The sequence below is a fragment of the Hemiscyllium ocellatum genome, chromosome 46 (assembly GCF_020745735.1).
Source record: "Hemiscyllium ocellatum isolate sHemOce1 chromosome 46, sHemOce1.pat.X.cur, whole genome shotgun sequence".
In the NCBI taxonomy this organism is placed as follows: domain Eukaryota; kingdom Metazoa; phylum Chordata; class Chondrichthyes; order Orectolobiformes; family Hemiscylliidae; genus Hemiscyllium; species Hemiscyllium ocellatum.
Genome location: NC_083446.1, coordinates 12,491,064 through 12,563,152, shown reverse-complemented (window position 1 = coordinate 12,563,152; position 72,089 = coordinate 12,491,064). Strand labels below are relative to the sequence as shown.

General features: G+C 42.8%; 1 protein-coding gene across 2 annotated transcripts; it reads left to right on the top strand.

Annotated features, from left to right (window-relative positions):
• Nucleotides 1-12,871: 12,871 nt before the first annotated feature.
• On the top strand, nucleotides 12,872-46,362 carry LOC132836252 (zinc finger protein 436-like). Of its 2 annotated transcripts, XR_009647344.1 has the most exons (3): nucleotides 12,872-13,004; nucleotides 13,871-15,323; nucleotides 46,312-46,362. XR_009647344.1 is itself a non-coding variant. In XM_060855609.1 (2 exons), the coding sequence occupies exon 2, from the start codon at nucleotides 14,088-14,090 to the stop codon at nucleotides 14,952-14,954; it is 867 nt and encodes a 288-aa protein (XP_060711592.1). In that variant the 5' UTR covers nucleotides 12,872-13,004; nucleotides 13,871-14,087; the 3' UTR covers nucleotides 14,955-15,836. The 2 variants fall into 2 exon arrangements, 1 of the variants encoding a protein (XP_060711592.1); XM_060855609.1 differs by lacking the exon at nucleotides 46,312-46,362 and having other exon boundaries at nucleotides 13,871-15,836.
• Nucleotides 46,363-72,089: the final 25,727 nt, after the last annotated feature.

Sequence of the window (72,089 nt, the reverse complement as noted above, 5' to 3'; positions counted from 1 at the left end):
ATAAACATAAAAAAATTCTGATGAGACCTGATAGATTAACTGCTGAGAAGATGTATCCTCTTATGGGGGAATCTAGGCAAGGAAAATCTATTTTAGAATAGAGTTTTTGTTTTAAGACAGAGACAAAGAGGAATTTCATCTCAGAAAATTGTGTGTGTTTGGTAAGAGAGCAGTGCAGGCTTGGGTTACTGCAAATATTTAGGGCTGAGGAACAGATTTTTCATCAAAAAGGGTTAGCTAGTGAGATCAGTCATACATTTATTGCATGGTAGAGCACAGTCGATGGGCCAAAAGGTCTAATCCTGCTCCTATTTCTCATGTCCTGACTAGTCTATTGTTAACCTCCTATGATCTACAGCTTTTATTCTTAATATCAAGCACTTGCCTATTTTGTACCATCTGAAAATTCATGTCACTACATCTCATCGGCATCAAGGATATCGCTCTGGGATGAAGGATCCAGGATCGAACCCAGTGCAACTTCACTGAAAACCACCATCCCATCACATAAACCCAGTGATTATCATTCTTGGTTGTCTGCCAATTTTGGATGTAAGTGGTGACTTGTGGTTGGATCTTCTGAGCTTTACTTTTATGCCCAGTCTACCGTGTAGGACCTGGAGGTAATGACTGTACTCATAAATCCAACAGGGAAATAAGGAGAAATGTCTTTCCTCAGTGCCGTTGGGATGTGGAGCTCACCGCTACAGGAAGTGTTTCAACAATAAACTGAGTTACTTTCAAAAGGAACTTAGACAATTACATGTGGGAAAAGGGAATGGAAAGAGAAGCTGATGTGAGGTCAATGAAAAGTGGCAGATACACTGAAGATGGGGTTGGGGGGAGGGAGGAAGAAGAAAAGTGTGAGTGGATAGGCAGACAGGACAAATGTTGGGCAGAAATAGGGACGGATGGGAGTATGGCATGGAGAAAGAAATGCAGATAATGAGGATGAGAAGCAGGTGAAAATGGGGCTGCTTTCAGCACAGCCAACCATGTAATGACAGGACCTGGGCTAAGGCAGTGCCTAAAGGACATAAGATATAGGAACAGAAGTAGGCCATTTAGCCCATCAATCTTCCAACATCAAAGAAGATCAAGGCCGATCAGATAATCTTCAACTCCACTTTCCTGCCTTATCCTGACTTCCATATTGATTACAAATATTGTGGACATACTACCAAGTGCTTACTGACAGAAGAACTTTTAAATATCTGATTGCAGGATGTGGTATGTAAGTTCCATGGAGCTAGACACAGAACAGAAACTCCTTTATAATTATGTTTTGAGTCAGGAAAAACATCAGTGAATGCTTAAAACGCGCTCAAATGAGAGACTGTTCCCAACTCAAGTAAAACAGTAGATTTATATTTCCAGACTGAAACTGACTTGTAGCCACTACAACGTAACCATTACTTTAAGGCTGACACTAACTCTTAAAATAGACCTGTTTGAAATAATTTGTTTAAAGTCTTCATTAAAATAGTAGATGGAGGAGTTCACAGGCACCTATTCACCTCAGGTACAATTACACCATAGACATTTAATCTGCAGATAAAGGAGGACCTGCAGTATCTTTCCAGAAATACCCTGTTTTATTGTATTAGATACCACAATAAAGCAAACTATATTAAAAAAATTAAAAGTCATTGCAACACAGGAGACCATCCTGCCCAACAGATGCTTTTGTATCTGGCTAATAGTAAACAATGGTGCTAGTTTTTAACGGTACCAGACTGTCCCAAGTTCTCAGAAGCTGCTCGTGATATTCATACATGGAAGCAGACAGTGACCACACCAAGAGAAATGGTGCTTCGCAAAAAGAAAACGCCTGGGGACAAGATCAGCAGTAGGAGAGAGCAGCAGCTGAAGGGCTCTGAAGTGTAGCCTAGCAATCAGACTGGAGGCAAAATTACAGTGAGGACAGTAGAGAGGTATGACAGTGCAGTAGAACGTCCAGTCTAGCACAGATAACACCACAAGAGACACAAACCTCAGGTGAACAATATTCTCAGAAGGTGGTTTCCAAATAGACCAAGGAAAGGCAGAGCAATTTCAGGCCATTTGGCTCAGATGCTGCAGAACAGAAATTGCACTGTGGTAGCTACAGGGAAGGGCTGAACAAGCACTGACCTCCAATTTGCAATGTCCTTAATGTGGCAGCAAAAAGGTTGAGAGGGGAAACAGATATTGGTGCTTAAAAATGTGTTGCTGGAAAAGCGCAGCAGGTCAGGCAGCATTAAAGGAACAGGAGAATCGACGTTTCGGGCATAAGCCCTTCTTCAGGAATGAGGAGGGTGTGCCAAGCAGGCTAAGATAAAAGGTAGGGAGGAGGGACTTGGGGGAGGGGTGTTTGGAATGCGATAGGTGGAAGGAGGTTAAGGTGAGGGTGATAGGCCGGCGGGGCAGAGAGATCGGGAAGAAGATTGCAGGTCAAGAAGGTGGTGCTGAGTCCGAGGGTTGGGACTGAGAAAAGGTGGGGGGAGGGGAAATGACAAAGCTGGAGAAATCTGCATTCATCCTTTGTGGTTGAAGGGTTCCTAGGCGGAAGATGAGGCGCTCTTCCTCCAGGCGTGGTGTTGCCATGGTCTGGTGATGGAGGAGGCCAAGGACCTGCATGTCCTTGGTGGAGTGGGAGGGGGAATTAAAGTGTTCAACCACGGGGTGGTTGGGTTGGTTGGTGCGGGTGTCCCAGAGATGTTCTCTGAAACGTTTTGCAAGTAGGCGGCCTGTCTCCCCAATGTCTAAGTGGCCACATCGGGTGTAGTAGATGCAGTAAATGATGTGTGTGGAGGTGCAGGTGAATTTCTGATGGATATGGGAGGATCCCTTGGGGCGTTGGAGGGAAGTGAGGGGGGTGGTGTAGGCGCAAGTTTTGCATTTCTTGCGGTTGCAGGGGAAGGTACCGGGAGTGGAGGTTGGGTTGGTGGGGTGTGTGGACCTGACGAGGGAATCGCGGAGGGAGTGGCGGAAATGACGAAGGATGATACGATGTATCTGGAGGTTGGTGGGGTGATAGGTGAGGACCAGTGGGGTTCTGTCCTGGTGGCGATTGGAGGGGCGGGGTTCAAGGGCGGAGGAGCGAGAAGTGGAGGTGATGCGGTGGAGAGCATCGTCAACCACGTCTGAGGGGGAATTGCAGTCTTTGAAGAAAGAGGCCATCTGGGTTGTTCGGTTTTGGAATTGGTCCTCCTAGGAGCAGATGCGGCGAAGGCAAAGGAATTGGGAATATGGGATGGCATTTTTACAGGGAGCAGGGTGGGAGGAGGTGTAGTCTAGATAGCTGTGCTACCTCCAAACGGACCCAACCACCAGGGATATATTTCCCTCCCCTCCCCTATCAGCGTTCTGGAAAGACCACTCCCTCTGTGACTCCCTCGTCAGATCCACACCCCCCACCAACCCAACCTTCACTCCCGACACCTTCCTCTGCAACCGCAAGAAATGCAAAACGTGCGCCCACACCTCCCCCCTCACTTCCCTCCAAGGCCCCAAGGAATCCTTCCATATCCGCCACAAATTCACCTGCACCTCCACACACATCATTTACTGCATCCGCTGCACCCGATGTGGCCTCCTATACATTGGGGAGAGAGGCCGCCTACTTGCGGAACATTTCAGAGAACACCTCTGGGACGCCCAGACCAACCAACCCAACCACCCCGTGGCTCAACACTTTAACTCCCCCTCCCACTCCACCAAGGACATGAAGGTCATTGGACTCCTCCATCGCCAGACCATAGCAACACGACGGCTGGAGGTAGAGTGCCTCATCTTCTGCCTAGGAACCCTCCAACCACAAGGGATGATTGCAGATTTCTCCAGCTTTGTCATTTCCCCTCCCCTCACCTTTTCTCAGTCCCAACCCTCGGACTCAGCACCGCCTTCTTGACCTGCAATCTTCTTCCAGATCCCTCCGCCCCCACCCCCTCACTGGCCTATCACCCTCACCTTAACTTCCTTCCACCTATCGTATTCCCAATGCCCCTCCCCCAAGTCCCTCCTCCCTACCTTTTATCTTAGCCTGCTTGGCACACCCTCCTCATTTCTGAAGAAGGGCTTATGCCTGAAACGTCGATTCTCCTGTTCCTTTGATGCTGCCTGACCTGCTGCGCTTTTCCAGCAACACATTTTTAAGCTCTGGTCTCCAGCATCTGCAGTCCTCACTTTCTCCAAAGATATTGGTACCAGTTAACTGTCTGCACTGGGGTGGGGGTGCTGGGGAGTCCTTGGACCATGTATATATAGGGTGTGAGTGTTTGCATTCCCATTTTAGTTATCTAAAAGACCTATCTTTGGTTGCACTTCAGCCTCATGATCTTGATCTTTGGGCATCGGTTGGAGGATCTCCACATGGATCTGCTCCTGGGCCTGGTCAGGCTGGCTATTAATAGGTCCAGGCAGTGGGTCGTGGAGGGGATTGTTTCTGCTGACTGCCTGTCCCTCTTCCGTGGTTATGTTCGAGCCTGGGTGTCCTTGGGGAAGGAGCATGCGGTCTCCACCAAACCTCTCAATGCCTTTAGGGTGAGGTGGGCACCGCAGTGAGTGGAGTGCTTTTTTTTTTACCCCTTCCAACTCCATTTTGATTTGATCCCTACCTTGCCCTACACATTTTCTTTCCCATTTGCATTGCTCCTACTGAGCTTCACTTGTTACTGGTTCCCAGGCCACATGGGTATTTTTCTTAGTGGTGGAATGTTGAATAAAATTAGTTTGAACGTGATGATTTTACTGACTTACACACGCATAACATAGTTGCAAAAAAATAAACACTGCTGCTGTACGGCAATAGTGTAGGGGTGCATTTTAAAAAAGAGAGAATGTAAACAGAGAGAAAAAATACAGTCAGGAGATTAGAATCTCCTCAGTTCAGGGGACTGACTCTGAGCTGGCTGGCCACAGCCAGTGTACTGTGCCCAAGTAAATAAAGAGTGACTTGATGACAGGACACCGGCCTCTGTTATTTCACAACGTGAATGCAGAGAAGATGTTTTGTCTTTTGGGTGAGGCCAGAACTAGAGGCACTGTCTTACAATTAGTAATGTCCTTTCAGGGCAGAGATGGGGATAGGTTTTCTGGTCGAGGATTGGGTCACTTTGGAACACCACCTCCGAAAAGATGCAGGAGGCAGAGTAGTTGAATATTCTTAAGGTAGAGGTAGACAGATTTTGAATTCGGTAGGGAATCAAAGATTTGCAGAAGGTGGATAGAAATGTGAAATTCAAATCTCACACATACCAGCTACGATCTCTGGTAAGGAAGGAAACTTTGGAAGGGCAAAAGCTGGTGGAACCCGTAATCCCCGAATAAAAACCTGCAGGTTCCACATTTGTAGCTCGACAGCAATTTTCTGGAAGCAGACTTAGATTCATGGTTGCTCTTGCAAATGTTGATTTCTGGGATGCCTTCGGTGGATTCACTGCTATGAATCGTTCTTGCTGATATCAGTCTGAGCTATTGATACAATCAGGGAAGGATGCCCTCAGAAACTCTTTGGCAAAACACTGGCACGATTTTGATGAACTGAAACAGGTCTGCTACATATTACTGAGTAGCTAGTTGATTGCATCTGAGCTATTGGAATGCACCTTGTCGGGTTCAAGTTAAAGATTAGGAACACTTTATTAGTTTAGCTGCTTATAATACTAAGAACAATCAATGAAGCACCATACGTCCTCTGGAAAACACATGCAGAACTCAAAGGGGACATATTGATTAGCTCACCCTGGGAGTAATTTTTTATGTCCTCATGGAGAGTGCTTACATTCTGATGTCAGTTACTTTCAGGTACTCACTGCTTATACTGCAGCTAATTTTTGGATTATAATAGGGCTAATGGATGGCCATACTGTATGTTCGAGAGACTGACATTTCTCAAACTTCATCCTACAGTTTTATCTCAGGGTTGAATTTGATGAAAGAAAATCTCATCTGTTGAGCTCATAAAGATCCTTGTTTGCTGAACAAAGACCTCAGCAAGGATGGAATTCCAGTTGAACCATTCAATGAAAGAAATATATATTTATTTATAAAGAATTTATACCATACATATACAGTAATGTGGAGTGTTTCCCAAACACACTTTTACTACAACTATCAGGAAAACAGTCTTTTTGAGACAACCCTATCCTGGGTCACACTAAATAACAACCCCTTGGAAGTGGCCCCCTGAGTTCCGTCACCTTAGTTTCACAGTGACAATCTCTTTTTTTCCACTTGGAACTCGACACACAGATAAATGAGAGGTGGTACATTTTGGTAAGAACAGTAGGGAGTTAATCGTTGTTGGAAAGTTTCAGTCTCCAGAGGGCAGAGGAGCCGAGGGAACTTGAAGTAGAAAGACTACAATCTCAAAAAGGAAGTTTAAATATAGATTAATAAGATAATTAAAGAAAATTAAGAACTATACTTCATTTTTAGAGGGAGAGAAATGAAAAATAGAGAGATTGTGCCAAACTTGTGTCATACCTCAGTTAGACCAGTTTAGAATACTGCACGTTATTCTAGTCACCACACTATAGAAAGGGTAGAGAGGCACTGGTGTGGATATGAAGTGATTAAAATCATTTATTTTGGTGTTATTTGTTCAAACACAAATTAAATAAAGGGGATTCATGTTATTTGAATATCTCAAATGGCTTTATTAACTGGTTAGACAACAGTTTACTGTTACAGGTAACATACGTACAACCTCCTGCTTTCGTTTCTTGCACACAGCAGCCAGACATTTTTTTTTAAGATTAGATTTGATTCCCTACAGTGTGGAAACAGGCCCTTCGGTCCAACTAGTCCACACTGACCCTCTGAAGAGTAGCCCACCCAGACCCATTCCCCCTATCTAATGCACCTAATTCTACAGGCAATTTAGCATGACCAATTCACCTAACCGGCACATCTTTGGACAGTGGGAGGAAACTGGAGCAGACATGGGGAGAACGTGCAAACTCCACACAGACAGTCACCCGAGGAGAGAACTGAACCCAGTTCCCTGGCGCTGTGAGGCAGCAATGCTAACCACTGCGCCACCCCAACTTGGTTCTTGGCTCATTAGCAACCATAGCTCTTAAAGCATTAACACAACAATTCATTTAATCCCTGCAGACACTTGTGACTGATTGTGCAGTAAATTAAATCATCATGATTCCCTACAGTGTGGAAGGAGGCCATTAGGCCTATTGAGTCCACAATGACCCTCTGAACAGCATCCAACTCTGACTCATCCTTCTACTCTATCCCTGTAGACCTGCATTTTCTATGGCTAATCCACCTAGCCTACACATCCCTGGATACTAGAGGCAATTTACCATGGCCCAATCCACCTAACCTGCACATGTTTGGCCTGCAGACAGAAACTGGAGCATCTGGAGGAAATGCACAGGTAGAATGTACAAACTCCACATAGACTGTCTCCTGAGGGTGGAATCAAACCAGGGTTCCTGGTGCTGTGAGGCAGCAGTGCTAGCCACTGAGCCACCTCAGTGAGTGAGTGCATCTCTTCCCATACACAGAACAAGTGAAAAGTCTACCATCAGTGACAATGTTTTTGTGATTTCAGGAGATGCAATTTCTTTTTTCGGTCACAGAACTTTGAAGACATCTCTTACTGGTGTGAATATATTCTATACACTGAGGTGGACTGTGTGGGTGATCTGCCTCTCTGCAATGAGACTGCGCTGATGGGCACTGATCCCACAGTGGGAGCACACACTCCTCAGTGGGAACATACTGATTGTACAGCAGCTTCCTGAAATCTTTCTAGCACTTCCTGCCTTCGGTGGAATCACTGAATTGCTTCTGACAGTGAGGGCAGATGAATGGAGTGGAACTGATTTGAATGCACTGGCGCGCCCAATGAATGTGGGTTTGACAAAGTTTTTGTCACTTTCAGAGGAACATCGGAGCAGGAGTAAGCCATTGATCCTGGCCCAATATTCAATATGATCATGGCTGATGGAACACTGGAAAGCCATTTACTTCACCCCCATCACCTTGTACATCATCAGTAGTGTAAGATAATAAGACCATAAGATGTAGGAGCAGGATTAGGCCATTCAGGCTTCTCTGCAATTCGATTATGGGTGATGACTGCAGATGCTGGTGAAGTCAGAGTTGATGAAGTGTGATGCAGGAAGAAGCACAGCAGGTCAGGCAGCATCTGGCAGATGAAAAAAAAATACTTGAATTCACACATAATAATCTGCCTGTCGCAGATGCATCCATCCATGACAGCATCAGTTACAGCGACCACTGCACAGTGCTTGTGGAGACTGAGTCCCATCTTAACATTAATTATAACCTCCATGTTGTGTGGCACTCTCACCATGCTAACTGGGACAGACTTTGAATGCATCTAGCAACTCAAGACTGGGCATCTATAAGGCACTGTGGGCCATCAGCAGCAGCAGAATTATACTCCAGTGCAACCTGTAACCTCATGGCCCTGCAACCATTACCATCATGCCTGGGGACCAACACCGGTTTAATGGAGAATGCAGAAGGGCATGCCAGAGTGGCACCAGAGACATTTAAAAATGAGGTGTCAATCAGATGAAGCTACCAAACAGGACTACCTGTAAGCCAAATAGAATAAGCAGTAAGTGACAGGCAGAGATCAGCGATCCCACAACCAACAGATCAGATTTCAGTTCTGCAGTCCTGCCACATCCAGTCATGAATTAAACAACTCACTGCAGGAGCAGGCTCTACAAGTATCCCCAATGATGTAAGAGGACAACACATTAGTGCAAAAGGTAGAAACATTTGCAGCAATCTTCAGCCAGTAGTGCTAAGAGGATGATCTAGCTCAGCGTCCTTGAATGGACCCCAGTGTTACAGACAGCCGTATTCAGCAAATTCAGTTCACTGCATTTGATATCAAGAAATGGTTGGAGGCACTCGATATGGCAAAAACTACTGTTCCAAACAATATTCCAGCATTCCACAACTTGCCACTCCCCTAGCCAAGCTCTTCTACTCTTGTTACGACATTGGCATCTATCTGTCAATGTGGAAAACAGCCCAGGTGTATCCCATATACAAAAAACAGGACAAATCCAACCTGGGCAATTACTGCCCTATTAATATTCTGTCAATCATCAGTAAAATGATGGAAGGTGTCAGCAGTGCTGTCAAGCAGCACTTGCTCAGCAATAACCTGCTCAGTGACACCCACTTCGTGTTCTACCAGGACTACTCATTCCAGCCGAGTTCAAACATGGACAAAAAAGCTGAATTGCAGAGGTGAGGTGAGAGTGACAGGCCTTGATATCAAGGTCACATTTGACAGAGTGTGGCATCAAGAAGCCTTAGTGAAAGTGGAATCAATGAGCATAAGGGAGCAAACTGGTGTCTGCTGGTTGGAGTCATACATGGCATATAAGATGATAGTAGTGCTTTTGGATGTCAGCAATCTCAGCTGCATGATATCTCTACAAGAATTCCTCATAACTGAGTGAATCCCTTCCCACACACAGAACAAATGAATGGCTTCTTCTCAGTGTGAGTGCATTGATGGTTTTCCTACAGGAATAGTGAATTGAATCTTTACCGCAATCCTCACATTTCCAAGATTTCTCCATAGTATGAGGGTCCTTGCGTCACTTGAGCTTTGATGAACAATTGAAGCCATGTGCACATACAGAACATGTGTACAGTTTCTCCTTACCGTGGGCGGTGTAATGTTTTGCTCAGGTTGTGTATCTGGTTAAAGTTCTTTCCCTAGTCAGTTCACTGGAATACATACAACCAGGAATGTAACTTGTTAAAGCTCTGTCCACAGTCAGTTCACTGGAATGCTCTCACTCAGGTATATTTCTTGATTCTTTTCCAGTCACGTTGACGTAAGATATATACTCTCTTCGATAAAACAGACAAATGTTACTGACAGAAAAGACAAATATTTCTCCTTCCACATTCAAAGGCCAATGACGTGGAGGTTCTCTTAATGAAAGAAAGTTTGTTTTGTGTTTCCATTCTGTAAATCCTCTCATTAAAAAGCTCTGGAAAATAAGTTTACAAAACTCTTGGCTGAAAGGACAGGACAGACATTCAGAAGAAAATTCTAGCTTCTATGGAACATTATTTTCCTCTCTTGTTTGCATGACTGTGCAACTCACATACACTCTCATCCCTGAAATCCATACGCATTGCACCACTTTTTTCCTCCACTGTCAGCTTTCACTCCCCATTAACTCTGGCTAGGTCCATTTCTCCACAGATGTGTGCAGATTGAGAAAGATATCAATGGTACTGGAAATCAAGCAATTCTTGTTTTCTCTGACAACGGGGATATCAAATTCCCCCCTGCTTTATTGCATCAGCAAGACAGACGCATTTCCTCCTGAATCCAAGTTAGTTGTCATTACCCCGAGCCTGTCTCTAGGACAAGGCACCAGAGCTGCAAATACAGGATGTTCAGATTCGTATTTGGACTTTTCCGTCTACACAAGGTATTTCTGAAGCCTCCAGGCATCCCAGGATTTGTTTCTGAACTAGAGAACTCACTGTGTTATAAGCAGGAATTCTGTTCTATTGACATGTTAAATACTAGAATTTTGTCACAGTCTTTCCCATTATTAACCATACTCTCAATCTGTTAATCACTTTCTGCCCAGAATGAAAAAAAAGCAAAACAAATCTCGAATGAACAAGTTAGACAAAGGAGAGCCAGTGGATGTGATCTATTTGGATGTCCACAAGGCTTTTGGCAAGGTGTCATACAGGAAGTTGATAAATAAGATCCCACAGTGTTAGAGGCAAGGTAGTGGTGTTGGTAGTGGATTGGCTAACTGATAAAAGCCTGCACTAGTTGAAAATGAACATACCAGGTGTACTGGAGTTCCACTTTGAAATATACAACATGAGATAGACCAGTATGTGTTACTCACAGCTTTCACTATTTTTTCCTGCTGGACAATATCATTTAGAGTCAGAGTTATAGAGATGTACAGCATGGAAACAGACCCTTTGGTCCAACCTGTCCCTGCCAACCAGATATCCCAACCCAATCTAGTCCCACCTGCTAGCACCCGGCCCATATCCCTCTAAACCCTTCCTATTCATATACCCATCCAAATGCCTTTTAAAATGTTGCAATTGTACCTCCACCACTTCCTCTGGCAGCTCATTCCACACACGAACCACCCTCTGCATGAAAAAGTTGCCCCGTAGGTCTCTTTTATATCTTTCCCCTCTCACCCTAAACCTATGCCCTCTAGTTCTGGACTCCCCGACCAAAAGGAAAAGACTTTGCCTATTTATCCTATCCATGCCCCTCATAATTTTGTAAACTTCTATAAGGTCACCTTTCAGCCTCCGACACTCCAGGGAAAACAGCCCCAGCCTGTTCAGCCTCTCCCTGTAGCTCAAATCCTCCAATCCCGCCAACATCCTTGTAAATCCTTTCTGAACCCTTTCTAGTTTCACAACATCTTTCCAATTGGAAGGAGACCAGAATTGCATGCAGTATTCCAACAATGGCCTAACCAATATCCTGTACAGCTGCAACATGACCTCCCAACTCCTGTACTCAATACTCTGACCAATAAAGGAAAGCATACCAAATGCCTTCTTCACTATCCTATCTACCTGCAACTCCACTTTCAAGGAGCTATGAACCTGCACTCCAAGGTCTCTTTGTTCAGCAACACTCCCTAGGACCTTATCATAAGTCCTGCTAAGATTTGCTTTCCCAAAATGTGGCACCTCACATTTATCTCAATTAAACTCCATTTGCCACTTCTCAACCCATCTGGTCCAGATCCTTTTGTAATCTGAGGTAACCCTCTTCGCTGTCCACTACACCCAATATAATGAACAACTCCACAACAGACTTGGGAATTTTTATCTGTGATTAATAATAATTCTTGACCCACATTTTAAAATTGGAGTTCAGAATTCAGCCAAATCCATTTGGATGATTGGTAAATGTCAGTGTTCCCAGCCATCTCTCTCTGGGAAGCAGCAGCTGCAGCAGTTCTCCACCTCTCACCAGTCTGAGTAGCTTCTCTGTGTGTCGTCTCTAGTTTAACACCCAGTCCATTTTGTCTGATCTACATGACCTCACTCTGCAACGCTCTCCCTTTCCCAGAGGGCTGGATAGTCAGAGGGACCTGGTAGCAAGACAGTAACAAAAGCAGAAAGGACTTTGATTTGTTTAGAATTTGCCATATGTCAGTTAGTTTTAGTGAGGAATGTCTGCCAGGTGGTCTCTTCTGAGATTCACTGGAGACACATTGGTTCAGTGGGTTTTGGAAACTGAAAGTTGCACATGAGCAGCTTGCGGGACTATTTCAACTCACTGTCCAATTCATGTCCCAGCTCACCAACTTAGCAACAAGGTCCTCAGTTCCTTTGTCCAGATCTTTAATGTGTAACACAAGCAGTTATGGTTTCAACAGTGACCCCTGCAGATATCCACTGATCACCAGTTGCTGTGCCATAAAACAGAAACTGCTCTCTTCACCATGCTCCAGACACCATGACAACAAACACTCTTATGAAGTGTTCTGTGTGACTCTTCTGTTGTTACTCAGATTACGTGGAACTGGAACGAAGCCAGGAAATAATGGAGGAAATGTTGGCCTTTGCTTTACTCATGAGGAACTACTTGCTATTTCTTTTCTATAAACGAAACAATGAATTGCATACGCACTTCAATAGCTGCATAACTTCGATTCTAATTTTATTCATTGCATCATTCCCCACCTACTCAAACTCGACATCATAGCAAAATCAACTCACTCACTCATGGCAGCTTCTTTACCCAGCAGCCCCAGCGCTGGCGAAGGTCCCCGACCAACATCACAATGGAGTAGTGCGCAGGCGCCGAGTCGGCGAGCCTTTGGAGCATGCGCAGTGAGGACAATGGCAATGGGAAAGATACTCCTTTGTCACATTCGCCATCGGTAAACATTGAAAGCGCGGAGGGAGCGACGGAAACTGCGGGGACACAGAAGTTTCTAGGCACCTGTGGAAGGCAATGAAAGCTGAATACAAACCTACAGGTGCTGTATCTCCAGATTCAGGCCTTTTCTCTGGAAGCGGCTCCGGTTTAACGGTCGCCATCTTGTTCCTGTCTGGGGTCTGTGCACGCGCAATCATCAACATCACACAGTGGGTGGGTCTCTAAGGGTCTCCGCTGGGTCCTAGCACCTGGACTGACGTTGCAATCAACAAGGGTTTTCAATTGTTTCACCCATTCCCAGGCTGTAGCTGAGTATGCAGCCTTGAATGCATTCAGTGAGAGTGATTCTGGTGTAGTTCCAGGAAGCTTGCAACTTCTATTGAGGTACCTCCAGTTTTGGTATCAATTCAGCCACAACGTCTAATCTTTGGCTGTCAAGGTGGAGAAGAGTCAGCCAGTCAGAAAAATTTGGCTAAAACAGCAACTTGTGGGACTCGATGAAGCTGGGCCAGGGGTATGGTAGTCAGACCAGCAAGCTTTCTCTGTCATTCGGTTGGATCATAGCTGAACAGATTGCGACTTTAATTCCAGTTTCCTGCCTGACCTCTGTTCCATGGTTTCTCCTTGCCCATGCCACACAGCATCCACCATTAAGCTTGATACCTTCCACAATGTTAATGCCTCAGCATACAGTATATCTCATAGACACTGGACGGAAGACTTTGTTTCAGTTAGGGGGTTCCCTTTCCTTCCTTTATTTTTAAAGTTCTTTATTTTTGCTTCTGTTAATTTGAATGGAAAGAATGTTGCATCACAGAATCATAGAAATGTTATGGTGCAGAAGAAGACCTTTTAGTGAGCACTGGCTCTCCAAAAGAGCAACCTGACCGTTTAGCTAGAATTATTTGTTCTGAATTTCCATCAATGGAGTGATCATGATACTGACATTGTGCATTCCTTTTACAGGGGATTAAGAGAAGCTGATTTGCAAATGGAAATCTCAAACTAAATGTCATCTCACAAAATCTGACTATGATCCACCTTTCACTGTGGAAGTAGAAATGCTTGTTTGTTTGGGAAGCATTGGTGTGACTGGAAAATTATTGTGAGACACACAAACACCCAAGTGAGAGTGTTGCAGTGCACTGACGTAGAAAGAGCTTTAACCGATTATGATGCCTGAATGAGCCGTCCAACATTCTCAGCCAAGAGAAATTACATGTGTTTGTTTTTATACGAATCAGGCTTCAGAAAATCATCCAACCTGGAGAGGCATAAAGACACCAGCATCATGGAGAAACGATGGAAATGTGAGGACTGTGGGAAGAAATTCAGTTGGCCATCCCAGCTGGAAATACATCGACGTACTCACACTGGGGAGAGGCCATTCACCTGCTCCAAGTGTGGAAGGGGATTCAGAGAGTCATCTAACCTGCTTGCTCACCAGCGGGTTCACACTAACGTGAGACCTTTTAAATGTTCAGACTGTGGAAAGTGCTACAAATGTTCTGGGGACCTGATGTCCCATAAGCGTGTTCACACTGATGAGAAGCCTTTCAGGTGCTCTCACTGCAAGACTGGGTTCAGAAAATCATCTGAACTCTCTGTACATCAGCGCACCCACACTGGCGAGAGGCCATATACCTGCTCTGCATGTGGGAAGGCATTCATTAATTCATCCAACCTGTTGAGACACCAGCGAGTTCACACTGACATGAGAACTTTTAAATGTTCGGACTGTGAGGAGAGTTTTAAAAGCAGCAATAACCTGCTGAGACATCAGCGCACTCACACTGGGGAGAAGCCATTCACCTGTTCTGTGTGTAGGAAGGGATTCACGCGGTCATCCACCCTGGTGACACACCAGCGAATTCACACTGGGGAGAGACCATACGCCTGCTCCATGTGTGTCAAGAAATTCACTTGCGCATCCCACCTTCTGAAACACCAACGCACTCACACTGAGGAGAGGCCATTCACCTGCTTTGTTTGTGGGAAAGGATTCACTCAGTCATCCAATCTGCTGCAACATCAGCAAGTTCACAACTGACTGTAGTGGTTAGATTCTGATGGTATTGCTGCTGTTCGTGACAGCCAGGACTGACCTAGTAAGTTGATCTTGAGGAAAGCAAGAGATGTATTCCAGCCACTTTCTTCCATGGTTCACAGCTCCTAGCCACAGAACAGAAGATCCTTTACAACTGTCTTTAGAGTCAGAACTAACAAGGATGACAGCTGAAAATGTGCTCTCATTTTGGAGGTTAGTGTAGAACTGTGACCTTTCCTGACTGGAAGTGAACTCACAGGTTTAAGTTTTCCCTAATACTGGTAAAGACAAAACAGGAACAAAGCCTTCCATTGCTAGTATGTCATCTCTCAGCCTTCCCTTATTTAAGGACAAGCACATCAGGCTTTCTTAGTGAGTATAACTTATCCCTTCATGTGATATTTTTGGCTGAATTTCCTTTGTCCTTTGGAATTATGACAGCAGCAGATACGTTTCATATCTGAGGGATTTCAGTTTGGGTGCTTTATATTTACAACAACGTTCTCTCTGCATTTGTTAGCTAACCATAGGAATTTGGTATTCAGTCTGTTTAAATGTTGTGGTTCTGTTCGCCGAGCTGGGAATTTGTGTTGCAGACATTTCGTCCCCTGTCTAGGTGACATCCTCAGTGCTTGGGAGCCTCCTGTGAAGCGCTTCTGTGATGTTTCCTCCGGCATTTATAGTGGTTTGTTTCTGCTGCATCCAGTTGTCCAGCTGTCCGCTGCAGTGGTCGGTATATTGGGTCCAAGTCGACGTGTTTGTTCACAGGAGGCTCCCAAGCAACAATGAGCACCCGAGCTACAAATCTTCTCTCAAACTTTGAAGTCTGTTTAAATGTTGCTGAGTGCAAATGTCAATCAACCAACAAGCATTTATTTGCTCCCCAGCCTCCACTGAAAAATAAAACAAGTTTCCTCTTGCATCTTTTAGACCTTTCTGCTATTTTATCCCTGTACAATTTTAACACGAACTGGTGCAATAAAAGCTGTATTTTTTAAAAAGTGAGGAACTGATGCACACAGAGGAAAACACAAACGTAATCACTGAGAATGATAGCAACCTCAGCGAGACAAACACTTGGAAAATAAGGATGTTCCCAACTTGTCTGTGAGCACGCTCTCATTGTTCCATCAGATTGAATATTTAGAATATAGACAGAGAGAGAGTGGAACCAGTGGCAGTAAGGTTGATCACAGCAAGAGTCAGTCCTTCAGAACTGGTCAGAAAGGGAAGGAGTGAAAAGTTTTAAAAGCTCAGTTAATTATCTCTAAATAGCAGACTATTAAAAGAAATTGAAGAATTTGAGAAGTAGGGAAACCGATGAGAATCCATTCGTTTTTTCAATTAACTTATCGAGATTGAGTAAGAGTTTTTTTTTTCAACTTCCCAGACCGAGTATTCATGATGCTCTTGTTGGTTCGAGAACCGAGCGTGAATGGTCCAATGACTCGGAGAGACTGAGGAGTGGAGCTAGACTTGGGCTCCTCCCATTGGCTGAAACTGCCTAATTTCTTTGATTTCTTTTGAACTCCAGGCGAAAAGTGGTCCTTTCTATTTCTGATTTTAAACAGAAAATGGAGCAGACATTTCACAGCTTTGTTTAAATTTTAAACCAGGTAGCCTGTGATTGGCGTGGCCCTGAGAAATTAGCCACCGAATGGCTGACCCCTGTTTTGTTGAGTTGAAACAGGCCCAGTGTGTGGACATGTTCTTACTCTCTGCAAATAACAGGGTCTTGTAGACTAACACTGCTTCCAGTGCACGCAAATGCACCACACTCAGCTGGGCTGATGTCTTTAAATTGAAAGTCAGTGTAATTCTTAGCAATTGTAATTAATAACTATGGAATACTTTGAAATTGTTGTCTCATTGCAGATTTGCATTTGCGGTTTGCATTTTGCAAGCGTACACTGGTTGTGTCTGGTTAGTACCTTGCTTTTGTGAGCAATCAAAGGGAAATGCTGTTTGATGTGGTCAGCCGGTCTTTGCGATTAAGGCCTACATGCCTGACATCACCCTGATACTGCAAACCAGAACCCACATTTCACATTTGTGTGATTGGCCAAACATCTTTTGTTTTGGTTGGACAGCAGCATTCTGTCAGTGCTGAACACCAATTCTGTTACTCTGGATTGGGCTAGCAGTTTGAATCAGCATTAACTGGGAAAAGCTGTTGTCAGGCAAGTTCACATTTTACGTGGGAACTGTTTAAAGACTTGCTGAAGAGCCTTCAAGACTGGCATGTTCTGGTAAGGAGGAAGGACAAGGATGGCAAGGCAAGGGACCCTTGGATAATGAGGGAAGGAAAGAAGTGTAAGGTTGAGGAAGCTAAAATCAGTCAAGGTCCGTGAGGAATATGAGGAAAGCAGGAAACTACTCCAGCGGGGAAATAGAACAAGAAGGGGCCATAAAATGACCTGGGTAAGTCGGGTTAAAGAGGATCCCGAGGCATTCTATAGATGCATTAAAAACAAGAGGGCGACTAGGGAGAAGGTAGGACCACTCAAGGATAAAGGAGGGAACTTGTGCTTGGAGGCAGAGGATGTGGGTGAGATCCTAAATGAGTACTTTGCATCTGTATTCATACAGGAGAAGGATATGGAGCTTAGTGAGATTTGTGTAGAGCATGCTAATATGTGAGGGCATTTTGGCATCAAGAAAGTAGTGGTGTTGGATCTCTTGAACAGCATTAAAGTGGATAAGTCCCCAGGGCCCAATGGTATCCACCCCCAGGTTATTAAGAGAGGAGATTGCAAGGGTCTTGACCAGGATCTTTGTATCCTTACTAGCTGCTAGAGAGGTCCCAGAGGAGTTAATGTTGTTCCTCTGTTCAAGAAGGGAAATAGGAATCATCCAGGAAACTATAGACTCGTGAGTCTCACATCGGTAATTGGGAAACTATTGGAGAGAATTCTTAGGGATGGAATTTATGTACATTTGGAAAAGTATGGCCTAATTAGAGACAGTCAGCATGGCTTTGTGCAGGGTAGGTCATGTCTAGATAGATCACCTTCGTCATCTCCTTGAAAACTTTAGTGAGGGTAGAGGAGTGGATCTACATGGATTTTATAAGGCTTTTGACAAGGTCCCTCCTGTTCAGCTCATCCAGAAGATTAAGATGCACGGGATCTGCGGTGACTTGGCCATGTGAATTCAAAATTGTCTTGTTCATAGTAAACAAAGGGTAGCGGTGGAAGGGTGTATTTCTGGCTGGAGTTCTGTGACTATTGGTGTTCCACAGGGATCCATAATGGATCCTCTGCTGTTTGTGATATATATAACTGACTTAGATGAAAATATAGATGGATGGCTTAGTGAGTTTGCTGACGATATAAAGATTTATAGAATTGTGGATAGTATAGAAAGTTGTTAAAGGATATAGTGGGGATATAGATCAGTTGCAGATATGGGAGGAGAAATAGCAGGTGGAGTTTAATCCGGTAAGTATGAGATGTTGCACTTTGGGAAATCAAACGTTCAGGAAATGCATACAGTTAATGGCAGGATTCTGAACAGCAATGATGTACAGAAGGATCTTGGGGTTCAAGTCCATAGCTCCCTGAAAGTGGCCACCCAAGTAGGGTGGTAAAGAAGGCGTATGGCACGCTAGCCTTTATTGGTCGGGGAGTTGAGTACAAGAGTCAGGATGTCATGTTGCAGCTGAGTAAAACTTTGGTTCAGCCACACTTAGAGTATTGCTTTCAATTCTGGTCACCACATTACAGGAAGGATGTGGAAGCTTTGGAGAAGGTGCAGAACAGTTTAACTAGGATGCTGCTTGGGTTAGAGGGTATGAACGATAGAGAGGCTTGAAAGTCACTGGTTGTTTTCTCCTGAGCAGCACATGCTGAGGGGAGATTGGATAGAAGTTTATAAAATTATCAGCTGCATAGATAGGGTTGACAGTCAGAATCTGTTTTCCAGAGCTGAAATGTCTAATACTAGGGGGCATGCATTTAACTTGAGAGGGAGAAAGTTCAAAGTTGTGAGGGGCAAGGTTTTTTTTTAACACAGACTGGTAGGAGTCTAGAATGCACTGTCGGAGACGATAAGGGCATTTAAGGGACTTTTAGACAAGCACGTGAATATACAAGGAATGGAGGGATATGGACCAAGGACAGGCAGATTAGTGCCATTTGGCATTTATGTTTGGTACACTTCAAGCTCAAACTTTTAAGAACCCTTGTGGTTCCAGTGCAATTGGAGGTGCACACAGCATTTTGGTTTGTCATTTACTCTTAAGTGTGGAGAAAGATGAACTCAATCATGTAAATTGCTGAGACTCAGAGAGTTCACAAGTTACTACAGTGACAGGACTTTGCCGCTCAGCACATTTGGGGGTGCACTCATTTGAGGTCTGTTTCTGATAATGTTTCAGCCTAGTTTTTAGGGAGTAAAATTCTGAATAAATCAAATCTGTTAAACATAAAGTTTATTTAAACTGCTACTACAGTTGTAGTACAATTGATGTGCTGTCAAAACAAGGCCTATGTGCTATAGCAATGCAAAAGGTGAATGGGAAAACTTTTCCAGTTCATTACTTGTCAGACCTACTCAAGTGTGTAGATTGACCAATACCTCCATGTACTCAACATATGTTAAGGTGGTTTGTTAAGCTCAGAGTTTAATGCAGTAAATCTCTACATCCCAAATCCTGCCATGACATTATTAATATGGGCCCAAGTTAACATAGAAATAATGCAACGGCAGAAGTGATATAACATTTGCGCATCTCCAAACACTGACTCCAGACACATGGTTGACAGAGAGCTGATGATCTGGTCAAGACCACTGTCTTGCATGCTACCTTCATCACCAAGCTCTCCACTCCTGTTCGCTCTCCAGTCACAGCTCAAGACAGTTTGGCCAAGTCAGATCGTTCCCCATCCTGGGACCCCACTCTCCAATGCTACTCATTAGGCCAGTTTCTCCCAAGCTCCAACAAAGCTCAGCATGCTCCTTGTTACAAGCAGTGGGAAAGATGGTGTTGCCCATTTTAATACACTAGGAACAGCCCCCACTGTTACTACATTAACTGATTCAATGCTGGTGAAGTAACATCAAAACCATTGTTAAAAGGAGGTAAATCATGAGATCAAATAGGAACGTCCACCTGATAAAATTCAAGGTCAAATCACAGGAGATCCATGGGTAACTTGGTGAGTTGGATACAAAATTGGCTGGAGGAGGCAGAGGATGATGGGAGAAAGCCATTTGTGTGACTGGAGGCCAGTGTCCAGTGGCGTACCACTGGGATCAGTACTGCATCCCTTATGTAACCTTAGCCCCCCTCATTTCCAAGAACCAAGTCCAGTAGTGCCTCCTTATTTCCTGGACTGAAAACCTATTTTGGATTAAAATCCTCACACTCCCTCATTTGCAGCAGTGTGGGTGTCTTAAACAGTTCAAGATAACCACTCACTGCCACCTGGTTGAGGTCATTTGGGGACGGGCAACAAAAGCTAGTCCAGTCAATAAAGATCAAATCAACTCAACGAATAATCAATGCTGTTAACTATTTTCCGGAAAATATTTCAGGAATTCTAGTCTTTTACACTCGCATTATTTCCTCCTATTTTGTTCCAACTTCTATCAATTTCCATCCCTACTCCACTCTATCATCGTTGCTAACAATCTCACCAATTAGAATGTCTTTACTCACCGCCCTGCAGTGTTGAATACCTTATCCTCACTTTAGTACATTTCTTCTTCCTTGGAATGAATTTCTGCTGTGTCTCCTAAATTACCCCCAGAAACCCCTGCCATTGCTACTCTACTGGTTCCCCTTATATCAAGAACATGTCACTTGTCAAAGAACTACAATGAATTGTCTCAAGTTGATTTTCTTTGTACCAAACCATGTTGACTTTGATAATCTTGAAATTTTCTTCATGCCCTCTTATATCATCTTTGATCAAAACATTGAAGGAATATATTAATTGGTGTGCAGTTTTCTGCCCATCCGCATTTGAATAAAGGAGATAAATTTCTTTATTTTTCAATCTATGACATCTTCCCCAAATGTACAGAATTTTCAAAACTGAAACCAATACATCAACTATCTTTCTGGTCATTTCTTCTTCTTGTCCATCAGGATCTAGGGATGCAGCTCCTACAGTTCACTCAGTACATTTCTCTGGTGGTTGTAATTTTCTTCAGCTCCTCCGTGTTTTCCATTTCCTGATTTATTGCTGCTTCTGGAATCTTACTCGCCTCGTCTACAGTTTAAACCAACGAAAAGCACCTGTTTAATTCTCCTGCTATTCGATTTTCCATGATTAATTTCCCACTCTTTCTCTATAGTACAGATGCACCTTTTATGAACTCTTCCTTAAATATCGAGAGAAACTGCTAAATTCTGTTTTAATATTTTGGCTAGCTTTGTCTCCTACTCTAATTTTTCTCTCCTTATTAATATTTTTTGTCACTCTTTACTATCTTGTATATTCGATCCTGCCTTGTAACAATGGTGTGTCGAACTGGAGGACCAACGTCTCATATTCAAACTAGGCAGTTTACAATCTTCTGGACTCAAATATTGAGGTCAACACCTTCAGGTTGCGAACACATTCCTTCCCTTTCTTGAAGCTTTACTTGTTACATTCTCTGTCACCCTCTCTTCCCTCCTCACATCCCAATGGAACTGTCTGTTCTTTCCAGTGTGGCAATTGGACACACCGTTGTTCTGCCATTCTCACCTTCTGATCACTTCATCTGAGCTATCAACATCCTTTCTCCCCCAACATTGCAACACTACCAGCCGACTCCCCTCCAAATATTGTATAAATGCTGCTCCCTCTACTCTTCATCAGACCTGAAGAGAAGTGTGATCTAGACTCAAAATGTTAGCTTGCTTTCTCCTCAATGCTGCCTGACCCACTCTGATCTGCAGCATTTTTTTGTGTTAATTGCTATCTCCTCGGCAGCAGCACTGTGGGACAGGGCTCATACGCGTCTTCCATCTTCATTCTGGCATGTGTACTTGTGTGTATGTGCGGTGACTCTGTCCAGGAGTGAATGTTGAGATTGCCTCTTCTGAATTTGAATTGAAAGGTGATCTAGCCACCAGGATACATGAATATCAACTAGCCACAAAACGAATTGACCCACTCTCACTAGTATCCTTACATATGGAAGAGGAAGGACAGCACTTGGACTTGGACAACACAGCCATCCTAGGACAAGCCAAACAGAGACACGCATGAGAATTCCTAGAAGCATAGCAATCCAACTGGAACTCTATCAACAAACACATTGACTTGGATCCCATTTACCACCCCCTGAGAAAAAGAACAGAAAATGACGTCACCACAGGAAATGATGTCACCACAGGAACTGACGTCACCAATCCCTAGGAAACTCAAACATGTAAATAGAAAGCGGGCTATACCACCAGTGCTTCATTCGGAGGCTCACTGAAGATGTTTTGTCACCATACTAGGTAACATGTGAAAATGAACCTTCCAGCTCAGTGAGCAAACCTACATCCATAGAGAGGTGATCTTATTAAGATGCAGGATCCTGAGGATGTGTTTCCTTGTGTGAGTGAACACTTTAGGAGATCCAGTCGAAAAATGAAAGATCTCCGATTTAAGATGAGGATCACAGAAATGCTATGGTGCGGAAGGGTCCATTAATGGTTCTGTAATTTAAAGCCAAACTTCTGCCTTTTCCCCCCATTTCCCTATGGGCCATTTCTATCCAATTAATCATCCACGCAGTGTCCACATGAGTGCCTCAGTTGAATCTGCATCCACTACATTCCCAGGCTGTGTATTTCATACCCTAATTAAGTCCTTCTCATGTCACCTTTGCTTCATTTCGGATCACTTTGAAATGATTCCATCTCATTCTTTGTACTACTATGAGTGGGAACAACACCATATCTACTCTGGTCTGCCCCTGATTTTGAAAATCTCCCCCATCTTCATCCCCCATGACAACGCTCCTACCTTTTTTCAATCTATCCTCATAGCTGAAGTTTCTCATCCCTTGAACTCCTTCTTTAAAATCACTCTGCAGACTCTCCAACATCTTTTATATAATGTGCCACCCACAACTGTATGCAGTACTCCAACTGAGGTCTAACAAGTACATTGTACAAGTTCAAATCCCCTCCTTGCTCTATGCCTCTGTTACGAAAGGTAAGAACATTATGCGCTTTGGAGTAGAATATCCTTTATTGTCATGTGTACTCAGGTGCAGGAGTACAAATGAAAAGTTTACAATGTCACCTCTTATGGCACCATCTTGGGCGAAAAGTACCAAAGTACAAATCTTGGATTCAATAAGTGGAATAACAAAGAAAAGTCATTGCATTACTTTAGTGATTCATAGTATAAGTTAGAAATAAGACATAGTCAGTCAGATAAACAAATTACATATAAACGTTACATTGCAGTAGCTCACTATGGGGCTTCCACAAGTGCTGTGACTGCCTGGGCCAGACCCAGGACAGCAAGTGGCCCCATTTTACCCCAACGCTCGAGTACACTCTGCACTAGCTCTCAGCTGCTCCAAGATAAGTTTTCTCTGGGACTGTTTCCCCGTTCCAGCCTCCACTCTGGGACTGCTTCCCTGCTCCAGCCTCCACTCTGGGACTGCGTCCCTGCTCCGGCCTCCGCTCTGGGGCTGCTTCCCTGCTCCAGCCTCCGCTCTGGGGCTGCTTCCCTGCTCCGGCCTCCGCTCTGGGACTGCCTCCCCACACCGGTCTCCGCTCTGGGGCTCCCTGCCCCGTACCGGCCTCCGCTCTGGGGCTCCCTGCTCTGCACCAGCTTCCACTCTGTTGCCTCACCTCCCGGACCTGCTAGTGGCAGCCTCCAGTCTGTAGTTGCCTCCTCCGTTACCCTGCAGATAAGTCAAAAGCTGAAGGAAAATGCAGATGAGGAGAAAAAAAAGGGGTAAAAAGAGCGACTAAAAGAATGGGTGGCGCAGAGGAAATCTGGCTGAAGTATCTTACCCTGCTTCCATCTTGAATTGAGTGATGACAATTCCCTACAGACTAATAGTGGCAATGATTAAAACTGTACCATGCAGAGGTAGTTATCTCTTGATCAACAAGGGAGTCCAAATATAACAGGAGTAGACCGGGCGCTGAGACCACAATCAGATCAGCCATGACATTATTGAAGGTGGAACAAGTTCAAGGGGTCAAATGGCCAGTCCTGCTGCTGAACTGTATTATCTGGTCTGTCGAGTTGGTGAGTTGCTTTGTGAGAATGGGGCCAGTGAAGTAAGTGATGAGCCTCACAAGTGAGATGACAAGCAAAGATTGTTGCAGGAGATTGTGGAGAAACTGAAAAAAAATTATCCAATTGCTCTATCCTTTTATTTTCATTTCAGTTTCATTTTGGCCTGTAATATTTCACACCCAGTAATGACCAGCTTCAGGCCAGACTCTGTGATGGCACTGAATCACATCATGGAAACTGATGAGCTTCAACTTCAGTCCATTTGTGTATTTGACTCTCAGTCAGTAATGTGAGATCAGGTAAGGTGAAAGATCTCCATATTAGTTGCCAGATTTGTAGCTTCTCTGCTTTGAATACTTGACGCGCATCGAAATACATTTCTAAATTTGAAAGACTGCCTTTTGAATTCTGTGATCATAATTTCCCTTAAATTCTCAAAATGTTTCTCTAGCTTGACAGAGCTACTGATCACCGTGTTTCTTTCTCCCCTGAAAACTCTACAAAGGTCAGATTGGGTTTCTTTCTTGAGCACGTACATTTCAATTAAGGCTGAGTCTCCTGATAACCCCCAATGTGGAAAGCTCTACTCACAAAGAGTTTGGAAAAACTCCTGTCAGGAGAGAAAAATGTGGTGATGCCCATATAAGCATGGTAAATCTGAGTGACTGGGATGGAAGGACTTTGTTGGCAGCGCTGGCTGGTATACTGTACACGAGTGTTTTGCACATGTATACTGAGAGGTGTTAGCAAATGTCCTCTTCAGTCCATAAGCGTTAGAAACAAGCTCATAAGTATTGCTGCTTTGACAGTTCCATATGATGCAGATTGTACTTCTGATAAGCTGGTGTACACAGTCATAGCTGTGCCCATCAGAATACTTTGCAACTTTTAAGGATCAAATCACCTTTTGGCCATTTTGTCAGCCCAACTACCTTCTCAAATGAGGGAAAATATGTTTTGACTCTATCGTTGTTAAATTTAGACACAAAATACAGTTTCTTGGGTAAATCAAATCATAAACATCTCGCAGGCTACAATCTGTTTCTTCCTTCTCTATTCTAAGTGTTTGCCTGGTAAACTTATGTTCTCCAATTTCTGTATCTCTTTGGAGTTTGCTTTTCATTTCTCTCTGTTTCTCTCTCTCATGTTTCTGCATTATTCCCTGTTTTCTTTGTCTTGTCATTCCATTACATTCCATCGTTCATTTTACTCAATTTCAAGTTTTATTTTTACTTCTTTCTCTGAGCGCTGTCTTTTTTTCATTTATAACTATATATCAGCTAACTCCAACTGTGACATCCCGCTTCTAAGTTTCCTGTCTTCCAATTCCAAATGTTGTACAATGACCTTAAGTATCTTGTTCTCACAAGACCCTGTTTTTACTTGCACCTTCAGTTTATCTGATCGCGCTCTCAGTTTATCTTTCATCAAAGATTCTAGATAGAACAGTGAATTATCTTCACTTCCAGAAATTTTTTTAGCAATCTCCAAAGCCATTGTTAGGTTTTTAGATGAGATTCCCAACAGTGTGGAAACAGGCTATTTGGACCAACAACCCTCTAGGGAGTAACCCATTTCCTTCTGATTAATGCACCTAACACTATGGGCAATTTAGCACGGCCAATCTACCCTAACCTGCACATCCCTAGACACTATGGGCAATTTAGCACGGCCAACCCACCCTAACCTGCACATCCCTGGGCACTATGGGACAATTTAGCATGGCCAACACACCCTAACCTGCATGTCTTTTGGATTGTGGGAGGAAATCCATGCAGACAAAGGGGAAAAGATGCAAACTCCACACAGACAGTCACCCAAAGGCTGGAATCGAACTGGGTCCCTGCTGTTGTGAGGCAGCAGTGCTGACCACTGTGCCACCCCAGAGTTTTGTGCAAGAAATGTCTCCATGCAGAGCTGCTTCATGCCCTGGAACCAATCTGTAGTTGATATTTTCACGAGAGAGACACAGATCCTTTTTAAATCCAATGCACTCAAACATCTCATCAGGAGCCCCCATCTGTTATGATCCCAGCTGGGCAAATAAGACAGCATCCTGAAATTGTGATTTGTTTTAGTTTTGACAATGTAGTTTCTCACTGAAACATAAGCATACAATGCTGCACATTTTGCTTTAACAATAAAAGAGAAGTTTATTAGCAAAACAGATTAATATAAAAGAACAGTCCAAACTATTTACTTATAATACAAATTCAAAAGGATTTTAAAAAACCACATTAAAAATATAATCCCAAAATGTATCTTTTAAAGTGAAAAGAGCAAAACAGCTTTTGTATAATTCCCAATGTGCCATTCATTGAACATAGAAACTTGTGGAAGGAGTTGGCCAATCATCCCTTTGAGATTGCTTGGCCGTTCAGAATCGAACCAGGGACTCTGGTGCTGTGAATCAACAGTGCTAACCACTGAGCCACTGTGCTGCCCCTGTACTGTACTGTACTGAATGAAACACAAACAAAAAAAAACTTAATCTATCTGAAAACCCATTCAACTCTATTGCAACTTATTGATGTTTCAAGTTGTTGCAACATCCCATAACACCCCCTTGGCAAAAAGATAAATTCAAACGCGAGTTCTTACAGGAGAAAGATTGCAGAGAGGGAGTCAGGATCAGCTGTTTCTTTGGGTCCAGCAGCTTCTGTCTCAGCCCCCAGCTGAAACTAAACTAAACCAAAACAAAAAGAACTCTGAACTGGGAGAACTGGCCACTCCCCTTTCGTTGTGCAAGTGCTTTAAAAAATAGACTTAAGCCTTTCCAAGTAGGTAGTTCCAGACGTATCAGAACCTCTGTCTGGGTTAGAGTGGTGCTGGAAAAGCACAGCACTTCAGGCAGTATCCGAGGAGCAGGAAAATCGATGTTTTGGGCAAAAGCACTTGTATCAGAACCTTTGCCTTTAACGACCCCTTCTGAAAAAAAAATGAGGACAACATAACCTTGTCAAAGGAGCAGCATTTTCACACATTGAAGATGCTTTTTCCTTTGGCAATGCAAGGGCTATGGATCAAATGCTGGAAATGGGATTAGAATACTTCGGTGATTGTGCTTGACTGGAAAAGGCTCAGTGGGCCCAATGGCTTTTATCTGTCCTGTAGACGTCTCTGACTGTATGATTCTAATCTGGTCCAACAGACCCATTCCTGCCATTGCAGGGGATTAGACTGGTAATCCCTCATTGCAGCCACTCCATAGTCAGAACATTCTTCCTCAGATAAGCAGACTAAATTGCATTACCATACTCTATGCGTGGTCTCAGCAAGGCCCTGTGTAGCAGGCCCTGAGGCGGTTAATAGTATAAATGTGCCATGAAATTGTAAAAAGGCTTTGACAGAAAGACAAGTGTAACACAGTGGCATGCAAAACAAAACTCACAAGTGGGAGAACAGAAAGTAAGTTCCTCAGTTTGTGAAGTTGAGGTTGACTGTAGAAAACGATGAAGTGCCTCCTCAGAAAAGGAGATGGGGTTCCTCAAACTTCACTTTAAGTCCCATTGGAGCATTACAATTGGTCAAGGACAGAAATGTCCCACTTGACAATAAGTTGGGGAATTGAAATGGCAGTGCACAGACATAGGCAGAGATGGGTAGAAATCAGAAACTTCAGTATCATGTTGAAATCTCGGGATAAGGTTTGACACTGTGGTGAAAAACAGATGGCTCTCAGTATTAGCAAATCGCTAAAGAGAAGGATGGTATGAATGGAGCAGGAATAACGTTTGGAACAGGGATGAAATCCCACGGGCTCAGTTTTCCATAGTTTCTGCTCATCCATGACAGCAAAGCTAATGGCAACAAAATGGACCACAATGGGGGAGTTCCCAGAGCTGGTGCTGAGGTCAAAGCTGGCTGTCATCAGCCTAGATGTTGAAATTAATCTGTCCCTTTTTAAACCATGTGACTGATAGGAGACACCTCAACAAGAAATTGGTGAGAAAGTGAAATCATGTGGAGGGAATCTGGAGCTGACTGCCTATATGGGTTGGTTGTGTCGAGGGAGCCATTGGAGAATCATGGATAGATTGCTGAGGGAGGTCTGACAGTCTGTGTGTGGGTCAGCATATAAGAGGCAAAGTGTGGGCCAGTGTTTGTGATAGTGTGTGTGAGTGAGTGAGAGGCTCAATGCGAGTGGGTCAGTGTGTGTGGGTCCCTATTATGGATCAGATCAGAACCCCTCAGAATATATTAAGCTTTGAAGCAAAATGCACTTTATTCATATACTCTGGTTAAAATACAACAAAAGAAAAGAATTGGCTTAGCTGTAACTCTATTGAAATGCTTAACAAATTAATAGATTGGTTATCTACTACACAGTAACTCTTCTGAATTCGTAACATCCCCTAAACACACCCTTAGCAAAATGGAAATTCAGAAAACAGATGGTCTCACATGCAACTGCAGCAGCAGAAAGAGAACACCCAGTTTTTGGTGAGAACTAAGAGAGGGAAAAATAGCTTCCCCTTCTTCCAGACCTCAGCAACAGCTGCTACTGAAAAACTAAGAAACTGAAAATCCTGGTTCTGTGAGAGATTAACTGCACCTATTCAGGTTGTTTCTACTGCTACAACTTTGGAAACAAATACCCAAGGCCTCTCAAACTGTCTGCTTTAGTAGATCTATGGAGACTGCTCTACACCTCTACCTTGAAACCTCTCTTTCAAATAAATGACAAAGTAATGTCTCAAAGCCATCATATCATCAGACCTCCCCTCTTTAAAGAAATGAACCATCAATATACAAAGATGATTTCATTTCTAAAAGCTTTACATTTAATGCTATTAGTACACTGCATAAAATATAGGTTACATTGACTATAACATGCAAACACTCATTACTGCATCTATTTCAGTCCATTTTGTCCTAAGACAGAATGCCTCCATCTTTCTTCATCACAGTTGGGAAAATGTGTCAGCAATTAGGTTTTCTGATCTGTTATGGGTATAGTTTTCAAAATGAATGGCTGCAATCATAAGCTTTCTCTAAACAGCCTGGAATTTTTGTCCTTAAAGTCTTCCGAAAGCTTTAAGGGGTTATGATCAGTGTATACAATTGTCCGAGACACATTACTGGCAGTGTAACTGTTGGAATGTCGTAATGCCAACCCTAAACTCAAGGTATCCTTCTTAATTGTGGAATATTTCTGTTGATGGTTGTTCAGTTTTCTGGATAAATACCCACTAGGTCTTTCCATCTTCTCATTGTTTTCTCGCAAGAGAACAGCACCGACACACACATCATTTGCATCGAATTATGGCTTTGCATAATTAGGCTAACACTGGAGCAATAGTTAACATAACTTTCAGGCTGTCGAGTGCCTTCTTATAGCCCTGAATCCACTGAAATTTCAGACACGTTTTCAATAAGTCTGTCAGTGAAGCAACCACACTGCTAAAATTTGGTGCAAACCCTTGATGAAAACCACTCAGTCTCAGGAATCATAATATCTCCCTCTTCATCGACAGTGTGGACAACTTCCCAATAACCTTTCTCTTCACAACCTGCAGGGGGCACATGTCCATGTCCAATGACATGGCCCAGGAACGTGAGCTGGACTTTTGTAAACTTACTCTCAGCCTGATTTATTGCCAAACCCGCTTCCTGAAGTTGATCAAAGAGTTCCGAAAGATGCACCAAATCTTTCTTCCATGTGTGACCAAAAATCACCAGGTCAATGACATACACCACACAATTGGGTAATCCTGAGATGACTTTATTGGTTAGTCTTTGAAATGTGGCAAGGACATTTGTCATACAGAGTTGTATGACTTTTAATTGGTACAGTCCATTCAATGTCATGAAATCCAAAATTTTCTTTTAAAGGTACCTCCTCTGAGTTGGTTCAACTTAGAAATATAAGTTGCTTGTCTAACCTTCTCAGTACAGTCCTCCAAACTGGTATTTGAATCAGATTTTCTAACTGCAGTGACTTTGCGATAGTCCATGCATAATTATTAGTTGCCATCTGGTTTTGACACTATTATTATAGGTGAGCTCCATTCACTGCAACTCATTTCATTATGTTGTCTTTGAGCATGCATTTAATCTGTGCCAACTTTAGAGAGTTAAGTCCAGAAAGGTGTTGCTTTACTGGAACAGCATTTCTTACATCTATATCATGGGTAATTAGACTAGTACTTCTGAGCATATTTCCACATATCTTCCAATGTGATTGGAATACCTCTTTCAGGTCATTTTGATTTTTCTCTGAAAGGAAACTCCATCATCTATTCCAATGTCTGGGAACATTCTTCATTGTCTAACTTAATTTGCGGAATGTCTAATTCTGAATCATCTGATCTTGGTACATCACTCTGTGCTCAGTAAGATATTCTCCTTATGTTTTCCTTCCGTAATAAAATGTCTCTTGTGTATGTTCACATGGCACATTCCGTGAGATTTCTTTCCATCTCATTCACCTCACTCAATTTCCTTTCAATTTGATAACGCCCACTAAACCTTGCTTTTAAATATTCACTTACCACTGCAAGTAAGACTAACACTTTATCTCAGCTAGCACAATGCAAATTTTTGATTTGCTTCCTGTTTCATCACATGCTGTGCTATTTTCAAATGTTGTCTAGCCAACTCACCCACTCTATTTAATGTTTCTCTAAAATTTGCCACAGAGTCCAAACATCTGAATTTGGACTTAGTAGCTTCTCCTTAATCAATTTTACTGGTCCTCTCACTTCCTACTCAAAAAGTAATCCAAACCGATTGAATTTGGTTGACTCATTTGGTGCATCTCTGATTGCAAACAGTACAAACAGAATTCCCTTATCCCAGTCATCTGGATAGTCTTGACATGATCTTTAATGTCTGATGTCACCTTTCCAGTGCTCCCTGCGACTCTATTTGATACACAGTAGATTTGAATTGTTTTATTCTTAAGGTGTCCATGACTTCTTTAAATAATTTTCATGTGAAGTGTGACCCTAGCTCTGATTGTATCTCCGTCGGTAGTCCGTATGTAGTGAAACATTTGAGCAATTCCTCTACAATCCTTTTAGCTATGATATTGCATAAAGGAATGGTCTCTGGAAATCTAGTGGACACATCCATTATTGTTAACAAATACCGATTCCCACTTTTTGTTGTAGATATGGGTCCTATGAAATGAATTAAGACTCTTGTGAAAGATTACTAAAATGCAGGATTAGGTATTAAAGCTATGGTATTTATTACTGCCTATGGTTTTCCAATTACCTGACAGATATGACATGTCTGGCAAAATTCAACTGCATTTTTGTGCAGTCCAGGCCAGTAAAAATGCTTCTGTATTTTAATTTGAGTTTTTCTCACCTCTAAATGACCCCCTGCTGGTAGTTCATGCACTACCCACAAAACCTGTGTTCTAAAACCCACTGGCTGTATGACTTGAAGAATGTCTGCCTATTTCTCATCTGCCTGAATATGCGATGATCTCCATTTCCTCATTAAGACATTATACCAAGAGAGTAGCATTCAGGGATAGATTCAGATTCTTTTTCTGTGTATGCCTTCTGATACAATCACAAAAAATGTTCATCTTCCTGCCAGAACTCAATTATTTTCTCTGAGCTAAAGATGTCTGCTTTGTCATCGACTGCTCCTGGTTTGTGCCAACCTTCGAATCAAACAGGGTCTCTGCTAATTCCACTTCAACTTTCTTATTTGTACTCTTAGAACTCTCCTGTTTCAACTGGTGACTTTGTGACCTCATTACCACACAGTTGGGAAACATCCCAGGATATGTGTCCTGTGGTAGTTCAGTTGCCTGAGTTTCCACTGGCCTTTCAACCACAGCAGGCAGCACTCCTAACTGTGAACCAGCTATATTATAAGCAAGGACGAATGATATTCCTGGAGCTGAGAGTTGGTCCAGTATTCCTACCGTGACTCTCCACTCTTCATTGGACAGTCTAAACCCACTTTACATAATTGAGCGCTTCTTGTCTCACCGTGAATTCCTGTCACGAGTACATTTTCTGGCAATAGTCCTTCAGAGGGACATATACCCTCATTTTTCAACATCAAAGATTGAGAGGATCCTGTATCTCTTAATATCGTCACCTCTTTGCTTGTTGATCCTGGCCTATGTGAATAAACTTTACCTTCGTAGGTATATGGTTGAAGATGATCCTGCACTTCCTCCTAAACCAACCTCTGACCAGCTTGTACATTCTGGTGCAGCTTTGTAGCCTCCACTATGCTTTGTGTTACCATTTCAACAAAATTCCCTGTCTTATCCTGTCTCCCTACATCTGGCTTCCCAGTGCTTTTCCCTAACCCACCAACACTGTGATTTCATGTGGCCAACTTTATTGTAGTGAAAACTTTGGAGTTTTATAACTTCTCTGTTCCCTTCATGAGTTTCCTTTTTACCCTGTGGTAAGTTATCCTTATGATCGTCACTGGGATCTACCTTTCCCTTTCCACGTGAGGATCTCTCTTTTCCCCAGTTTCTGCCCCTCGTGGATTGAAATTGATTTTGGAACTCAAACTTTGATTTAAGGACCGACTCATAACCATCAGCCATTTCAGCTGCTAACCTTGCCGTTTTAACACTCTGCTCTTCCTCATGAGTTCTCACTACGTCAGGAAGTGAATTTTTGAACTCCCCCAAAATAATTGTCTCTCCAACAGTATCATAGTTTTGCTCAATGTTTAATGCCCTTATCATCGATTAAAATTACTTTGTTAGATCCTTTCAAACTCAATGTCGGTTTGACCAGGCTCCCTCCTTCCATTCCTGAAGCATTGTCTGTAGGCTTGTGGCACAGGCTAATATACACAAAAGATGGCTGTCATCATCACCTCACACACCCCAGATACCTCCTGTGTTAGGGAAGCGAATACCTCACTCGCTCTTATGTTTGGATCAACAAAACCCACATGGTCACTGGCCATCACATTTGTTTAGCCGTCTTTTCAAATGAGATGAAAAAAGCTTTCACATCCTTATCATCAGATTTAGACAAAGTTTGAATATATTTAAACAGTTTCTCAACAGGTGTTTGGCTACCATGGGATTGCTCATCCTCACTGAGCTTACCTTCAGCTTTCATCTCCATCTTTTTAAGCTGACTTTCCTGTCTCAGTCCCAGTTTCTGAAGTTCAAACTCCTTCCCTTTCGTCCTTTCCTTTCTCTCCTTTTCTCGGATCTCTCGCTCTCTCTTTCTCTGTCTCTTTCTCTTTTTCTCTCTCTCTTTTTTTTCTCTTTGTTCTGCTCAAGCGATTCATTCTTCTTCTCTTTCCTCTGTTTTTAATCGGAATTCAAACAGTTTCATTTCTTTTGCCCTTTCCTTGTTTTTTGCCTCCAATTTCGGGGCAGCACAGTGGCTCAGTAGTTAGCACGGCAGCCTCACAGCGCCTGGAACCTGGGTTTGAATCCATCCTCAGGTGACTGTCTGTGTGCAGTTTGCACATTCTCCCCGTGCCTGCGTGGGGTTTCCTCAGCGTGCTCCAGTTTCCTCCCACAATCCAATGATGTATAGGTGAATCGGCCGTGCTCAATTGCCCGATAGCATTCAGAGATGTGTGGGTTTGGCGCAGTTGTCAGGGGTTACTGTAAAGTAAGATGGTTAGTTAATGGGTCTGGCTGGGTTACTCTTCAGAGGGTTGGTGTGGACTTGTTGGGCCGAAGGGCCTGTTTCCACACTGTAAGAACTCTAATCCTAACTCACGCTGCTTCATTTTCAATTGAACCTTTGCCATCTCGAAAGATCCTGATGGTGTTTCCAGCAAATCTAAATACTGATCTATTGCTGTAATCATCTCTCTTTTCCTCACGGAAGGAAGCAGCTCCAGCTCCAGCTTGTCTGTAATTCCAGCAGCTTGGCCATAATCACCTTTTTGTAAAACACCCAAAGTCACTTTTCCAGCCCCAGAAAACTCTTGGTTGACTGAAAGAGCCATTGTTGTCCCACACACTGAAACCAACTGAAATTAACACCCAGAACAAAAGACACTCACACCTGCCACTCGCAGCCTTTGAGTCCAACAACCCCAATCCTAATTTGGAACTGTAGAACAAATCCCGGACGATCCCCTAATCTGTTATGGACCACACCAGACCCCCTCAATACATTCCAAGAAAATTGTCCGGACTCTAATTTTGTTTATTGTTTTAAGCAGGTGTATAGTAGATATTCCAGGAGCGATGCAGCCTATCCATTTACTTTCAAACAAAACAGAAGTTGTTTGCAAGCTTACCGAATGAAAGACAAGCAAAAGAGAACAGAATTCTGAATCACGTCACTTCTCTGAAAATGCAACAGATTATCCCAACTTAATGATGCTGTTCCAACTACTTGCAACAATCCCCATAAACACCGCATGGCACAATAGGTAAAATCAAACACTGGCTCTTCCAGGAGAGATGTCAGAGGCACAGATAGCAGGAAGATGCAGCATGGAACACCTTCTCCCACATAGCTTTCTTTTTTGACTGCAGCCTCAAAGCCCACTAACTGTTTTCAGTGAAAAGCCAGACTGCTAAAACCAAAGCAAAAATAACCAAACCAAACTGAGAACTGGTCACTGCCGTTTCATTGTACAAGTGTTTTTTTTAATCAACTTGAAAGCATTCTCAAGTCGTCAAACCCAGACATTTTGGAATCCCTGCTTTTCCAACCTCCTGAAAAGAAAAGCCAAGGACAGCATAACCCTGTTAAAGGAGCAGCATTGTCACACATTCCCACCCACAAACATGACAAGAATGACACTTCCATTATCAAAGTCATTCATATATATTTGGAATAATTTTGATCCCAGCACAGATCATGTTGCACTCCATGACTTGCATGTTGCTATCCTGAAACAGGTTCTTTATCCTAATTGCTTGACTTCTGTGAGTTAGGCAACCCTCTTCCGTGATAACAAACAGATCGAACACAATGTGTCTTGCAGTACCTTTTCAAATGGCTTTTCAAATATATCTAATGGATGACCTTTATCTGTCCTGCCTTTTCCTCAAAGAAATTTAATGCATTTGTCAAACATGGTTTTCCTTCCTTGAATCAATGCTGACTCTGCTAGATTATGGTATGTAATTTTATGTGCTCTGCTAATATAATATTATATATATTGTTACACTGAGCAGCCCCTTCTGTAACTAGATATTATGGAAAAACTGTGAACAAGAATCAACTCTGGTCTTAAATTAATCCTTTTCAGCATGTAATCCTAAGGGAACAAAACTAACTTGAAATAACAAAGCAGTCCTGAAACTCATAGTCAGGTCCTCACTGCTTTGCTTAATTGAGATTTTGTTTCAACTGTTTTCCAATGCAGTCTGAATTGTCCAGTCTTTTGAGTTTCCCAATTCAATATCCGAAGGGAGTATAGTCATTGAGAGCAGGTGCTTAACTTAATGTCATAATGTGGTTATATTTTTCCCATCCCTATGGAACAATGTTGCAACTTCAATGTACCTGCAGAGAGCTGACACAGTATAATTTAATGGGATTGGCAATGGGTCTCCTTGGTGTTTAATGTGAATTGTTGCTGGCAGCACAAAGGATAGAAAATGTGTGAGGCATTTTATAGTATTGCTAAGATCTATTACCTGATCATTGCCATCATTGGTGTTCCTGGTAAGTGACAGTAGTTGTGCAAGGCTGAGTTTTTTAGCTGGTCTTTGTATGTATTTTGTCACTAATGTTACATGCTGCTCTAGTGGTCGTACCACTGTGGTAAAGAAATAATTTTGTCAAGGCAAACGGTTTGAATGATCTCTCCAGTTATTTTGTTGGGCATGGCAAGCACAGCATTTATTGCCAATTGCCTGTGACACCATAACCCTATCCCTTACCTTATCCCTACCCCGACTGCAGGTTATGGTGTTTCCATGTGTCTGTTGCCTGTCTCCTTCCAAAATTGGGAAGTGTTGTTGAAGGAGTCTTATTGAGCTGGTGTGGTGCATCTCATAGATGGTACACATTGCTGTCACTGTGCAACACTGGTGAAGGAAGTTAATGGTTAGTGATGGAGTGCTAAACAACTGGGATCTTGTGTCCAGGATGGAGTTAGATTCTTAAGTGTTGTTGGAGCTGCACCTGCCCAGGACAAGTGGAGAATATTCTATCCAACTTGTGCCCTTTAAATGCTGCACTCACTTCAATGGGTTATCAGATGTTGTGCACCTAGTTCCACCTCTGATCAATAGTAACCTACATTACCTAATTATTAGTAACATTACCTAAATATGGGGGATTTAACAGTGACAATGGCATTGAATATCTAGGAGCGATAATTTGATTCTCTTCTATTATTGATGGTCATATTTTGAGAACTGATGATGTAAATGCTTCATTTGTTTTTGTGTTGATTCATCCCTTTCCCACAGCGAGGTTTGAGAATCTGTTGGCCCTGTTTGCTGAATATCTTTAGCCCTCTAAGACAGAGTCACGGTTCTGTGTAGCTGATAATGTTTCGACAGGTCAGCTCTCACCGCTGATCAGTCCTTATATTTTTCACTCTGTCAACACTTTGTTGTGTGAGGCCTGTTCCAGACAGGAGATGTGCCTGTAACTGTGGCCATACATGTTGAGATTGCATCATGCAGAGGACAGAACGCACATTCCTAAAATTGTACTGACGACCTTATTAGTCCACCTTTTTCAATTCTGATCTGATCCAGCCGAAAATAATTATAGTCCTTCGAGCATATAAATCTGGGACTCTTTTAAATAAAATGTCTTTCTTAAAAATTCATTCGTAGGATGTGGTATATCACCAGCTCTTCTTGCACTCATTGCCAGTCCCTGGTTGAACCTTGTGTAGTTGCTGATGAACTGCTGTAGTCCACATGGTGTAAGTGGATGCATAATGCCCCTTGGGGGAGGGAATTCCAAAATTGTAACCCAGCATCACTGAACGAAAGGTGATATATTTCCAAGTCAGGGTGTTGAGTGGTGTGGAGGGGTTCTTGCAGGTGACAGTCTTCCCATGTATCTGCTCCTTCTGTTCTGCTAAATGGAAGGTACTGACGCGGGATGTTTGGCGAATTTCTGTGGTGCATCTTGTTAATGATATGCATTGCTGCAGCTGAGCATCAGTGGTGGAGGGAATGGATGCTTGTGGATGTGGCACCAACTTAAGCCGGGGCTGCTTTGCCCTGAATGCTTTCAAGCTTCTTGAGTGTTTTTGGAGCTTCCCTCTTCCAATGCAAGTGAGGAGTATTCCTTCGCACTCCAGACTTGTGCCTTTGAGACTGTGGACAGGCTATGGTGAGTCAGGAGATGGGTTAATTACTGTGGTATTTCTAGTTTCTTACCTGCTTTTCTCCCAGTTATATTAACGTAACAATTTGATTGAGTTAATGGCAACTCCCAGGGTGTTGATGATGGTGGATTCCATACCCAATAGGCTTGATGATATCCACTCTATACCCAAGACTAGAATATATTTCATGGATATTGCTCTTTTTTTTGGTATAAATTCAATTCTGATAAAATCAGCCCCAGTAATGTTTTTTCGTCTCTTCATTATTGTCACGCATAAAACGGCCAGTAATTCAACAGATTTTTCTGATTGTGTACATAAGGCCCCTCTGCCCACCTACCACATTCAACCTCCTATTCCCCAAGTAATAAACAGATCTCAAATCCTTCCATCCAAAATGTCACTCCTCACAACATCAATGACATTGAAACTGATTTGCTATGTAAAGCCCTTCCCTCTTGTTTGTTAATGATTATACTGGATGTGTTCTAATATTTTCTGCTTGTCTATCTCTAAATTTAACTTTGTCTTTTGATTTTGGCATTTTGTTTCTGCCTCACAATTTCCAATTGGTCATGCAGTTCCTAAAACCTCATTGACATACAGATCACCGACTGATTCCTATGGTCTTTCAAAACCTATAATGCTTTAAACTTCTTTTCAAGCTCTTTGCAGGCTTTCCTGCTGCTCTGTCATTCTGCTGTCACAATTATCCCCTCTCCTAGAGCTTTCACCTAATTTTCAATTAACCAAATTGTCTTCAACAATCATCTCTTTTAAATCATTATAAACATTCATTTTTGGTCCTCTCTCCTCAATACCCAACATTTCTCGAGCCCTCCCATTCTTTTAATATGATCAATATCCAACATCTTCCAGGTATGACCAAAGGATATTGGCCTGAAATGGTAACACCGTTTCTGCCTTCAATGAATTATTCTCAAACCTTTCCTGTGTTAATCAGATTTACATACTTATGTGTATAATATATGAAGACAAAAACTGGCTGGCTGTAGAAATACCCATAAAAACAGGTCAGTACAGACATTTTCAATCATTACATATCAGCTGTTCTGATTTGATTCACTCTGGAAACTGGAATGTCAGAAGTGCATTGGAGTTGAAACTGAGATTTTTGTGATTGCGATTGTTCCTTTCTAACCAGAACCCAACCAGTCCTGAAATCCTTCTTTTGATCCCTGTGCCTGATTTTGTTGTCAATATTTTAAGTACCTTTTGCTTTCTCTCTCTCTCGTAGTTAACTTAGTGGCGATTGTGATCCTTTCCCGGAGAAGGTGTGGCCTCTCTATCTGTAGCACTCGCTACCTGATAGCCATGGCAATGGCTGATCTGCTGGTGATTGTCATTGAAATCATAATGAGGCGGCTCAATTCTTATTATTTCCTATTTTCTTTCCTGAATATCGTCCCTGTGTGCAGTATCATTGCTGTCCTGATTCGTGCAGCTATAAACTGCTCTGTCTGGTTCACTGTGACGTTCTCATTTGATAGATTTGTGGCCATTTGCTGCCAGAAACTAAAGACAAAATATTGTACTGCAAAAAATGCGACTGTGGTTCTTGCAACAACCTGCGCTGTGCTCTGTTTAAAAAATGTTCCCTTTTACTTTGTATTTGAACCCGGGCTGAGAATTGACCGTGTTTCCTGGGACTGCTATATTAAACCAAGCTACTTCACTGAACCTGGATGGGTTAGATTTCACTGGTTTGATATGATTTTAACCCCAGCGCTACCATTTGCTTTAATTCTGCTTCTCAATGCTCTGACAGTAAAGCACATTTTACAGGCAAGTCAACTCCGCAAGCGACTGAAGGGTCAAAGAAGGCCAGGGAATCACCGTGACCCCGAGGTGGAGAGCAGAAGGAAATCTGTGGTATTACTCTTCACCGTTTCTGGTAACTTCATCATCCTTTGGTTGGTCATTGTTATTTATTTTTTGTATAATGAATTTGCAGGAAAAGAGCCTCTTGATTACACCAATTCAGAACATATATTCCACGAAGTGGGAATCATGCTACTGAATTTGAGTTGCTGCACTAACACATTCATTTATGGAGTGACTCAGTCCAAGTTTCGAGAACAGCTCAGGAGCATGGTGACATATCCACTTACAGCAATCACTCGTTGCATTTAAAACCAAAACATTTTACAAGACCCCAGAGCCGGGTCACAGGGTTTCGAGTTCACAAGTTTGCTGAAAGCCTTCCAAGAGAGGACAAAGTGACGTGCACAGGGGGAAGAGATTGGAGTTCCTCAAGTAATTCCAAGAGGAGGGACACAGCACCTCCAGAGATCAGCAAGAGAACAGCAGATATAGTTGCACACACTCCGAGTGGTTGAAATCTCGCTTCTCTCTGTCTGCTCCAGAAGAAAAATCTTAGTTGAATAAGAGCAAATTCTACACATCTCCTGGTGCAGAGTAAATACAACATGAGCCAAGGCTTCAGTGTGCATCTGGATCCCTTGCCCAGGTTTGGAAGGACTAAATGGAAAGGTAGTTGGAGCTTTTGATGTTGCTGCGAGTTGCTCTCTCTCCTCAGGTTCTATTCCTCGCTCCATCGAACCAGCCATTCACATGCCTCTGCTGAAAAGCAGCTCCCCATCCTCCCTGGCAACTCAATTTCCAATCCCTTTTCCCACTCTTTGTGATCTTACATCCCTGATCTGTGCCAGAGCTTAACATTGAGATCTTCCATTTTGGTCTCAGTCCAGAAATATTACGGAAATATTGAGGGAAGGGATTACATCTTATTTGATGTGGGCCAATGTGGAATACCTATTCATATTCTTCATAACTTGCTCGCTGACTTTGACACACCTGCCCCAGCATCGTCTTCCATTAAGTCTCTATGAATGACAAGTCATGTGGAACAGCACCTGTACAGTCTTTTGAACCCATCCTCTCACTGTTCCTTGGCTGCATCTGTGAAAACTGTGGCTCAGACACTCTGGTCAGTTGTCCTCTGCTGACAATTAGACTGTATCTTGGAAGGAGAACTAAAATTTCCATGAGGTACACACAGTTTTGAATGAAATTGGTGATTGATATGATGAGAGATCTTCACTGATTGTTGTGGTTCTGTTCGCTGAGCTGGGCATTTGTGTTGCAGACATTTCGTACCCTGTCTAGGTGACATCCTCAGTGCTTGGGAGCCTGTTGTGAAGCGCTTCTGTGATCTTTCCTCCGGCATTTATCGTGATTTGTTTTTGCCGCTTCCGGTTGGCAGTTCCAGCTGGACCCAATATACTGGCTGCTGCAGCGGACAGCTGGAACGGACAACCGGAAGCGGCAGATACAAATCACTATAAATGACGAAGGAAACATCATAGAAGCGCTTCACAGGAGGCTCCCAAGCACTGAGGATGTCACCTAGACAGGGGATTAAACATCTGCAACACAAATTCCCAGCTCGGCGAACAGAACCACAACAACGAGTACCCGAGCTACAAATCTTCTCCCAAAAGTTGATCTTTACTGATTATTCTGAAGATCTGTCCTCACTGTATCTTCTGTTTAAGGATTAATCTATAAACTATGACTTATAATTGGCTGCAATGTCTTGTTAACCCATGTATAACACAGGTTGATTAAAAGTATTATGTTATTGATTGCTATCTCAGATGTTATGTCGTATGTACGTTTTCAACTATTATATCGTTAAAAAGCCAGCTGTTCTAAAGAGTGGAATTTACTCTTTAAGTAAATGCCTTGGACTTTGGACATTTACAAAAAAGAAATCAATGATCTCTATCAAGAATGCAGCAAAGATCTCAGCGCAAGTTTCTTATGGCAGTAAATATTGAGTGGGTTTCTATGGGTTGAAATCATTGATGTGCTGGTGGATTGGAATGCAATTGATAACACTGTCTGACTAGCCGAGAATCAAGGTGATGAAAATAAAATTTTAGGGCAGCTTGTGCTGACCACTGTGTTGTGGACCTTCTGATATTTTCCAAAGATTCACAACTTACAAGTTTGAGAAATAGCACCTCATGTGTCAGTTAAGTCCTTACAGAGATCAAACTGAATTAAATGTTCATCATTTTCATTTCATTTCATTGCATTTGTAGAATGTGAGCTTAAATCTGACATTCTACATGCTTTTTTTTCCTGGTGGTAGTTGTCCAAAATCTGCCGTTCACACTCACCCTCCAGGTAATTTCCTGTTACGTGTTGAATTGAACTTGAATTGGACTGTAGGGAGGTTAGGAACATGGCATCAATCCCGAAGGAGGGTGACTGTAAACAGGCCGGTGGTTTGAAGTGTGTATACTTCGATGCGAGAAGTATATGAAATAAGGGAGGTGAACTTGCAGCGTGGGTTGGTACCTGGGACTTCGATGTTGTGGCTATTACAGAGACATGGGGAGAACAGGGACAGGATTGGCTGTTGCAGGTTCCAGTGTTCCAGGCACTCCCCTAGTGATGATGTAAAGTGCTGACAGAAAGTGTACTCCTAGCACTGAGCACCCCCGCTCAAATAAATCGCCCATGAAAGACACACCGCTGCCCAATGTTTGAATCCTGAATCTATCATCCCCGTTGAAAATCCGGCATACCCACTATAGGGATAAAAGAAGATGCTTTGCCAGTATTGCCTTCCCTCTGCTGAATTGGCCAACATGCTTTAACAGTATTGATAACTATTGGGTTATGGCAATATTTCCTAAATGTCGTTTTTTGTCCAAAAACAGCAAGCTCGCAAAGGGGCACCTTGTCTGGGAGGTTTCAATATCTAACCATACTGAAAGAGAGTCCCCACAGGCCCAATCACTCACATCGGATAAAAACGAGCTTAGTTGGTAGCTTTTAATGTCCGGGAGGTCCACTCCCCGCAATCTGTGAGGTAGCTGCAATTTAGCTAATTTAATAAGAGGCCACTTACGATGCCAAATAAAAGAGCTGAACCGGCCATTCAGTCTCCTGAATGTTTGCATATTTAAAATCGCAGGGGGTGAGGGGGAGGCAACCATATAGGGTATAACAAACGGGGGAGAATGTTCATCTTAAAAAGCACTGTCCAACCTAACTAGGAGACTGGAAGCGTCTCCCATCTTTGAAGGTCTTGTTTGATTTTGTCAAATAATTGAGTAAAATTGGCTTTGAACAGCCGATCTAGAACGGGAGTGATAAATGTGCCCAAATACACAAAGCCCCCGCGTGACCACTTGAATGGGAATCGATATACACCCTCAAGACCTAGTACCTTCATAAGACCACCCGTAGGCATAGCCTCTGATTTTGCAAGATTAATCTTGTCCCCTGAAAAGGCACCAAATGTACTGATACATTGTATCAGGTAAGGCACCGAAACTGCTGGATTTGATAAAAAAAAATTCAGACATTGTCCGCGTGTAACAAAATCTGATGTAATTCATACCCCACATCTGCAGCTGTTATATTGGGATCGCCAACGTAAAAAGAAATGGTGAAAGGGGACAGCCTTGCCAGCTGCCCCTAAAAATGTAAAAATTACTGATTGTTCCACATTGGTGATGACCGCAGTGGGAAGGTCACTGTAGAGAACCTTTACACATCTTATAAAGGCTTTGCCAAGTCAAACTGCTCTAGAGTATAGAAAAGGTACGGCCACTCAACTCAGTCAAACGCCTTCTCTGCATCTACAGAAATCACCACTCCCTGTATTCACTATTGTTGACACGCTTGAATTACATTAAGCAGCCTCCGAACATTGTTGGAGGATCTGCAGCCCTTTATGGAGCCCCTCTGGTCCTCTTTAACATTAGAAGGTAACACAGTCTCCAGCCTTAACGCGCGAATCTTAGAGAGGACTTTAAAGTTCACATTTAAGAATGAAATGGGCCTGCATGAGGCTACATATGCTAAGTATTTGCCTGGCCTGTCACCATGCTCATGTAACCTTTGCTTTGCACAAGTAAGGTCTTTCTTTGCTGTCTGCGTGAGCATGGAATTCAATGCAGACCGCAGCACCGTAATCCTCTGTAACTTGACCAACGAGAGTCTGTCAAAGTAGGCCTTCTCGGCTGCCTTCAGCCGTGCTTCGAGGAGACGTTGCTGCTCATCCTTCTGACGCTTCCTACTGGCGGAGTAGGAAATAACTAATCCCTGGTATCGGCTTTGGCAGTTTCCCAAAAGACGGATGGGCTACGAACCGAGCCCGAGTTAATGACTTGGAATGCTTGAAATTCCCTAGTGATGTACTTCACAAACTTATTATCCTCGAGGATAAAGGGATCTATTTGCCAGTGCCTCGGACCCACTGTAACATTCTTAATCTTAACCAACAGTTACACTGGAGCATGATTGGAGATGGTAATATTACCAATTGTACAAGATGCCACCAAGTCCAGGGTGGCCACGGGGGTCAGAAAAAAATCAATCCTGGTGTGACATCCTTGTGGATTCGAAAGAAACCATAAAATCCCTGCCTATAGGGTGGTGACGCCTCCAGACGTACACCAACTCTAACGCCACAAACAGATCCATTAACTATTTAGTTTGTACAAAGGGTATCGAGGAGCCTTTGAGCAACCTGTCCACTGTGGGATCCATGAGAAAATTAAAATCTCCCCCATAATGATATGCTGGGACTTGAGCCTGATCAGTTTAGAGTACGCGTCTTCCAAATATTTGAGAGGATGGGCCAGAGGGCAAAAAGAATTTCAAACACCCTCTTAGTGCCCATTTATCAGAGCTTTGAGAATTACCGTATGTCTTTAACACATTCTGGTAACTTAAATGGGAGATTCCTCCGAACCAATATAGCCACTCCCCTACTTCTGGTATTAAAAGATGAAAAGTAAGCACAAGCCATTCTGCTGTAGTTTCAAATGCTCCCTATCATCCAAGTGTGTCTCCTGTAACAAAGCAATATCCACCTTCTCTTTTCTAAGACTCAAAAGTACCTTCTTCCTCTTAATTGGTGAGTGACACCCCTTGATATTCCAGGTACACCATTAGCCATAACCTTCTGCAGTAACATTTAAATTCCAGAGAGGAGGAACCGAACCACAAATCGCTGAGCCTTAGTGTCACCTGATCCATCGAACATTAAAACTACATAAACTAAACCCACCACAGTTAACAAACACTCAAAGCTATCAAAGATTATATACAACAAAAACCAAAAAACAAACCAACATATAAGGAGCCAATGGCACTGAATACGGGAACTCACCCCCTGCCCAAAGAGGGCAACTACCCATCCCAAAACCCAATTTCCCATCCCGTTGCCAAGATTGCAACCTGGGAATTTAAATATAAACTGCCTGTAAGTAGGCATCTAGCCATCCCAACCATATTCCCTCCTCCTAGCGAGAGAGGCCCTTTGGCCCAACAAGTCCACACCAACCCTCCGAACAGTAACCCACCCAGACTCATTCCCCATTATTCTATAATTACCCCTGACTAATGCAACTAGCCTACACATCCCTGAACACTGTGGGCAATTTAGCATGGCCAGTTCACCTAACCTGCAAAGCCTTGTGACTGTGGGAGGAAACCGGAGCACCCAGAAGTAACCTACCCAGACACGGCCAGAATGTGCAAACTTCACACAGTGGCACGAGGCTCAAATCGAAGCCAGGTCTCTGGCGCTGTGAGGCAGCAATGCTAACCACTGAGCCACTGTGTCGCTGAGTCCTACCAGGGACAAAGAGATTAATAAGTCTTGAGAGGTAGAGTTCAGAATACTTAATGTGTTTGCGTCTTGACATTTATTCAGGAAGAGATAACAGCAAATTTATCAGTCGTGAGAGTGAGTTTGTGTGAATGTGAGGGTGTGTGTGGCTGAGAAATTGTCAGAGCATGAATGAGAGTCTGTGACAAAGTGACCAGCTCTGCCTGCAATGGAACACACTTTGAATGAATTAATCAAAATGCAATGAATCAAAGTCTCAGAATCTCTCTGTTGTTTCAAGAGATAAAGTGCCACCCTCTGCTGGCCTCCCCACATCACTGCACAAGCTCCACATTTCTCTCTGTTTGCCCTCCTTTTGTTTTGTAATCTTCCAGGGGAACGAATCAATCCCCGATCACATGAACCATCCACTCCACCAGAGGATGGATCGATTCCCAACCACATTGATTCCCCAGTCTTCCGGGAGCTGGGGATGGATCAACTCCTCCCGCTTCGATCACCCAGTCCTCCAAAGAGGGTTGGGTTAATCCTCCTTCACATTGATGTATCTAATAGTCTAACTTTTGCTGAATTTCAACAAAACCCTCTGAAGTTGAAATGGATACTTTTGGAGTGTTCCAGGCCTGGGACAACCTCCCAGGGGGATCTTCATTGTCCAGTGCAATTTCTTCAAACTCTGCAGAAATGGGGATTCCACAGGATCTCTGCTGACAATGGTGAAGCAGTGGTGGAAGACTTTCCTCAAACGATATCTTTTTATGTTCTTAAACTATTCAAAGTCGTGCCAGAATTATGGCAACAAGGGAAGCTTTTCACCGTATGTTACTCTAGTTTTCACTGTAAAATATACACAACAGTGAAAAATATCATTCATTTATTCATTGAACACGAGTTATTCTCAGGGAGAGAAGCTTGAAGTTCAAAAATGAACAAGCTCAACTATGTCCAGTTCTGGTCACTTTTATAGGAAGGACATTATGAAGCTGCAGAGGGTCCAGAAGATATTGTTACTGAAACAAGTTCCCATTCAGTGCAAACAAATATTATGCCAAATGCTTCAGTTCCTCCCTGAACTTTCTCTGCACAATTCCATAGATAGACGCATTTGTGTAGGAACCCAGAAGCTGCAGCAACAATCCAACTTGTTGAGTGATGGACATTGATTACTGAGGGTGTTTGTCTGAGTCACAATAATTTATCACTGGCCAATTTCCCAAATGTACAATATACGCTATGTAAAGTAATATGAAATGATCAGAAATACTGAAAAGCAAAACCATGGATGTTCTCTGATTGTTCCCTTCAGGTCCGTTCTGGTCGCTGCTGTTGCTCAGAAGTCCCCTGCATAATCTATGAGCAAACTTCTGAATGGGAAATCTCATCCGTGGACCAAACGCTGGTGAGTCCTTGGGAAAAGTGGAAAATGGAAAATATGACAAGTATATCGCACAGCAACAAAAGAAAATTGTCTATTTTCCATTGGCATTAACCCAGTTAATAAACATGGACATTATAGGTCATCATTTATAAAGACACTGGATACAAAGACATGCAAACAAGACAGAGTTCTGCAATGTAACCTGTGAAATAAGTTTGCAAAGAAGCAGTTATTGAAACCACCCTGATATAAGCATAACAGCAACTTGAGCGTGAACACACTCAAGACGTTGTAATTCATTTCTCATCTGACATCAGTGCCCTTCTAGGTCAGAGTTTCTATCTGAAACTCCAAAGACATTAACTGTTTCAACATAGCCTAAGGTGCACATTGCAATTTATGAACCACTTTACGAAAATAGGACATTCTCTTTACATTAAACAAATACCAGCAAGCGGAAAACGGATTAAATTTAATTTTGCACATTGCTATTCAACTTGTCCTATACTTTTTCACTCGCATACCAGGAATACTGATAGCAGCAAGAACTGGACAGGAAATAAAATTGATCTGAATAATTGTGGGGTATCCCATTTCTTGCGAGAAACTCCAATGTTTGTACTGCCAGGCAATCTTTTACTTATTGTGTGTAAGCACCAAATATACTCAGAGTCACTTACTTAAATGAAAGAGAAGTCTCCACGGACATCCATGGGATAAGATCAGGGATATCAATGACATTCCACCGAATAAGCAAATATACACGAACTTTTCTGATTCCAGGGATTTGAGAGTAACACAAATCATTCACCACAGTGTATGTCAAAACACTCACCTCCGCTCCCCGCACCAACTGTCCTGGTGGCACTCATCTCATATTACAGAGCTGCACAAGCCCCCTTCCACTCCCTCCACCCGATCCCAGCCAGCTCCACATTCCCCAGTGCTTGACTCTCACATCTTCCACACCCCTGGTGTCGACCGGTTGACCCACATCATTGCCACTGGGCAACCTTTCAAAATTGCTTCAGCCTTCCTGATTACCTGATGTACCAGCTTTCTGTGTTCCACCCGCAGTTACCTCTTTGGACAATGAGGTGTGGAGGCCATGTACTTGAGAGCATGTCGGGATACGTTCCTGATGAGTAAGGGTATCAACGTTTATGGGGGGACCGCAGGAGAATGTGTTTGAGAAACATATTGGCCAAGATATTATGGCAGAGCATCCTAAATGGGCTGAATGGCCTGATTCTGCTCCTGTCTCTTACAGTCTTATCTCGTAAGTCCATTTCTTTTGCAGTGTCCTGCTGTCCTTGCTCCATTAACTTGTCCCATTGTTCTCCCTTCCAAAATGAACAACTTTGCATTTTCCTGCAATAAACACGAAGAGACAAACTTTACTCTGTCACTTCACATAGAAGTATATGCCTCTCACAACTTGTCTTTCCACCTATTTTTGTCATCGGCAAATTGGGCAACAGTACATTAGCTTCCTTCCTCCCATTCACTCAAACATATTGGAAAGAGTTGCATTCCCAGCACTGGTCCCTGTGGAAACCGATTATAGGTTGCCAACTTGAAAAGGTATCCCTTATCCCATCTGCTGTTTCCTGCCCGTCTGCCACTTCTCTACCCATGCCACCATACTACCTCAACACCACCAGCCCTCAGCTTATGATGTGAACCCTTGTGAGGTAACTTGCTGTACACCTTCTGGAAGTCGAAATACAACATATCTACTGGCTCGCATCAATCCACTCTGGTTGAAGCCTTATCAAAATCTGAAGATCCCACGTTCCAGGTCTCTCTCCCATGCAGGGCATCCTGTTCTGTTCTATGTGATGAAAGATTTAGGCCTCGAGCCAGTCTGTTGAGTCATATGGAGTTCCACAGTAGAAACTCAAGATTGATTGGCTGCCACCCTTCAATGGAGGAATGGGCGCGTATACCTCCTGCTCGTTGCAAAATTAATAATTGGCAATGTTATTTCCACACTTTCTGCAGCAGCTATCAGAAGGATGCTATTAAACTGGAGAGGGCTCGGACAGGATTTACCAAGAATTTGCTCAGAATGGAAAGTGTGAGTTGCCAAGTTAGGCTGGATGGGCTGGGCCTGTTTTCACTACAGCATGAGAGGTTGAGGGGTGATCTTATCGAGTTTTATAAAGTCACCAGGGGCTTGGATAAGGTAAATAGCCAGGGAGTGTTTTTCCCTCGGGTGGGGACAATCCAAACTGGTGGGCATATTTTTAAGGTGAGAGAGGGACAACGTTTATACACTGAGTGGTTCATGTGTGGAATGAACTGCCAGAGGTAGTGTGATAATAGAAATGCTTAAGAGGTTGTCCTGCTTTCTTTAGAAGGGCAGTTTTAAATCAGAGATAGTGAGGTGCCTCTTTGAAAAGCTAATAAAGTAAACAGCTTGTGAGACCTTTACTTTAAATTAGACCTCTAGAAGCAGTCTGAATGGGTATTGTCAAGCTCCCACAGAACCAGGATTTTTAGTTTCTCAGTTCTTCAGTAGTAGTTACAGGGTCATAGGGTAATACAGCATGGAAACAGACCCTTCAGCACAAACTGGTCCACAGTGACCCCCTGATGTCCACTCAGCTAGTTCCAACTTGCCTCATTTGGCCCATATCCCTCCAGGAATAGACTTTATCCTGGCTAATGAGATAGCTGGATCACAGGGGTGAATGAGGCCTGTTGTAGTTGAAGAGCCTGTGGAAAATCAGGCAACTGAGGAAACATAAGCTGGGATTTTTCCTGACTGTGTGGTAACAAGGTCACAAAGCCAGAGGTAGAAACTGTAGGAGAAATCAAAGAATAAAGACAGGGAAGTTGAAGTTCAATTATCAGACGCGATGTTTGATCAAAACAAAAAGAAACACAGCTGGAGGATGAAGTGTATAATTTCAGTTCAATTTAATTAACTGAAATACAACAGAGAGATGAGAACTAAAGCAGTTATATGAAGGCACGTACACAAGAGAAGAATCTGAGTGTATCCCAGAATGTTACTATCTTAAAAATGGTGTTTTAATGAGGAAATGGAGATCATCATGTATTCATGCAGATGAGAAATGGGCAGAAAATCATCAATTTATATTAGCGATGGGTTACAGAAAGGAGGTGTTGCAGGTAGCATGTGAATTACCAGTAGGAGATCATTTAGGTGTAAGGAAAACTCACGCCAAAATACAAAAACACTTTTATTGGCCTGGACTGCATAAGGATGTGTTTGAATTTTGCCAGAAGTGGAGTACGTGTCAGGTAATTAGAAAACCAGCACTCTTCACACCCATTCTGGCATTTGAAAAAACTTCTACAAAGGTATGAATGGTTTGTGTAGGACCCCAATCTAAAACAAAATGTGGGAATCAGTATTTGTTGACCATAACTGATGAGTCCACTAGATTTCCAAGGCCATTCCATTACGGCTAAAAGGATTGGCGAAGAGTGACTCAAAGTCTCTAACTGATATGGACTACCTACAGAAATACAATCAGATCAAGAATCAAATTACACATCAAAGTCATTTAAATGGGTTCAGAATAGCTGAAAAAAGAAACAATTCAAATGCACTGCATACCATTCAGAATTGAAGGGAGCATTGGAATTGTGGCATTGAACTTTAAAGACAATGTTGAGGGCTTATAGCTAAGACTAGCCAATTGGGAAAAAGAATTCCATTATGCAAGTAGAGATGCACCAAATGGATCGACCAAATTTAGTTTTGTGTCTTGAGATGAGGGGACTACTAAAAGTAATGAAGGAGAAATTGGTGAGTCAGAGTTCAAGACCACACGTTTGAACAATGTGTCAAATTTTGGGGAATGATTAAATAGAGTGGGTGAGGTGCCGAGACAACATTTGAAAATAGCACAGCATGTGATGAAACAGGAAGCAGGCAATAAATCAAAAATTCGCAAGTTTGTTAGCGGAGATAAAATGTTAGGACAAGATATAACAGACCTTACCAAATTGAACAAAAACTAAGAGAGATGAACTATTTCATAGTCATAGAGATGTACAGCATGGAAACAGACCCGTACATGCCGAGCAGATATCCCAACCCAACCTAGCCCCACCTGCCAGCTCCCGGCCCGTATCTCTCCAAGCCCTTCCTATTCGTACACCCATCCAAATGCCTCTTAAACGTTGCAATTGTACCAGCCTCTACCACATCCTCTGGCAGCTCATTCCATACACGTACCACCCTCTGTGAGAAAAAAAGTTGCCCTTTAGGTCTCTTTTATATCTTCCCCCTCTCACCCTAAACCTATGCCCTCTCGTCCTGGACTCCCTGATCCCAGCGAAAGGACTTTGCCTATTTATCCTATACATGTCCCTCATAATGTTGTAAACCTCTATAAGGTCACGACTCAGCCTCCGACTCTCCAGGGAAAACAGCCCCAGCCTGTTCAGCCTTTCCCTGTAGCTCTAACCCTTCAACTCTGGCAGCATCCTTGTCAATCTTTTCTGAACCCTTTCAAGTTTCACAACATCCTTCTGATAGGAAGGATTCTGGGTAATCCAAGATGGAGGACAGGAAAAATTTCTGGCTGAAAGAGGTGCTCCTTTCTTTGAGGTATTTTAGGTGTTGGAGGTGATTTCCTCGAATTCAAGGAGCAGCAACTACTGTTTTATATGCTGTTGCAGTGTTTTGGAACTTTGGAAAAAAAATAAGCTTGCCAGATAGAAAGAAATCTCACAGAATGTGACGTGTGAATATGCTCAAATGTTTTTATTTTTGGGAAGGAAAGCAGAAGGAGACTGTGTTACTGATAACAATTCAGAGTGAAGAAGCAAGCTCAGATGATTCTGGAATGTCATGATGTGGAGGTGCTAATGTTGGACTAGGGTGGACAAAGTTTAAAATCACACAACACCAGGTTAGAGTCCGACAGGTTTATTTGGAAGTACAGGTAGACAATCCTTTATCCGAAACCCTTGGGGCCAGCTGGTTTTTGGATTTTGGATTTTGGAATAAATGACATTTTCACAGTGAAATAAAATAAACTTACTGAGCAGCAGACGTGTGACTACTGTGAGCACTGAGACAGAACTGGCACCCACCAGTGCGGGGCCATGCCACCAAGTCATGTCTGAGTGACGTGGGTCGAGGGGGTGTGGAGTTGGGTTAACTGTTTGCACGCCAAACAACCTTGTTGTGGAGAAAAAAAACTTCACAAATGAAGCTTCGGATTTCAGAGCTCTTTGGATTTCAGAATTTCGGATCAAGGATTGTCTACCTGTGCAAACTTTCAGAGCGCTGCTGCTCCATCAGGTAGCTAGTAGGGCAAGATCCTATGTCTCTGGTGTTATGTGATGTTTAATTGATTCTAAATTGGACATTTCTCAAATTAAAGTGGACAGTGAGGAAGTTCTCAAATGGGATGGATTACAGGGTTACTTTGCAGAAGGAAATCAAAATGACCTGAAAGAATTATTATACTCACATGAAGAGATATGTGGGAATAAGCTGGGAAGAACTAATATAAGACCATAGGAGCAGAAGTTAGGCCATTCAGCCCATCAAGTCTACTCTGCCATTCAATCATGGCTGATAAGTGTCTCAATCCCATTCTCCTGCTTTCTCCCCATAACCATTGACCCCCTTGATAATCAAGAACCTATCTATCTCAGTCTTCAATATCCTCAATGACCTGGCCTCCACAGCCTTCTGTGGCAATGAATTCCACAGATTCACCGATCTCAGACTGAGGAGGTTTCTTCTTATCTCCGATCTGAAAGGTCTTCCCTTTACTCTAAGACAATGTCCTCGGGTCCTAGTCTCTCCTACCAATGGAAACATCTTCTCAACATCCACTCTGTCCAGGCTATTCAGTATTCTGTTTGTTTCAATTAGATCCCCCCATCATCCTTTTAAACCCCATAGATAATGACCCAGAGTCCTCAAACGTTCCTCATATGTAAAGCTTTTCATTCCTGGGACCATTCTCGTGAACCTCCTCTGAGCACTCCCCAGGGCCAGTGTATCCTTCCTGAGATATGGGGCCCAAAACTGTGCACAATATTCCAAAGGTCTGACAAGGGCCACATAAGGCCTTATAAGTACATCCCCTGCTTTTATATTCAAGTCCTCTCAAAATAAATGCCATCATTGCATTTGCCATCCTAACTACGGACTCAATGTGCAAGTTTGCCTTGGGAAAATCCTGGACTAGAATTCCCAAGTCTCTTTTTTTCTTCAGACTTCTGAATGTTCTTTCCACTTATAAAACAGTCCAGACCCCTATTCTTCCCATCAAAGTATATGACCTCACATTTTCCCATGTTGTAGTCCATCTGCCATTTCTTTGCCCACTTTCCTACCCTGTCCAAATCCTTCTGCAGCCTCCCTGCCTCTTCAATGCTACCCGTCCCTCTGCCTATTTTTGCACCAGACCATTGGACAGTGGATGGTATGGAGCTGCCCAAACATGCCGAATGCCATTCGACTTTAGGAAATACTTGAAATCCCTGCTGGAAAATGATGACACATTGTCCGTGACCAATACTTCTGCAAGTCCGTGTCGTCTGAACGATGCTCATGTTATAGACCAAGCCAGACCCCCTCAGAACATTTCAAGCGTTTGGCCCAGACCCTAACTTTGGGACTTGTTTTAAGCAGGTGTACAGTAGATATTCCAGGAGTGATGCAGCTGTCCCAACCACTTAGCTTTAAACCAAACAGGATTTATTTGCTAGATTACTGAATGAATCACAAACAAAAGAGAACAGAACACAGAACAACTTAATCTATCCTAAAACCCAACAGATTTTCCCAACATAATAATGCTGTTCCAACTATTTGCAACAATCCACATAAACACCCTTGGACAAAAGGTGAAATCAAACAAAGGGTCTTCCAGGAGCAAGAGATAGAGAGATGGCAGAGAGATTCAGCATGGAACACCTTCTTCCATGCAACTGCTCCTTGCATCAAAACTCACTGCTTTCAGTGAACAGCCAGAGTGCTAAAAATCCAAACCAAATGAAACTAGAGTAAAGCTAAGCTGGGAGAGCTCATTGTACGACTTGAAAGCCTTTTGCCTGTCACAGTATTTGTAAGCTATTATCAAACTGGCCCTCAAACCCTTTAAACCTAGTCTTTTCAGAATCACTGCTTTTATGACCTCTCAGAAAAGAAAAGCCAAGGACAGCATAACCTTATTAAAGGAACAGTATCGCCATACCTCCCCCCTTAAAAAAAAGACCAATCAATATCCAAAGATGGCTTCATTTTAAAACCCCTTAATCTATACTTGTTAGTACTCAAAAACACAGATATACATTACATTGACAATGATCATGCAACACGCTCTAGTACATTTTGTTACAGTCCATTTTACTCCTGCCACCGAAAGCCTTCCTTTCTTATTCAAGTCTCAACAACGCATCAGCAATCCAATTTTCTCATCCTGCCACATGCACAGTTTTCACATTGAATGCACACAACTACAAGCGTCATTGAATCAGTCTGGAGTTTTTGTCCTTACATTACTCCACAAACTTCATTCGGTTATGACCAGTGTATATGATTGTCTCAGATACATTATCTGCTGAAAATGTGTTGTTGGAAAAGCGCAGCAGGTCAGGCAGCATCCAAGGAGCAGGCGAATACATTACTGTAATATTACAGTCTCAGATACATTACTGGTAACATAAACGATGAAATGTTGTAATGCCAATACCAGGCTCAAAATCTCCTTCTATACTGTCAAATATTTCTGCCTACGAATGTTCCGTTTCCTAGTGAAATGCCCAATAGGTCCTCCGAACGTCTTGTGGTCTTCCTGTAAGAGCACAGCACCGACACCCACATCACTTGCATCAATAGCCAACCTGGATGGCTTTGTGTAATTAGATGTGGTTAACACAGGGACAGTTGGAAACACAGCAGTCCGGAAAAATCCCAACGTATGTTTCCTCAGTTGCTTGATTTTCCACAGGCGTTTCGACCACAACAGGCCTCCCTCACCCCTGTGATCCAGCTATCTCATTAGCCAGGAGAAAATGTATTCCTGGAGGGATATGGGCCAAATGAGGCCAGTTGGAACTAGCTGAGTGGGCACTGTGGACCAGTTTGGGCTGAAGGGTCTGTTTCCATGCTATGACCCTGTAACTGCTACTGAAAAACTGAGAAACCAAAAATCCTGGTTCTGTGGGAGCTTGACAACACCCATTCAGACTGCTTCTATAGTTCTAATTTAAAGTAAAGGTCTCACAAGCTGTTTACTTTATTAGCTTTTCAAAGAGGCACCTCACTATCTCTGATTTAAAGCTGCCCTTCTAAAGAAAGCAGGACAACTTCTTAAGCATTTCTATTATCACACTTCGTCTGGCAGTTCATTCCACACACGAACCACTCAGTGTATAAATGTTGTCCCTCTCTCACCTTAAAAAATGCCCACCAGTTTGGAACGCCCCCGCCCTAGCGAAAAAGACCGCCTGACTATTTACCTTATCCAAGCCCCTGGTAATTTTATAAACCTCGATAGGATCACCCCTCAACCTCTCATGCTGTAGTGAAAACAGGCCCAGCCCATCCAGCCTAACTTGACAACTCACACTTTCTATTCTGAGCAAATTCTTGGTAGATCCTTTCCAAGCCCTCTCCAGTTTAATCATATCCTTCCGATAGCTGCTGCAGAAAGTGTGGAAATAACATTGCTAATTATTAATTTTGCAACGAGCAGTAGGTATACGCGCCCATTCCTCCATTGAAGGGTGGCAGCCAATCAATCTTGAGTTTCTACTGTGGAACTCCATATGACTCAACAGATTGGCTCGAGTCCTAAATCTTTCATCACATAGAACAGAACAGGATGCCCTGCATGGGAGAGCGAGCTGGACCGAAGGATCTTCAGATTTTGATAAGACTTCAACCAGAGTGGATTGATGCGAGCCAGTAGCTATGTTGTATTTCGACTTCCAGAAGGTACACAGCAAGTTACCTCACAAGGATTCACATCATAAGCTGAGGGCTGGTGGTGTAGAGGTAGGATGGTGGCATGGGTAGAGAACTAGCAGACGGGCACGAAACGGCAAATGGGATAAGGGATACCTTTTCAAGTTGGCAAACTATAATCGGTTTCCACAGGGATCAGTGCTGGGAATGCAACTATTTCCAATATGTATGAATGAATGGGAGGAAGAAAGCTCATGTACTGTTGCCAGATTTGCCGATGACAAAAATGGGTGGAAAGACAAGTTGTGAGAGGCATATACTTATATGTGAAGTGACAGAGTTAAATTTGTTGCATTGCGTTTATTGCAGGAAAATGAGAAGTTGTTCATTTTGGAAGGAAGAACAATGGGACAAGTTAACTGGAGCAAGGACAGCAGGACACTGCAAAAGAAATGGATTTATGGTGTAAGACTGTAAGAGACAGGAGCAGAATCAGGCCATTCAGCCCATTGAGGCTGCTCTGCCATTATATCTTGGCCAATATGTTTCTCAATCACATTCTCCTGCCTTCCCCCAATAAACGTTACCCTTACTCATCAGGAACCTATCCTTACATGCTCTCAAGTACATGGCCTCCACAAGCGTCTGTGGCAATGGGTTCCACAGATTCATTGTCCAAAGAGGTAACTGCGGGTGGAACACAGAAAGCTGGTACATCAGGTAATCAGGTAGGCTGAAGCAATTTTGAAAGGTTGCCCAGTGGCATTGATGTGGGTCAACCGGTCGACACCGGGGGTGTGGAAGATGTGAGAGGGAAGCACTGGGGAATGTGGAGCTGGCTGGGATCGGGTGGAGGGAGTGGAAGGGGGCTTGAGGGCTACCAGGACAGGAGGGTTGGGGGTGACCATTTTGACATACACTGTGGTGAATGATTTGTGTTACTTATAAATCCCTGGAGTCAGAAAAGATTGCATACATTTCTTTATTCAGTGGAATGTCATTGATATTCCTGATCTTATCCCATGGATGTCCGTGGAGACTTCTCTTTTATTTAAGTAAGTGACTCTGAGTATATTTGGTGCTTACACACAATCAGAAATAGATTGCCTGGCAGTACAAACATTGGAGTTTCTCGCAAGAAATGGAATACCCCACAATTTTTCAGATCAATTTTATTTCCTATCCAGTTCCTGCTGCTATCAGTATTCCTGGTAAGCGAGTGAAAAAGCATAGTACAAGTTGAATAGCAATGTGCAAAAATTAAATTTCATCCATTTTCCGCTTGCTGGTATTTGTTTAATGTAAAGAGAATGTCCTATTTTTGTAAAGTGGTTCACAAATTGCAATTTGCACGTCAGCTATGTTGAAACAGTTAATGTCTTTGGAGTTTCAGATACAAACTCTGACCTAGAAGGGCACTGATGTCAGATGAGAAATGAATTACAACGTCTTGAATGTCTCAACGCTAAAGTTGCTGTTATGCTGATATCAGGGTGGTTTCAATAATTGCTTCTTTGCAAAATTATTTCACAGGTTACATTGCAGAACTCTGTCTCGTTTGCATGTCTTTGTATCCAGTGTCTTTATAAATGATGACCTACAATGTCCATGCTTATTAATTGGGTTAATGCGAATGGAAAATCGACAATATTCTTTTATTGGTGTGCCATCTACTTGTCATATTTTCCATTTTCCACTTTTCCCAAGGACTAACCAGCGGTTGGTCCACGAATGAGATTTCCCATTCAGGCGTTTGCTAATAGGTTATGCAGGAGACTTCTGAGCAACAGCAGCGACCAGAACGGACCTGGAGGGAGCAATCAGAGAACATCCATGGTTTTGCTTTTCAGTATTTCTGCTAATTTCATATTGCTTTAGATGACGTATATTGTACATTTGGTAAATTGGCCAGTGGTAAATTATTGTGACACAGACAAATACCCTCAGTAATCCGATGTACATCATTCAACAAGTTGGATTGTTGCTGCAGCTATTTCTTATGTGAAGAAAGCATTTGCAAGTTTGCCCAAACCAGGCTGAGCGAAGGAGGATGTCCATTCAGTGAAAACTGTGGCCCAGACACTGTTGTCAGTTGTCCTCTGCTGACAATTAGTCTGTGTCTTGGAAGTGGAACTAAAATTTCCATGAGGTGCACACAGGTTTGAACGAAATTGGTGATTGATATAATGAGAGATCTTTACTGACTGTTGTGGTTCTGTTCTCCGAGCTGGGAATTTGTGTTGCAGACGTTTTGTCCCCAGTCTAGGGGACATCCTCAGTGCTTGGGAGCCTCCTGTGAAGTGCTTCTGTGATCTTTCCTCAGGCATTTATAGTGGTTGGAATCTGTCACTTCCGGTTGTCAGTTCCAGCTAGACCGAATATAGCAGCTGCTGCAGCAGACAGCTGGAATGGACAACCGGAAGCGGTAGATACAAATCACTGTAAATGACGGAGGAAAGATCACAGAAGTGCTTCACAGGAGGCTCCCAAGCACTGAGGATGTCTCCTAGACTGGGGACGAAACGTCTGCAATTCAAATTCCCAGCTCGACGAACAGAACCACAACAACGAGTACCCGAGCTAGAAATCTTCTCCCAAACTTTGATCTTTACTGATTGTTTTGAAGTTCTGTCTTCACTGTATCTGCTGTTTAAGGATTAATCTATAAACTATGACATATAATTGGCTGCAATGTCTTGTTAACCCATGTATAACACAGGTTGATTAAAATTATAATGTTATTGAGTGCTATCTCAGATGTTATGTAGTGTATACGTTTTCAACTATTATATTGTTAAAAAGCCAGCTGTTCTAAAGAGTGGAGTTTACTCTTTAAGTAAATGCCTTGGACTTTGGACATTTACAAAAAAAAAATCAGTGACCTTTAACAAGAATGTCACAAGGATCTCAGCGTTGGTTTCTTATGGCAGTAAGTGTTAAGTGGATTTCTATGGGTTGAAATCATTGATGTGCTGGTGGAATGAGAAGGTGATTAAGGAGGTGGACGAGGGTAAAGCGGTAGATGTGGTGTATATGGATTTTAGTAAGGCGTTTGATAAGGTTCCCCATGGTAGGCTACTGCAAAAAAAATACGGAGGTATGGCATTGAGGGTGAGTTGGAGGTTTGGATTAGGAATTGGCTGGCTGGAAGAAGACAGAGGGTAGTAGTTGATGGTAAAGGTTCATCTTGGAGTGCAGTTACTAGCGGTGTCCCGCAAGGATCTGTTTTGGGACCATTGCTGTTTTTCATTTTTATAAATGACTTGGAGGAGGGGCTAGAAGGCTGGGTGAGCAAGTTTGCGGATGATACAAAAGTCGGTGGAGTTGTTGACAGTGAGGAAGGATCTGGCAGGTTACAGCGGGATATAGATAAGCTGCAGAGCTGGGCAGAAAGGTGGCAAATGGAGTTCAATGTAGGTAAGTGTGAAGTGATTCACTTTGGTAAGAGTAACAAGAAGATGGAGTTCTGGGCTAATAGTCAGATACTTGGTAGTGTGGATGAGCAGAGGGATCTTGGTATCCATGTACACAGATCTCTGAAAATTGCCACCCAGGTAAATAGTGCTGTGAAGAAGGCATATGGCACACTGGCTTTTATTGGTAGAGGAGTTGAGTTCCGGAGTCCTGAGGTCATGTTGCAGTTGTATAAGACTCTTGTGCGGCCGCATCTGGAGTATTGTGTGCAGCTTTGGTCGCCATGCTATAGGAAGGATGTGGAGGCACTGGAACGGGTGCAGAGGAGGTTTACCAGGATGTTGCCTGATATGGTAGGAAGATCGTATGAGGAAAGGCTGAGGCACTTGGGGCTGTTTTCATTGGAAAACAGAAGGTTTAAGGGTGACTTGATAGAGGTGTACAAGATGATTAGGGGTTTAGATAGGGTTGGCCATGAAAATCTTTTTCTACGTATGGAGTCAGCTATTAGGAGGGGGCATAGCATTAAACTAAGGGATGGTAGGTATAGGACAGATGTTAGGGGTAGATCCTTTACTCAGAGAGTCGTGAGTTCTTGGAATGCCCTGCCAGTAGCAGTGGTGTACTCTCCCTCTTAATGGGCATTTAAACGGGCATTGGATAGGCATATGGAGGATAGTGGGCTAGTGTAGGTTAGGTGGGCTTGGATCGGCGCAACATCGAGGGCCAAAGGGCCTTCCCGGCCATATCCCTCCCCATCTCTGTAACTTCTTTCATCTCTGACAGATACATGATGATGATGATGATTCCAGTGGTGCAATGCATGGCAGTTTGGAATTGTGCAGAGAAAGTTCAGAGAGGAACTGAAGCATTTGGCATAATATTTGTTTGCACTGAATGGGAACGTGTTTCAGTAACAATATCTTCTGGACCCTCTGCAGCTTCATAATATCCTTCCTATAAAAGGGTGACCAGAACTGGACATAGTTGAACTTGTTCATTTCTGAATGTAAAGCTTCTCTCTTTGAGAATAACTCGTGTTGAATGAATAAATGAATAATACTTTTCGCTGTTGTGTATACTTTACAGTGAAAAATACAGTAACATACGGTGAACAGCTTCCCTTGTTGCCAGAATTCTGGCACGACTTTGAATAGTTTAGGAATATAAAAAGATATCGTTTGAGGAAAGTCTTCCACCACTGCTTCACCATGGTCAGCAGAGATCCTGTGGAATCCCCATTTCTGCAGTTTGAAGAAATTGCTCTGGACAGTGAAGATCCCCCTGGGAGGTTGTCACAGGTCTGGAACACTCCAAAAGTATCCATTTCAACTTCAGAGGGTTTTGTTGAAATTCAGCAAAAGTTAGACTGTCAGATACATCAGTGTGAAGGAGGATTAATCCAACCACTTTGGAGGACTGGGTGATCGATGCGGGGAAAATTGATCTATCCCCAGCTCCCGGAAGACTGGGGAATGAATGTGGTTGGGAATCGATCCATCCTCTGATGGACTGGATGATTCATGCACGTTTTGGCCATATCTTGTTAGATCTGGAGCTCTTGGGCGTGACCACTGAACAAGAGTCTTTTCTCAATGCCCCCATTTGATATGGTTTGGGAGGCTGTGAAGCAGAGTGGAAAGGCACCCGGTCCTGATGGACTTCCCAGCGAATTCTAGAAGGAATTAGTGGATCTGTGTGTGGAGTTACGGTTTGTCAGGCCTAATGCCCAACATGCCCTATACATACAGCCATGATTGTCTCCCGCCATCACTGAGAGAGGCCAATATTTTGCTTAATCTGAAAAAAGGGAAGGTCCTGTAGGACTGTGCTTCATGCAGGCCCATTTCACTCTTAAATGTGAATTTTAAAATCCTCTCTAAGACTCTCGCGTTAAGGCTGGAGACTGTGTTACCTTCTAATGTTAAAGAGGACGAGACGGGCTCCATAAAGGGCAGCAGATCCTCCAATAATGTTAGGAGGCTGCTTAATGTAATTCAAACGTGTCAACAATAGTGAATACAGGGAGTGGTGATTTCTGTAGATGCAGAGAAGGCGTTTGACTGAGTTGAGTGGCCGTACCTTTATTATACTCTAGAGCAGTTTGACTTGGGCAAAGCCTTTGTAAGATGTGTAAAGGTTCTCTACAGTGACCTTCCCACTGCGGTCATCACCAATGGGGTACAATCAGTCATTTTAACAGTTTTAGGGGCAGCTGGCAAGGCTGTCCCCTTTCACCATTGCTTTTTATGTTGGTGATTGAACCATTGGTGGAGGCCATTCATGGGAATCCCAATATATCAGCTCCAGATGTGGGGTCCAAATTACATCAGATTTTGTTGTACGTGGACAATGTCCTAATTTTTTTTACCAAATCCAGCAGTTTCGGTGTCTCACCTGATACAATGTATCAGTGTGTTTGGTGCCTTTTCAGGGGACAAGATTAGTCTTGCAAAATCAGAGGGTGGTCTTATGAAGGTGCTAGGTCTTGAGGGCGTATATCAATTCCCATTCAAGTGGTCACAAGGGGGCTTTGTGTATTTGGGCATATTTATCACTCCCATTCTAGATCGGCTGTTCAAAACCAAGTCTTCTCAATTATTAGACAAAATCAAACAAGATCTTCAAAGATGGGAGTGGCTTCCAGTCTCATGGTTAGGTCGGACAGCGCTTTTTAAGATGAATATTCTTCCCTGTTTGTTATACCCGATATGGACGCCCCCAACCCCCACCCCCCTCCGCACCCCCCGTGATTTTCAATACGCAAACATTCAGGAGACTCAATGGCTGGTTCAGCTCTTTTATTTGGCATCGTAAGTGGCCTCTTATTAAATTAGCTAAATTGCAGCTGCCTCTCAGATTGTGGGGAGTGGATCTCCCGGACATTAAAAGCTACCAACTAAGGTCACTTTTATCCTATGTGAGTGATTGGGCCTGTGGGGACTCTCTTTCAATATGGTTAGATATTGAGACTTCCCAGGCAAGGTGCCCCTTCACGAGCTTGCTGTTTTTGGACAATAAAGGACAGTTAGGGAATATTGCCATAACCCAATAGTTATCAATACTGTTAAAGCATGTTGGCCAATTCAGCAGAGGGAAGGCAATACTGGCAAAGCATCTTCTTTTATCCCTATAGTGGGTATGCCGGGTTTTCAACCGGGAATGATAGATTCAGGATTCAAACATTGGGCAGCGGTGTGTCTTGCATGGGCGATTTATTTGAGGGAGACGCAATGATCTTCTTTGATCAGTGAGCACGGAAATACAAGTTATATAACAGGGACCTCTTTTGCTTTTTTCAAGTTAGGGATTTTATTTTAAAAAAACTACATTTTGACTGACCCCACAAATCTGACATAGAGATGGGGTGGGGGTGCTCAGTGCTAAGAGTACACTTTCTGTCAGCACTTTATTTCATCACTTGGGGAGTGCCCCCTCAGATGAGTTCAATCGACTCTGCAGGGTATGGGAGAGAGAGCTAGGTGTTGAGGTCGCCTCAGAGGCATGGGAAGATAGTTGGGAAAACGCAAGGAAATTATCAATTTGCACTAGGACCCATGCTTTACAGGTGAAGATTCTCCACAGGGTCCACTTGGCTCCAGACCATTGGTCACAATTTAAACCAGGGGTATTTTCAACATGTCCCAAGTGCAAGGTTGGCACGAGCACTCGTACCCATTAACGAGTTTTGAGAAGATTTGTAGCTCTCAGGTTGAGGTTCTGGAGGTAGTTTTGCTCGCTGAGCAGAAAGGTTCATTTTCAGATGTTTCGTCACCATACTGGGTAACATCTTCACTGAGCCTCCGGACAAGGCATTGCTGATGATTCCTGCTTTCTATTTATATGTTTGGGTTTCTTGGGGTGGTGATGTCATTTCCTGTGGTGATGTAATTTCCTATGGTGATGTCATTCCCTGTTCTTTTTCTCAGGGCTTGGTAAATCGGATCCAAGTCAATGTGTTTGTTGATAGAGTTCCAGTTGGAATGCCATGCTACCAAAAATTCTCGTGCGTGTCTCTGTTTGGCTTGTCCTATGATGGATGTGTTGTCCCAGTCGAAGTGATGTCCTTCCTTGACTGTATGTAAGGATACTAGTGAGAGATGGACATGTCATTTTGTGGCTAGTTGATGTTCGTGTATCCTGGTGACTAGTTTTCTGCTGTTTGTCCAATGTCGTGTCTGTTACAGTCCTTGCATGGTATTTTGTAAATGACATTAGTTTTGCTTGTTGTCTGTATAGGGTCTTTCAAGTTCATTAGCTGTTGTTTTAGTGTGTTGATGGGTTTTGGGACTACCATGATACCAAAGGGTCTGTGTAGTCTAGCAGTCATTTCCAACATGTCTTTGATGTAGGAGGAGAGTGGCTAGGGTTTCTGGAAATGTTTTGTCTGTTTGGGTTTGTTGCTGTGAAATCTGCGGACTGTGTTCAAAATGCAGGAATCATCAGCAATGCTTTGTCCAGAGGCTCATTGAAGATTTACCTAGTATGGTGACGAAATGTCTGAAAATGAACCTTCTGGCTCAGTGAGCAAACCTACATCCGGGCTCTTACCATTGTCTCAGGTTGGCAAATGATTGTTATGGAGCATATCCCCTTGAATTTTCTCACAAGTATGGTACACCACAAAATGTAGAATTTCTATAAGACATGGCAGCCCTTTTTGGAATATCTGGACACCATTTTCTTTTCTGCCACACTAATAAGGGGTTTTATATAACTGTAACTGTTGTCCGTACCCAGGGAAAAGGAACTGCAAACATATAAGTGTCTTGCTTGGCTGAGTTGAATTCTTACTCTCTATTAGTTTGTTGTTGGTTATTATTGATTTAGTTAAATATTTTGCTGGTGATTTTTAATATATGTTTTCTTTTATGTTTATACATTCGTAGATGAGGGCGTGTTGTTTGTTTTTAATTTTGTGTTCTTTCTTTGTATTGTTTTGTATTTGTTGTAGTACTTAAAAAATCTATGTTTTTCAATAAAAAATATATTTCAAAAAAGGAAGGTCATACACAGCCATGGGGAGGGACACATAAGCTTCCTGTCTTACAGTAGCACAGAGTTAGGTCATTTGGTCCAACATGTCATCAACAGCTCTCTTTAAGAACATAGCAAAACATAGAACAATATAGCGCAGTACAGGCCGGGAAGGCTAAAGAGATGGGGCAATAGGGACAGAAACAGAGAGAGGAATGAGGGCTTTATAAAGAAGGATGGACTATTTACCTCAAGGCATTGCTTGACTGTCAAGGAATGTGAATTCTTTGAGCTGGAGGGATCATGAATGGGACTTGCTGTGAGTAAAGACATAGAGGTTTGGATGATCTCGAACACACTAGGGGATAATTATATGAGACCGTCCTGGAATGTGTTGCAATATTGATACTTGGAGGTAAAGCAGACTCATGGGATAGGTCTCAGCCGTCCCTTGAACTGAGGCAGGGGGTGAAGTCTGATGATCTCAGGGAAATATCAGTACATCACCTTCATGGTGGTATTTATAAGTTTCCATAAGCAGAGAGCAAGGATGAAGACAGTGGATGGGTCAAAAGAGATAGTGTTCTGGTCAAGGTGGATATCTCCGTCCTGCATGTGGGAACCAACACTGCGTTTTTACACGATATGGCGGTGAAATTTGAAGAATCTGAAGCAGCCAAGGAACAGTGAGAGGATGGGGTCAAGAAGACTGTACAGGTGCTGTTCCACATGACGTGACATTCATAGAGACTTCATGGAGGAAGATGCTGGGGCAGGAGTGTCAATGTCAGTGAGCACGTTATGAAGAAGGAGAATAGGTATTCCACCTTTGCCCACATCAAATACGATGTAATTCCTTCCCTCAATATTTCCGTAATATTTCTCAGCTGAGACCTGAATGGAAGGTCTCAATGTTAAGCTTTAGCACAGATCAGGGATGTAAGATCACAAAGAGTGGGAAAGGGATTGGAAATAGAATTGCCAGGGAGGATGGGGGGCTGCTTTTCAGCAGAGGCATGTGAATGGCTGGTTAGATGTAGCGAGGGATAGAACCTGAGGAGAGAGCAACTCGCAGCAACATCAAAAGCTCCAACTACCTTTCCATTTGGTCCTTCCAAACCTGGGCAAGGGAACCAGATGCACACCGAAGCCTTGGCTCATGTTGTATTAACTGTGAGATGTGTAGAATTTGCTCTGATACAACTAAGATTTTTCTTCTGGAGCAGACAGAAAGAAGCGGGAATCCAACCAATCTAAGTGCGTGTAACTATATCTGCAGTTCCCTTGCTGACCTCTGGAGGTGCTGTGTCTCTCCTCTTGAACTTACTTGAGGATCTCCAATCTCTTTCCCCCTGTCCACTTCACTTTGTCCTCTCTTGGAAGGCTTTGAGTAAACTTGTGAACTCGAAACCCTGTGACCCGGCTCTGGGATCTTGTAAAATGTTTTGGTTTTAAATGCAACGAGTGATTGCTGTAAGTGGATATGTCACCATGCTCCTGAGGTGTTCTCGAAACTTGGACTGAGTCACTCCATAAATGAATGTGTTAGTGCAGCAACTTAAGTTCAGTAGCATGATTCCCACTTCATGGAATATATATTCTGAATTGGTGTAATCAAGAGACTCTTTTCCTGCAAATTCATTATAAAAAAAATAAATAACAATAACCAACCAAAGGATGATGAAGTTACCAGAAACGGTGAAGAGTAATACCACCGATTTCCTTCTGCTCTCCACCTCTGGGTCACGGTGATTTCCTGGCCTTCTATGACCCCTCAGTCCCTTGCGGAGTTGATTTGCCTGTAAAATGTGCCTGACTGTCAGAGCATTGAGAAGCAGAATTAAAGCAAATGGTAGCGCTGGGGTTAAAATCATATGAAACCAGTGAAATCTAACCCATCCAGGTTCAGTGAAGTAGCTTGGTTTAAAATAGCAGTCCCAGGAAACACAGTCGATTCTCAGCCCGGGTTCAAATACAAAGTAAAAGGGAACATTTTTTAAACAGAGCACAGCGCAGGTTGTTGCAAGAACCACAGTCGCATTTTTTGCAGTACAATATTTTGTCTTTAGTTTCTGGCAGCAAATGGCCACAAATCTTTCAAATGAGAACATCACAGTGAACCAGACAGAGCAGTTTATACCTGCACGAATCAGGACAGCAATGATACTGCACACAGGGACGATATTTAGGAAACAAAATAGGAAATAATAAGAATTGAGCCGCCTCATTAAAATTTCAGTGATAATCACTAGCAGATCAGCCATTGCCATGGCTATAGGTAGCGAGTGCTACAGGTAGAGAGGCCACACTTTCTCCGGGAAAGGATCACAATCGCTGCTAAGTTAACTGCAAGAGAGAGAAAGCAACAAGTACTTAAAATGTTGACAACAAAATCAGGCACAGGGATCAAAAGAAGGCTTTCAGGACTGGTTAGGTTCTGGTTAGAAAGGAACAATCACAATCATAAAAATCTCAGTTCCAACTCCAATGCACTTCTGACATTCCAGTTTCCAGAGTGAATCAAATCAGAACAGCTGATATGTAGACAATGAATGAAAATGTCTGTACTGACCTGTTTTTATGGGTATTTCTACAGCCAGCCAGTTTTTGTCTACATATATTATACACATAAGTACGTAAATCTGAATAACACAGGGAAAGTTTGAGAATAATTAGTGGGAAAATCAACATGTAAGGTGGCAGAAACGGTGCTACCATTTCAGGCGAACATCCTTTGGTCATATCTGGAAGATGTTGGATATTGATCATAGTGAAAGAATGCAAGAGCTCGAGGAATGTTGGGTACTGGGGAGAGAGGAGCAAAAATGAATGTTTATAATGCTGTTAATGGAATAATTCAACTTTAAAAGAGATGATTGTTGAAGTCAATTGGGTTAATTGAAAATTAGGTGATCGCTCTAGGAGAGGGGATAATTGTGGGAGCAGAATGACAGAGCAGCAGGAAAGCCTGCAAACAGCTTGAAAAGAAGTCAAACCACTATAGGCTTTGAAAGAGCATAGGAACCAGTCAGGGAGCTGCATGTTAGTTAGATTTTATGAACTGCATGAACAATTGGAAATTCTGAGGCAGAAACAAAGAGCCAAAATCTGAAGACAAATCTAAATTGAGAGATAGACAAGCAGAAAATATCAGAACACATCCAGTATAATCATTAACAAACAAGAGGGAAGGGCTTTACATAGCAAATCAGTTTCAATCTCGTTGATGTTGTGAGGAGTGACATTTCTGCTGGAAGGATTTGAGATCTGTTAATGACTTGGGGAATAGGAGGTTGAATGTGGTAGGTGGGCAGAGGGGTCTCATGTGCACACTCAGAAAATTTGTTGAATTACTGGTTAATGTTATTTGCATGACAACAGTGAAGAGAAGAAAAAACATGATTGGGGCTAATTTTATCAGAATTGAATTTAATCTAAAAAAAATCAGAATAACATGCATGAAATATATTCTAGTCTTGGGTATACAGTGTATATCATCAAGCATATTGGGTATGGAATCCACGATCAGCAACACCCTGGGAGTTGCCATTAACTCAATCAAATTGCCACGTTAATGTAGCTGTGACAAAAGCAGGTGAGAAACTAGAAATACCACAGAAAATAACTCATCTCCTGACTCACCATAGCCTGTCCACAGTCTCAAAGGCACAAGTCTGGAGTGCGAAGGAATACTCCTCACTTGCATTGGAAGAGGGAAGCTCCAAATACACTCAAGAAGCTTGAATGCATTCAGGGCAACGCAGCCCCAGCTTGAGTTGGTGCCACACCCACAAGCATCCATTCTCACCACCACTGATGCTCAGCTGCAGCAATGCATATCATTGACAAGATGCACCACAGAAATTCGCCAAACATCCTGCGTCAGTACCTTCCATTTAGCAAAACAAAAGGAGCAGATACATGGGAAGACTGCCACCTGCAAGAACCCCTCCACGCCACTCAACACCCTGACTTGGAAATATATCACCTTGCGTTCAGTGACGCTGGGTTAACATTTTAGAATTCCCTCCCAAGGGACATTATGCATCCACCTACACCATGTGGATGACAGCAGTTCTTCAGCACCTTCACAAGTTTCAACCGGGGACTGGCAATGAATGCAGGCAGAGCTGGTGATATACCACATCCTATGAATGAATTTTTAAGAAAGACCTTTTATTTAAAAGAGTCGCAGATTTATATCCTTCAGGGAGTATAATTATTTTCAGCTGGATCAGATCAGAATTGAAAAACGGGACTAATAAGGTCATCAGTACAATTTTAGGAATGTGCGTTCTGTCCTCTGTATGATGCAATCCTAACATGTATGGCCACAGTTACAGGTACCTCTCCTGTCTGGAACAAGCCTCACACAAATAAGTGTTGACAGAGTGAAAAACGTGAGGACTGATCAGCAGTGATGCATGACCTGTCAAAACATAATCAGCTACACCGAACCGTGACTCTATTTTAGAGGGCTAAAGATATTCAGCAAACGTGGCCAACAGATTCTCAAACCTTGCTGTGGGAAAGGGATGAATCAACACAAAAACAAATGAAGCATTTACATCATCAGTTCTCAAAATATGATCATCAATAATAGAAGAGAGTCAAATTATCACTCCTAGATATTCAATGCCATTGTCACTGTTAAATCCCCCATATTTAAGTAATGTTACTAATATTTAGGTAATGTGGGTTACTATTGATCAGAGGTGGAACTAGGCTAGCCACATAGATATTGAAGCTACAAAGGCAGATTATAGGCTCGGACTTCTGTGGTGAACAACATCTGATAAATTATTGAAGTGAGTGCAGCATTTAAAGGGCACAGGTCTGATAGAATATTCTCCACTTGTCCTGGGCAGGTGCAACTCCAACAACACTTAAGAATCTCAACTCCATCCAGGACACAAGATCCCAGTTGTTTAGCACTCCATCACTATCCATTAACTTCCTTCACCAGTGTTGCACAGTGACAGCAATGTGTACCATCTATGAGATGCACCACACCAGCTCTGTAAGACTCCTTCAACAACACTTCCCAATTTTGGAAGGAGACAGGCAACAGACACATGGAAACACCACAACCTGCAGTCGGGGTAGGGTTAAGGTAAGGGATAGGGTTATGGTGTCACAGGCAATTGGCAATGAATGCTGCGCTTGCCATGCCCAACAAAATAACTGGAGAGATCATTCAAATCATTTGCCTTGACAAAATTATTTCTTTACCACAGTAGTACGACCACTAGAGCATTAGTGACAAAATACATGCAAAGACCAGCTCAAAAACTCAGCCTTTCACAACGACTGTCACTTACCAGGAATACCAATGATGGCAATGATCAGGTAATAGATCTTAGCAATACTATAAAATGCCTCACGCATTTTCTGAGTGAAATGATCCTAAGCTTTGTGCTGCCAGCAACAATTCACATTAAACTCCACGGAGACCCATTGCCAATCCCATTCATTTATACCGTGTCAGCTTTTTGCGGCTACATTGCCGTTGCAACATTGTTCCATAGGGATTGGAAAAATATTGACATTATGATATTGAGTTAAGCACCTGCTCTCAATGACTACACTCCCTTCGGATATTGAATTGGAAAACTTAATAGATTGGACAATTCAGATTGCATTGGAAAACAAATTAGCACATTGAAGATGAATGTTTCACATGAAGGAGTCAATACTGGTCTGTGTTTTAACTTTATTTGTATACGGTTGTCTCAAAATCTTCAATCACATGTCAATTAAAACAAAATCTCAATTAAGCAAAGCAGTGAGGACCTGACTATGAGTTTCAGGACTGCTTTGTTATTTCAAGTGAGTTTAGTTCCCTTAGGATTACATGTTAAAAAGGATTAATTTAAGACCAGAGTTCATTCTTCACAGTTTTTCCTTAATATCTAGTTACATAAGGGGCTGCTCAATGTAACAATATATATAATATTATAATAGCAGAGCACATAAATTACATACCATAATCTAGCAGAGTCAGCATTGATTCAAGGAAGGAAAACCAAGTTTGACAAATGTATTAAATTTCTTTGAGGAAAAAGCAGGACAGATAAAGGGCATCCATTAGATATATTTGAAAAGCCATTTGAAAAGGTACTGCAAGACACATTGTGTTCGATCTGTTTGTTATCACAGAAGAGGGTTGCCTAACTCACAGAAGTCAAGCAATTAGGATAAAGAACCTGTTTCAGGATAGCAACATGCAAGTCATGGAGTGCAACATGATCTGTGCTGGGATCAAAATTATTCCAAATATATATGAATGACTTTGATAATGGAAGTTAAAAATGCGTTGCTGGTTAAAGCACAGCAGGTCAGGCAGCATCCAAGGAATATTCATTGGATGCTGCCTGACCTGCTGTGCTTTAACAAGCAACGCATTTTCAACTGTGATCTCCAGCATCTGCAGACCTCATTTTTTACCCTTTGATAATGGAAGTGTCATTCTTGTCATGTTTGTGGGTAGGAATGTGTGACAATGCTGCTCCTTTAACAAGGTTATGCTGTCCTTGGCTCTTCTTTTCAGGAGGTTGGAAAAGCAGCGATTCCAAAATGCTTTCTTGAGAAGCGATTTGAGAATGCTTTCAAGTTGATTAAAAAAAAACACTTGTACAATGAAACGGCAGTGACCAGTTCTCTCAGCTCACCTTTTCTCAGTTTGGTTTGGTTATTTTTGCTTTGGTTTTAGCAGTCTGGCTTTTCACTGAAAACAGTTAGTGGGCTTTTCGCTGCTGTCCAAAAAAAAAACAGAGCTATGTGGGAGAAGGTGTTCCATGCTGAATCTTCCTGCCATCTTTGTCTCTGACATCTCTCCTGGAAGAGCCTGTGTTTGATTTTCCCCTTTGTGCCATGCGGTGTTTATGGGGATTGTTGCATGTATTTGGAACAGCATCATTAAGTTGGGATAATCTGTTGGGTTTTCAGAGAAGTGACGTGATTCAGTATTCTGTTCTCTTTTGTTTGTCTTTCATTCGGTAAGCTTGCAAACAAATTCTGTTTTGTTTGAAAGTAAATGGTTGGGCTGCATCACTCCTGGAATATCTACTATACACCTGCTTAAAACAACAAACAAAATTAGAGTCCGGACAATTTTCTTGGAATGTTTTGAGGGGGTCTGGTGTGGTCCATAACAGATTAGGGGATCGTCCGGGATTTGTTCTACAGTTCCAAATTGGGATTGGGGTTGTTGGACTCAAAGGCTGCGAGTGGCAGGTGTGAGTGTCTTTTGTTCTGGGTGTTAATTTCAGTTGGTTTCAGTGTGTGGGACAACAATGGCTCTTTCAGTCAACCAAGAGTTTTCTGGGGCTGGAAAAGTGACTTTGGGTGTTTTACAAAAAGGCGATTAAGGCCAAGCTGCTGGAATTACAGACAAGCTGGAACTGGAGCTGGAGCTGCTTCCTTCCGTGAGGAAAATAGAGATAATTACAGCAATAGCTCAGTATTTAGATTTGCTGGAAACACCATCAGAATCTTTAGAGATGGCAAAGGTTCAATTGAAAATGAACCAGCGTGAGTTAGGATTAGAATTCTTACAGTGTGGAAACAGGCCCTTCGGCCGAACAAGTCCACACCAACCCTCTGAAGAGTAACCCAGCCAGAACAATTAACTAACCACCTTACTTTACAGTAATCCCTGACAACTGCGCCAAACCCACACATATCTGAATGCTATTGGGCAATTGAGCACGGCTGATTCACCTATACATCTTTGGATTATGGGAGGAAACTGGAGCACGCGGAGGAAACCCCACGCAGGCACAGGGAGAATGTGCAAACTCATACTGACAGTCGCCTAGGGTGAATTCAAACCCAGGTTCCAGGCGCTGTGAGGCTGCCGTGCTAACTCCTGAGCCACTGTGCTGCCCCGAAATTGGAGGCAAAAACAAGGAAAGGGCAAAAGAAATGAAATTGTTTGAATTCCGATTAAAAGCAGAGGAAAGAGAAGAATGAATCACTTGAGCAGAACAAAGAGAAAGCAAGAGAGAGACAAAAGAGATAGAGAGACCGAGAGATGAGATAAAAGGAGAGAAAGGAAAGGACGAAAGGGAGGGTGTTTAAACTTCACAAATTGGGACTGAGACAGGAAAGTCAGCTTAAAAAGATAGAGATGAAAGCTGAAGGTAAGCTCAGTGAAGATGAGCAAACCCATGGTAGCCAAAGACCTGGTGGGAAATTGTTTAAATATATTCAAGCTTTGCCTAAATCTGATGATAAGGATGTGAAAGCTTTTTTCATCTCATTTGAAAAGATGGCTCAACAAATGTGATGGCCAGTGACCATGTGGGTTTTGTTGATCCAAACACAATAGAGAGTGAGGTATTCGCATCCCTATCAGAGGAGGTATCTGGGGTGTATGAGGTGGTGATGACGGCCT

What these genes read in the sequence shown, in the direction of transcription:
- LOC132836252 (XM_060855609.1), top strand. Translation starts at nt 14,088, where the DNA reads ATGAGCCGTCCAACATTCTCAGCCAAGAGAAATTACATGTGTTTGTTT.